Source organism: Oryza sativa, chromosome 6 (genome assembly GCF_034140825.1).
Source record: "Oryza sativa Japonica Group chromosome 6, ASM3414082v1".
Taxonomy (NCBI): Eukaryota; Viridiplantae; Streptophyta; class Magnoliopsida; order Poales; family Poaceae; genus Oryza; species Oryza sativa.
The window spans coordinates 27,478,129-27,540,454 of record NC_089040.1 but is presented as its reverse complement, the minus strand read 5'-3'; the positions used below and the strand labels follow the sequence as shown (position 1 = coordinate 27,540,454).

Here is a 62,326-nt window from a genome sequence, read left to right as displayed (position 1 = left end):
CTAACCAAACCTTAATTAAATGCATATTTTATATAAGTTACATCATAGTTATAGTGTAGTTGCAATGCAGTTACAATATACTCTCTCTGTTTTAGGATTCATGATATAAGACGTTTTGACTTTGATAAAGTTAAACTGTTTCAAATTTGACTAAGTTTATAGATAAATGTAGTAATATTTATAATACTAAATTAGTTTCATCAAATCAATAATTGAATATGTTTTCATAATAAATTTATCTTGGATTGAAAATGTTACTACTTTTTTCTACAAACTTGGTCAAACTTAAAACAGTTTAACTTTGAACAAAGTCAAAACGTCTTATAACCTAAAACGGAGGAAGTAATTATAAAGTAATTACACTTTAATTATAGTTACATCTAAAAGTTTTTGATTACTAGCCATCGTGAGTACAAGAGAAGCACCAAAGAAGACACTACGCACGTTAACTTTGCTATTGGTCTGGGAGATCTGGAACGAAAAAAATCGGAGGACTTTCCAGCACAAGGAGTTGCCGGCGTCAAATCTTCTATCCAAAATAAAAGAGAAAGCAAAAACGTGGAGTCTTGCGGGTGCGAGAAGCCTCGCTGCCTGGCTGTCGCTGTAATTAATCTTTTCGGCACGGCTGCAGTCCTATCTTTGATTTTGTAAAGTTTCTTTTTTGTACAGTTCCCTTCTTCGCTATTCAATGAAATTAGCGGCCTCGTCGATTCGTTAAAGAAAAAGTTTTTGATTAAAAAAAAACTTGCGTCGGTTTTTTAATACTCCCACCTGGAATAATCCTCTCGGATTTCACAGGAATTTCCGCAAGAACACAGCTCATGATTTCCAATCTATGAATTTGAAGGACAGCTAGGTAACTACTATTACTTGCTGGGTTTTTTAAAATGCGACGAATTATTCGCGAATTTAGCGAGAATTGGCTATTGGATTATCGGGCTAAAGGGTTGACGGATCTTTGTTGCGGCGGTAGCTGCTGACCGGATCGACTTGCTGGACCAGACGGGGGGAGCCAATGCCAGCCAATGCTGCAATGGCTATGCGAATTTCGGTTCAGAATATTCGGAGCTTTTCTCCTGGAGATGCGATCCTCCTCCCTCTACCCGTTCAGCCAATCAGCCTGTCTGATCCTATTACTCTCTCCTAAGCTAACAGTAAACAAATACAGTACTAACTAGACAGCCTTCTGTTAATTAATCAACTCTGCGCGATCAAGTGCACGTCCTTTTTTTTAGAAAACAAAATACAGGATGATTACTGGTATGTGTTCTTCTTCCTCGCCGTTGTCTGTTTTTTTGACAACCTTCCAATCACCACCTACTCCTCCAACTACGTTATACTCCTGGCTGAACTTGTTATGCATCGCTGCATCAAGCGTGCCTATGTAGTTTTAAATTCTTCCTGCTCCTGCAAGCATGCGTGCACTTCGCACGCTGCCTGCCATATGCCCGAAGAAAGGATTAAGTTCATATGAGGTCCCTTAACTTGTCAACGAATCCGACTTTCGTCCTTCAACCAAAAAACCAGATACAACGGGTCACTAAGCTGTCAAAACCAGAGTAGATGAGGTCCCTTGGCGGTTTTGGTTGACGTGATGCCTACGTGGCTAATTTGACTTGGTCTTCATCTAATGTGATATTGATGTAGCGCTTACATGGTAATTCGATCCAGAAAAATAATAAATTCGTGGGACCCACATGTCAGTTTAACACATAAATTAATAAAAAAAATGGTGGGGCCCACGTGGGCCCCACCATTCCTTCTTGGCTCTCCCTCGTCATCGTGGCGGAGTGGCGGAGCGGCAGCGGTGGAGGTAGTCGGAGGAGGAGGTCGCCGGCCACATGTGAGTAGACACAGAATGAGGAGAGAATGAGAGAACAGGGGGACTAGGGGCGTCGGATCGACTGTAGATGCCAATGGAGGGCACCGGCGCCGGCGCAGCAAGACAGACGGCGAGAGGTGGTGTACGGAGCTCGCCCCCCGCATCCCGGTGAAGGCGTCGGGTCGGCGGAGGTGGAGACGGGCTCGGTACCCCTTGGCGGCGTGGCGTGGGGACGCCGGTAGCGTCGTGACGGGCAGCGGAGCCGAGGAGGTGGCCGGCGACGAGCAGGTCGACGGGCGGCCGGTGGAGGGTGCCGAGGCCAGCGCCCCGCCGGCCAGGACGACAGCGCGCGTGGCGGAGGAGTCGGGGTCGTTGTGCCCGGCGGCAGAGCCACGAGGCGGTGGCGGAGGTGGGTCGGCGGCTTGCTCCAGGTGCCGTCTAGGGCGGCGCGGCGGTCGGTGCTCGACGAGCAGGAACGGGAGCTCGTCCCCCCAGCCGCCGTGCGCCGCCTCCCTCCTCGCCCGACGGAGAGGACAGAGGAGAGGGGAGAGAGATGAATATAGGGAGTTGGGGTCTTGGGGAGAGAGAGGAGGAAGAAGAGGAGGGTGAGAATGACATGTGGGGCCCACGTGGGTCATACCATCTTTAAAATAATTTTTTAGTGCAAACTGACATGTGGACCCACAATTTCTAATATTTTCCAAATCAAATTGCACGTAAGCGCCACGTCATGTGAAGACCGAGTCAAAATAACCACGTAGGTGCCACGTCAGTGAAAACCGCCGTCCAACCCGCCATGGGACTTCTATTGCACCGGTTTTGACAGTTGAGAGATCCGTTGTATCTGGTTTTTCGGTTGAAGGACAAAAATCGATTTCGTTTACAAGTTAAGGGACCTCAGATAAACTTATTCCCCGAAGAAAACAACAGGTCTATCTAGCTAGGATATTGGGCCAATTTCTGAAGAGATGGGTGATATGGGCTAGGAAAAAGTCCACTTTGACTCCCTTAAAGACAGAATCTAATTCGTATACCTTAACCAGAAAACCGGATAGGATGACTCCCCAAAGTATTGAAACCAGTGCAATTTGACTTCTCTAGCGGTTTTGGAGGGTGGTTTTGCTGACGTGGCGGTGTTGACCTGGTCTTCCACCCACGTGGCGCTTAGGTGGCATTAAAATTTTAAAAATATCAGTGGGACCCACCATGTCATCCTCTCTCTCTCACGCCCTTCTTCCTCTTCCCTCTCTCCCCCTGATCTTTCTCTTTTCTTTTCCCCTTCCCCTTCGACTGTGGCGACGGCGGGCGGGACGATGTGTCCTGGAGTGGCAGCGGCGGCGAGCGGGAGAGGGCCGGAGCGGCCGCGGCCTCCAAGTGCGGTAGCGCGGCGTGGCTTAGCCCAAATCGAGCGACCGACAACCGATTGATTCCAGGAGCATCGAGCGATCGCCGTCGCGGCGCCTCGGCAAGGCGCCAGTGCCGCCGCTCTCGCTCTTTGGCCCCGCGCCTGCCTCCGCCTCCCCGGTCCGCACGCTCCACCGCCGCCGCTCCCCCAGCCCCGCGTGAGGCGTCCTCAGCGGAGGGCACGCTGTGGTGCGCCGTACGCCGCCGCCCGCCTCCAGAAGCTTGGTCACGCCTCGGCAGCGCCGTCGCGCTGCTGGTCCACCACCTCCCCCAACCCAAACCAGCGGGCGTCACCTCTCTTGTTTAGTCGATGCTCCACTACTGTGTTGGACGCCTTTGCTTGCATTTCAGTCTAACCAGTTTCTGAATTTTGGTCACATTACCAGTCGACAGCTTCAGGTCCATGGATTTGCATATTCTCTGAACTTTGCAGCATCTCTTTTGACTACTCCATTTTATGCCTGGTATGCTACTTGAGCTAATGATATGCTACCAAGCTTGCTTAATTAATCTAATCGTGTTACTAGAAAAATCATGGACCGTTTCAAATCTTCAGATAAGTATTTTTCTGACCAGATTTGGCCTGTCTCCACTGCGCTGGACATGCCGGGCCCGGAATCGTCGCCGGAGGCCCAGCATCTGGGCAGAGTGCAAACGGCAAGGCGAAGGTTTTGGGAGTACATCTCATCGTCAGGAGTGGAAAGCAGAGATGGGCAAAGGTTTTGGGAGTACGCCTCGGGCAGAATCCAACGGAGGAGAACCAGGTCGCCGTGCGCTCCGGGCTCATCTTCGTACCCACCGTTGCCGGCTTGCTGCTTCCGGGGCCTCGGCTAGGCTGCCTGCCAGCGAGGCTCCCTCTCCTCGAAGGCGTGCGCGCCGCCGTGCATGGTGGCAAGAGCCTTGGGCTGCACTGCTTGTGGTAGCAAGTAGGGACAGCGCTGGCCGGCACCACCCCGACGCAGATGGCCAGCCGCCGCCGCGCTGCCTTTGGCCATGCATGCTTGGGTCACCGTGGGAAAAAGAATAAAGAAATGGAGGGGAAAGAAAATGTGGCACTGACCAATGGGACCCACATGCTGAGTTAGCAGGTTGGACTAGGTCAACGCGCCACGTCAGTAAAACCGCCTAGGGAGTTAAATTACACCGGTTTTAATAGTTGGGGGCTAAAGATATCCAGTATTGCGGTTTAGGAATACGAATCAGATTCGGCCATTAGTTAACGGAGTCAAAGTGGATTATTACTATGGGCTACCACATTCTAGCTACGGGGACATTTGGGCCTGTATAGCTAAGCTGACTAGGAATAAGTCTGCTTTCTGTCCCTCATCTTTCCATCGAGTTTAATTAACACTTCTCTTAGTTCGGCTGCAAGGGTACCTAACTCATCTCCCTCATGTTCCGCGTGTACACTTTTTAAACTATTAAACGGTATTTTTTTTAAAAAAAAATTATACGAAAGTTGCTTAAAAAATCATATTGATTCATTTTTGAAAAAAAAACAAATACTTAATTAATCGCGCGCTAATGGACCGATTCGTTTTCTGTGCGCTGGAGATATATTTTTAATTGCCTGCAGCGAACACAGCCTAAACAGCAATGCGAGAAATCTTCACCCTTATATTAGAAAAACTGTTTAAGTTAGACCCCATAAAAATATGGATGATTGTTTTGGATGACATGACATTCAAGTGGACCTTTTAACTCTTCCCACTCTTCCCTGTTTCTCCACCTCTCCCCTCTCCCCCAGTAGCTCACCGCACGGGAGAGAGGCGGAGGCCAGCGAAGCCATCCGCGGGAGACGGCAGCAGCTGTGCGAGGTTGGTGACGAGAGGGCTCCGACGGTCCACGACGACGAAGGAGGAGAAGATGAGGGAGGCAATGGAACCGGCGAGCTCGAGGTAATTGCACAGCGTTGGGCCAGGCCCATGGTGTTCCTCACATCACCACCCAACAGTCCGACACTCACCCAACTGCACCGCAATTCAGCGCCTGAAAAATTCGTTGAAGAACGCAGTTATTACGCAGATCCGACACCCAAACTATGCATCACGAAACCGTCTCTTTTCCTACTAGTTGCGTTTTTCGTGCAGCGCATGCAAGTGAAGCCTTGTACCGACCGGCTCCTTGCTTTGACCACTTCACTCTATCAGTCTATCTACTACTAATATCTGTCAGCAAAGATCTGGCAGATCGTTTTCGTGACCCTTTTTATATTTCTCATGTTTATTCCATGGACGACTTGACGACGGATTGCACAATTGCAGTGTCATTGCTTGCATTTGCAAGGAGTGGATAACGCAGATGTATCTATATAACATATACATAAGTATACTAGCATAGTACACGATGATGTAAGCCAAGATTTTCTTAGGGGGTAAATGGGTAATCCAAGATCTAAATGAGCTTTTTTAGAGTATATATTATCTAAAATAAATTACTCCCTCCGTCTCAAAATATAAGCATTTTTAAAATAATGTCAAGTCAAATATTTTTAAATTTTACTATTAATAGGAAAAAATAAAAAAGATCACAAAATCGATGTTATTGGATTTATCATTGAACAAAGTATCACAACATACAACTGTTTTTATTTAAAACATATTACTTTTATAGAAAATTGTTAGTCAAAATAATATCTAAAAGACTGTGTGAAATTTTAAAAATGTTTATATTTTAGGAGGGAGGGGATTGATCTAAATGCGCATCGGTATAATCTGATACTCTCACGCACTGAACGAACGACTCACAGACGGCTGGTGATTGCTTTGAGATCTGTGCTCTCGCCACGTGTCAATCACTGGGCACAGAGGTGTCCTTCCGATGGCAGAAAAGACCAGATCCTATGATTTTTTCGAGTAAAGTCCATCGGTCCCTAAACTTGTACTGCTGTGTCATCCCGGTCCCTAAACTTGCAAATCGACCGTTCAGGTCCTCAAACTTGTTCGACTGTGTCATCCCAGTCTCTAAACTTGCAGATCACTCGTTTAGGTCCTCCAACTTGTTCAGTTGTGTCACCTCGGTCCCTAAACATGACGGTCTAAAAACTTTATATCAAAAAATAATTCATAACTTTTCATGTGAACTCTAATGATGACAAACTTTATATCAAAATTGTAGCCCTCGACGCGACCTACAACTTTGTAGTTGAAAAGTTTTTGAATTAAAACTGTTTAGGGTCCCAAAATATTGTTGCATGTTTATAGATTTTGAAATTTTAATTTTAAAATTACATTTTAGGACAAAAAATGACTTAAAATAAAAAAAATTCAACTACAAAGTTGTAGATCGCGTCGAGGGCTACAAGTTTGATATAAAGTTTGTCTTCATTAGAGCTCACATAAAAAAGTTATCAATTATTTTTAAATATAAAGTCTTTAGACTGTCCTATTTGACCCAGATGATATTCAAATCCAAGTTTAGACCGGAGTGACACAACTGAAAAAGTTGGAGGACCTAAACGAGTGATCTATAAGTTTAGAGACCGGGATGACACATGCGAACAAGTTTAAGGATCTGAACAGTCGATTTGTAAGTTTATGGACCGAGATGACACAGCGATAGAAGTTTAGAGACTGGTGATGGACTTTACTCTTTTCTTCTCCAACACTGTCCCTTCCCGTCTTTCTCCTCCTTCTCCCCTCACTCGTAGTCTCGTCTTCGTCTACTCCACCACCACCATCTCCTCTCCCTCTCGTCTTCCCTGGCGCGCGCGGCCGGCGAGCCGGCGAGCGGCGTCGCGGCGGTGAACTTCCTCGTCCTCGTCCCCTTCCCGACTCCCCGCCCCCCACCTAGCCTCCTCCCAAGTGAGGACTCCTCGCGCTCGCGCGCGCGCGGCCGGCGAGGGGCGACGCAGCCGGGGCCTCCGTCCTCTCGGCAGCACGAATTGAATTGGAGGTAGGTAGGTATGTATTCCGTTCTTCGCTCGTAGCGCCTTCTTCGCACCACTCGATTTCGCCTGCGTAGAGTGGAGATCCGTCCGGAATTTGATTGGTTTCACCCCCAATTAGCACCCCCCGTGTGCCCCCCACGTGAGGTGGATATACTGTACTAGTTGACTGCTACTAGGATGGACTTGCTTTGAATTTTCGTTGTAAAAATGTAAAATATACATGTATAATCCGTTTACTTTCTATGATGGTTTATCTTCATATCTTGGCTACGCTACAAAATGATACATCAAATATGGTATTGAACTAGTTTTGTTGTCGGCAGAATCGATTGTACTAGTTATAGGCGGACTTTGAAACACACATAGTATATATTGGCATGGTCGCAAACAAACCAAACCTTTTCTTCGCTGATTTTTGCTGCACCCTGATATGCTTTATTTGTTGTTGCATATACACTGGTGCTTTTGCAAAGTTTGGGTCTAGTGCTATTTCTGCTGAAAATGCTCTTTAATCTTTGGATGTGTAGCAGCGTAAAACTCTGGTTTTTCTTGTATGCAGGGGCTTTCAAGTTATTGTTTAAGCATTTTTTTGTTGTAATTTCTGACATATAAACTTGTCGGTATGCTAGAAAGAACTTTGGAACTAACTTTAGATTGCCCGTACAATCATATGCAAAGTAGATGAATGCCGCTTCATTCAAGTGTATTCTAGAGGGTTGTTAGTGCGCACTAGGCTTCTTTTCCTACTGACATATTCTGTTGTCAGGCACATTTGTAAAAATGGGAGTTTACCTTAGTACCCCCAAAACCGAGAAGCTATCTGAAGATGGCGAAAATGATAAGCTTAAATTTGGACTCTCATCTATGCAAGGATGGCGTGCAACTATGGAGGATGCTGTGAGTTTCTATCCATTATTCCTTAATGTTGCTTACCACTTTCGTATTTCCAGATTCCATTATTCGATGGATACCTCCAGAATGTTAGGAAAATGTAAACTCCAGTGTCTGTACAATGGATAGAGTTTCTTTTCCAATAGCAAAGTTGTCATTGAGGTTAGTTGAAGTCCATATACATAACAAAATAGTTGAAATGATATTTGATTAGCGGTTCAGAGGTGATGACTGATGAGATAAGTAACATTTATATGTTTGTTGAATTTTGGTCCTAAAGTAGTGATATCTTTTCATACATTTGGTGGACTTATTTTAAATCAGCAAAATCATGAATCAACTGATGATTTCCAGTTACCATTTTAGCTGAAAAAAGATCTGGTGTTGAGGTAACCATGAGTCCATGACAAATACATGTGCACGTGCACGCACACACAAAAGGACCTCACACTTTTCCTGATTTTACCACGGCAGTTTATTCTCCAGATGTTGGATGTAGGCATCTTAGAACTTGTTTGGCATATACTCCATACTGAACTATTGCCTATACTGGATGTTCAAACTAGCTAGTAGCTACTGAAAATATAATCTAGATATATCCATAATAAGTCTTGATCACTACCATTAAAGCAGAAGCTATGGCTAATATTTGGTGACTTATTTAGTTCTTTAGCATAGACTAATAAAATATTGCCACCTGGCATGTCCAGTTGACATCTTTTTATAAGCTAAAATTTCCTCTGTTTTAATTCAGCTGTGATTGTGTTGGCTCATTTTATAATGCAAACTCTAATTCTGCATGCAATGTTCCAGCATTCAGCTTTGCTAGATATCGATAATGACACATCATTCTTTGGTGTTTTCGATGGACATGGAGGTATGGTTACCTGTAGAGAACAGTTGCTCTTCTTTACTCATGACTTTTTGAACATTGGACTAAAACAAACATCAACCTAATACCTTGTCTCAGGAAGAGTGGTTGCTAAATTCTGTGCAAAATATCTGCACAGAGAAGTTCTCAGAAGTGAGGCCTATTCAGCAGGTGACCTGGGCAATGCAGCCCATAAAGCTTTCTTTAGGTATAGGAAGCTTGAATGCCTTTTCCCTCATAACCAATTGGCAATTTTCTGTACAATTGTTTATAACAGAAATAATGACCGCATCATTTCAGAATGGATGAGATGATGCGAGGTCAAAGAGGCTGGCGAGAACTACAAGCACTTGGAGATAAGATAAACCAGATTAGTGGCATGATAGAAGGCTTGATCTGGTCTCCAAGAGGCAGTGATTCAAATGATCAACACGATGATTGGGCTTTTGAAGAGGTACTTGTGCACTTGGCATGAATTGACTGATCAAACATAACATAACATGCAATCTACATTGCAAGATGGTGCCTTAAGCATTTGTATAACTTAACGCTCATGTGTTATGACTAGACATATGGTATCCACCTTCACTAAGTGTTTAAAGTTGCAAAAGGGCAGTTATATATACAGATCAGAGAACAACTTTAAGTTGTTAAGATTCACACATGGGGCTTATGATACCAACAATGAGAACTCTTGACAAGCATATGAATATTTTTTGTCCTCGTTTGCTATTGTCATGTTGTGCGGTGCCTGTAGCAATGCTATCATATTGGTGTTTCTTCATATTTTCACAGTTTGACATTAGGTGCTTCATGTAGTCTTACAACACTTTTTTAATACCAGGGGCCACACTCTGACTTTGCTGGGCCAACCTGTGGGAGCACAGCTTGTGTTGCAATAGTAAGAAATAGCCAACTTGTTGTCGCAAATGCTGGTGATTCCCGCTGTGTTATCTCAAGGAATGGTCAGGTCTGTCATTGTTGTTCCTCAGAGACTTGTACTACACTTATATGTAAAGATGCAACAAGGATCTCATTATTGCTCTATCTGTAATATAGGCATACAATTTATCAAGAGACCACAAACCAGAGCTTGAAGCAGAGAGAGAAAGAATACTAAAAGCAGGAGGGTACATACAGATGGGACGAGTAAATGGAACTATAAACTTGTCAAGGGCAATTGGTATGTTCTGTACTTGCTGTTCTGTTCATACTGATTACATGATGCCTTACACATGCAAAGATTTCTGTAGGTGACATTGAATTTAAACAGAACAAGTTCTTGTCTCCTGATAAGCAAATGTTAACTGCAAACCCTGACATCAACACAGTAAGCACTTCAACTTCTAACATTGTTTTAAATTGTCCCAGCTACTATACCATGTTATCGTTTCCTTCCTGATGGTATTTTATGAAACTTATTTGGTTTTGTAGGTGGAGCTTTGTGATGATGATGACTTTCTTGTTTTAGCATGTGATGGCATCTGGTAAGCCCCTCTATCAACGGGTTCCATAATTGCTATCAGTGTAATAGCCTATTATGCTACTTTGCACAAGCTATTAGCTGCAGTTTTACAGTTTCTTTGGCCAGAACTCAGAAGTAACCACCATATACTCTGACCACAAACAGGGACTGCATGTCTAGCCAACAGCTGGTTGATTTCATCCACGAACACATAAACACAGTGAGTAACAGTTTATTTCTGTAATGTTAAAGCTTATATGGGATTTCTTGGTCTTTGGCAATACTTGAGGCATGGAAACAAAATGCAGGAGAGCAGCCTTTCTGCGGTATGCGAAAGAGTGCTAGATAGATGCCTGGCTCCATCAACTTTGGGTGGAGAAGGATGCGACAACATGACAATGATCCTAGTGCAGTTCAAGAAGCCAATTAGTCAGAACAAGAATGTCAGTCCTGCGGAACAATCAGCTGCCGACAAACAACCAACTGGAGACACACATTGGTCTGAGATTCAGTGAGTTACCTTCTTCAATGCAGCTGACGATCTCTTTCATTCATAATCGATTTTTCTACCCACACATACTAACCCTAAACTCTTGTGATCAGTGTGACCGAGGAGAGTAGCTCGTGATGTTCTAGCCCGATAAAACCGGTACACCAAAGAACACCCAGTGTATCCTGATGCGATATCGCAATTGGCTAAACAGGCATAATTCACGAAATTTCGGTGTACATACCAGCCTCGTTAAATTGTTGACACAGCGTTTACACCCGTGGCCATTCATGTTCTGCTGCATTAGCAGCCAATCAGTTTGTTATTCTCCAAAGCTCCAGTTTGTAATTTCCGGTTGTGATTTCATCTCACCAATCCTCTTCTAACTACTGTACAAGTGTACATTTTGGTGGAAATGAGTTACCTGTTGAGTGTACTAACCACTCGTAGTGGTGCTGTGCTCTTTTGATCTTGCTCGTATGGCTTTATCAGATTTGCAGATTTGTCAGATACGCACTCAGGCAGTAGTCCATTTGCACCGTTGCAGGTTGTGCAAGTTCAGTATGGCGAGAAAAATTCGCGAGAAATTAAATACTCCCTCCGTCAAAAAAAAGACAAATCCTAGGTTTTTATTTCCAACATTTGACCGTTCGTCTTATTTAAAAAAATTATGAAAAAAATTAAAAAGATAAGTCACGTATAAAGTACTAATTATGTTTTATCATCTAACAACAATAAAAATACTAATTATGAAAAAATTCATATAAAACGGACATTCAAATGTTGGACACGGAAACTTAAATGTTGGACACGGAAACTTAGAGTTTGTTTGTTTTTTTTAACGGAGGGAGTATGTTTCTGCCATTAGTGGTGTTTTAACGGCAATCTTCTGATTACCGGCGGCTGCAGTGTTTTCTGATTGCCGGTATGGTTTGAATTTTTCAAAACGTTTCCGCAAATTACGAGATTCTATATCTTTTTCCGATTTTTAAGCCGAGCAATGGCAACAACTCACAGCAGTCTCTTCTCTTCTTCCACCTCGAAGCGCGGCCGAGGAGAAAGCCACCGAACAGTGCTGCGCAGTGCGGCGCAGCGCCGCCGCGGCGAGGGCCATGGAGTTCCGGTTCCGCGCCGGCGATCGCAGGCATCGACCTCCCTCCGCCGCGTCCGGGCCCTTCTCCGACACCCGCCGCGGCTACTTCGTCGGGGCGGCGCAAGCCATGCGAGGTAATTAAGCAGGGGCTGGATAGAGCTGTGATGTCGAGCTCTCACTCGTCCCTGACAGGTTCTGCCACCCCCCGCGCAGGCGCAGTGGGGCACTTCCGCGGCGGGCTCCGGCCGCCGCCGCCGCCGCCGACGCCGTTCGGGTGGGAGGAGGCCGCGCGGCTGGAGCGGATCATCAGCGAGGAGGTGGGGCGGCGGCTCATCGAGAAGGAGGTGGAGCGGCGGCTCATCGAGGAGGACGTGCGCCGCGAGGTCGCCTTCGCCCACGGCCTCCACGTGCTCCCGCACGATCCCTTCCCGCGACCGCCGCCGCCGCCGCCGGAGATGCCGGTGGGCATGCACCCGCACCCGCACGAGCCGCCGCCACGCTTCCAGGAGTTGGGGGCATGGGAGGGATTTCGACCTCGCCGGCAGCACGCCGGAGTCGCTGCTCCGCTTAGGTTCGGGCAGAGGATGCTCCTTGGTGGCGCGGAGAGGAGGTGGTCGCCGCCGCCGCCGCCGCGGCCGAAGCCGAAGCACAAGCTCGTGCTGCGGGAGATCGAACCTGGGGAAAGCTCCGAGGTTTGCACCAACTAGTCTTTTTACTCTGAGTAGCAACAAAATGACATCCCCTTCGTTCTCCTCAACTTTTATTTCCCTATTTGGCATAAAGCACTGATACTGATACCTGGTTCTGAAATTCCTTTACCACATTTCTCTTCTGTCACTTGGAAGTTCTGATTACAGTATCTCTAGATGGTAGCTTTCTTCCATTTTAGCTTGTGTTGCTATACTCTTGATGATAAAAGAACATGTGAGTAAATCCTTGTTATGTAGAGTGGTCATTGTTTTTGTTGATTCAGGGGAAGTCCAGGAGTAGATCTAAGTACTGGCTGCAATACATCTCATATAGGTAGAAGGGTTTTTTATTTTCACCTTGATAGTCATTTTGCAATAATGAAGAACTGTGGGGGGACACTTATCTCAAGGTTTAGGTAAAAGTTTTAATTAGATTATAAGATTTCAAGAGATTGTTGCCCTTTTGGACCAGAAGAAATTTCTGAAGTGAAATTTATTGTTTAGCCATGAGTGAACTTGGTGCACAGAGATGTCATTTGGCCCTTTGGAACACATGAACATTCTGAGGTAAAATTTATGATTTAGGAAGATGGGCTAAACTTGATAGAAGAGATATAATCCACATTTGTTGGGAAAGAAGTGCTGAGCAGGCTGTAGTAACCTGTTACCACTTTTTTTTTGGCGAAGATCGCTGGCCCAATTTATCAAGAAGAAGGGTAGGAAACGGTAGAACAGCACCATCAAGGTGCCTTGAATACAGGATTTTACTCAACACACACATACCACTTACCACCAGGGTTAATCCTATCGGTTAGGCCGATTTGATTGGGCCTCACCGAAATGCCGAAATTTCGGAAATTTCGATCCGAAATTTCTGAAATTTTGAACAAAATTTAGTTAAATTTGAACAAATATTACCAAAATGCATGAAACAATTGAAAAAATTCAGCCGAAGTAATATCGTATAGGAGGGGACCGAAATTTCTGAAATTTTTTGGAAATTTCGGTCCGAAATTTCCAACCCTGCTTACCACTGTTTTTTGGTTGTTGGAAGTGCTGGCATAGTTTACTGGGGGTATGAGGTACATCATACAGGGTTCAGAAGGGGGACTAGGGAATTACTTGTGGATTTCAGTTTCTACTTGTAGCAATATAAAAACCTACGGTTAGTTCTTTATCAAATTGTTTGGTCCCTCTTGCCCTTTGTTGTTTGACATCAGTGTTCTCTATCCAATATCCACACATTCATCTGGTAGATATCCCTATAGAAATATTTTCAATCAAGCAAATGACCATGACATGCTTTTGTTCTAGAGCGTTATTTTGAAGCAGTCAGATGCATATTAAGTTTTTAGCTGAGCTGAAATATCCTTTTTCAGGTTCCTTCAGAAACAAAACATTCAGAAGCAAAACCTTTGGAAACAAAACCTTTACAAACAAAGGTTTCAGGAGTGAAGAGGAAAGTAGATGCAATTCCTGCAACCACTCGACCAGGGAAATTACAGAAACCAGCCCAGGACTGGAGCTGTGCACTATGTCAAGTGAGTGCAACTAGTGAGGGAGCTCTAAATGAACATCTTGAAGGGAAAAGGCATAAGGCAAAGCTGGCTCATTGTGGAGCCAGCAATGCGATTAAGGATGGCAAAAGCAGCCTGAAAGAAAAAACTGCAAATAAGGATGATGCAGGCCCTAGTGATGCACCTAAGAAAATATGCATCCAGGTAGATGGAGCAATGCATGAAGTTGTTCAAAAAAGCAATTACCTGTGGTGCGATCGCTGCAAAGTCAGGTGTGACAACAACGTGACCATGGCTGACCATCTGCGGGGCAAGAAGCACAGTGGTTTAAACAAGGTTTGGACATCAATAAATGCTGTCAGAATGAACAAGAAAAAGGAACAGTCGGCTGCTACATGGGAAGAAACGGTGAATGAAAATGAACGTACTGAAATACCAGTGGAAGCTAAGGATGACAGCGCAGGCTTGTCCACCGAAGAAGACGAAACATGCCATTATGAAATTCCAGTGAAAAATAGTAAGAATGAAGGCACATACTTGGCCACTGAAGTAGATCAAAGTGACTCTGAAATTGAAACTCCGGTAGAAATTATGAGAGAAGGCTTGAACATGGCCACCGATGCCACCGATGAAAATGTCCGTATGGAAGATCCACTGGAAATCAAGAAGGAAAACCCCGATGAGACAAATCTTGCGCCAAAGGAGGAGCAACACTAACACCATAGATTGGTGTTTTGCTTGACTTCTTCATTAATTAAGACAAGCTTATGCCAAACATATGCCCGTTCTCTCTTCAACATATGGAGCTCACAGGGTAACAACACTACTTAGGGATAAATTTTTCTTGTAAAGTTGTTTGGCTACTGGTAATCAAGTTAGGAACCATGCAAGTTGTTTATGAGTTGTGCCCTCTGTGCCTAGCGCCATAGATGACTTGCAAGATTTCTAACTTGAGTGCCAGTGTCCAAGTAATTTTGCATGGAACATTTCTCCCTAATTTGTGTAGCTTGTTATTCTGTAAGGTGCATATGTTACCAGAATGGATAATTTGCATGATCTCAGAGAGAAACTGATGTGGGCATGCGAAGTATTTTCAGCGAGTTCAATATCTTAGCCGCCTCTATGCTACTGCTAGTTGCATTAGTTTTGATTGATGCTTGGCAGTGACCAAGCTGAGCTGAGTCCTGTCTATATAGAGGTGACGAGTTGCTTAGCTCCCTGTAACTGTACTTCAGTTATTAGTTTCTTCGTAACCTGTTTTGTCCTGGTAGGAACTTAAGTTATTGGTTTCTTCATAATCTGTTGTGTCCGGGTAGGATCTTAATTTCGAGGCAGCTTTATCTTTTCAGTTTTAAAATGCATGTGCTCATTCAGGTGTTTGCTGGTGTTCTGCACTTCTCTGGCAATCTTTAGTTTGTCGTATGGAACCGGTTGCACTCACGAGAAGTTGCAAAATCACTATATTATAGCATGGTGATTGGGGGGCTTGTTGCATTACTTTATTCTTTGTATGACAGGAACTATCCATTCTTCGGCTGGACATTCAGGTTTTCTCGCTCAAAGGTAAGCATCAGAGATTTTCGTTTGTTCAGCATATCAGGTATAGTTTCAGTCTCTCTGTGGCTGAATTCTGTCTAGCTTAACATGCAGTAATGAATTTGCAATTTTCCGTAATGTTCTTAAAACCACCCTTCGATCTTCGAGACAATCCAGAATGACCATTATTACCAAACTTGCAGCTGGAGTAATTCATAAAGCTGTAGCTAGATTCTGACATTCCGTTACTTACATACAGAGACGAACAGGTAGAAAAATCGTGCGAGTGGCATACTAGCACACCATGTGACTACCATGTTCTTACAAGTTACAACTAGTTTTCAGATGTTACAAGCTACTTGTACGAAGCAAGAGCGGCTGAGCAGAACAGAACTGCGTCGCTGTGGCCATGCTGCGGCTGTCAGTCGGCGAGCTGCTTCTTCTTGGCCTCCGCCTCGTCGGTGGCCTCCACCTGCATCTTGGCCGCCCTCATGTCCGCCTCCGCCGCCTCCTCCTCGCTCCTCGCCGTCACCTTCCTCACCTGCAAAACCACACACACCCCACAGATCAAAAGCAGAAGCAGAGCAAACCTCACACAAAAGCGTGCCCAACCAAAAGCGAGTTTCTACCAGGCCAAGGAACGAGGCCCAGGCGTGCTGCAGCGACTCGCGCACGGAGATTCCCGCCGCCGCCGCCTCCTTCTGCGCCCTCGCCGCCGCCGTCGTCTCCTTCCTCCCGTCGCCGCCCTCCATCGTCTTCGCGCGATCCGACGTCCTCTGCTCCTGCCTCCGCTCCGCTGCTTGTGCTTGATATGGTATGCAAGGTACACGGTGGTCGCCGTATAAAAAAAAAAAAGAGAAAAAGGGTGCAGGAAAAGGATGCGGGCCGCCACGTGTCCCGCCGCCCCCGAGCTACGTGGCGGTTCGAGACGTTTGGAGAGAAATCAGGGAGAAAGTGGAGAAGGGGATGCGGCGCGGCGCGGCGCGGCACGGGGAGACGACACGTCGGATGGTTGGCAGGAGCAAAGAACCCGGGAAATGGCACTGTTACTGCTGGGCTAAATGTGTGCTGGGCCAACCAGGCCGGCCTGTCTGGTGTAGCAATGGGCTCGTGGCCTGGCTTTAGGCTAGCTTGTCAACGTCACCGACGCACGCAATTACTTCCTCTTACACAGAAGACAAAAAAAGTAGTTGGGAATGATTAAAGTTGGTTGAGTAAAAAAATATATTAAATAAATTTAATAGAGAATTTTTATGATTAATTGAGAATAGGAGATATATGAAAAAATAGCTTTGTTTTAGGTAGAGATAGCTACGTTTTAAAACGACGGTAGTAATCGACGTGCACAATATCACCAAGAAAAGCAGTTGTTGGGAATCCAGCTGATTGGAACACGAAGAAGATGAAAAAAAAATATCAGCTTATGGTTTTTAATTTATTTTTGTGAATTTTACAATCTTCTCCAAATCTTAAATTCTAAAATAAAAGCTGGATTATTTAGAGAGATTTTGACTTAAAAAAGCGGTTGCTGCTGAAGCTTACCAGACTTGTCCCAAGTCTGAATCAAAATATCAGATACAGCCAATCAGCCATGCGTACCAATCTGCACACAGTGAGCGGCGGCTACCCGATCTGGTACTGGTAGTAGCAGGAACGACGATGGCGGAGGAGTCAGGGAGGAGGAGCGGCGGCGGCGTCAGGGTGTGCGTCACCGGCGGCGCTGGGTTCATCGGCTCGTGGCTCGTCAAGAAGCTCCTCGGCGCCGGCTACACCGTGCACGCCACCCTGCGAAGCATAGGTACACGCGGTTCAACGCTCCGGCGCGGCGATCGATCCCCCTACCGCGCGTCGCGTCGCTGATTTGGTCGCGTGGTTTTTCAGGGGACGAGGTGAAGGTGGGCCTCCTGCGGCGGCTCGTCCCCGGCGACGCGCCGCCGGAGCGGCTGCGCCTGTTCGAGGCCGACCTCTACGACGCCGCCACCTTCGCTCCGGCCATCGCCGGCTGCCAGTTCGTCTTCCTCGTCGCCACGCCCTTCCTCCATGACGCCACCAGCACGAAGGTAAAAAAAAAAAAAAACAGAGAAAACTCTCATCTCACTCTAGTACACCCTCCGTCCCAAATTAAAAGATATATATTTTTTACACTTTTAATAATATATTTTAATCATTAATTTATCTCGTGTTATATTTTCAATAAATATAAAATTAGCATCGTATTAAAGTACTAAATCTAGTGATATAATATACTTAATACTTACATACGTATGGTTAGTATAATTATTAATAAAAAAGTTATCATGTTTGATTTTTTAAAAAAAACAGGACGGTCCTGTAATTTGTTACGGAGAGAGTACTATTTAATCGTTCTTTTCAATGAGGCAATTAATTAGTAGTCCTACACAGTCACATGGTTTGCTTTGATTGATGGCGTCGTATGTCACCGGGATTATATTCCTCTCCACATGGTTGAATTGGGGGAGCTCGCATAGCATGTCAGGATGTGAATGGTTAGGATATGGATTGAACATAAACTGTTTTGAGTGAGTTTGTTGATCTATGGTTTAATAGGGTCAATCTATCATGAGTCCATTATATTAATAGATTATCCATGGATATCCAAATGGATCGGTTACATTACTAGTAGAAAAAAAAACTCTTATTACATATATGCAAAACTCGGATCGAAAATTTTTGAACTCGTATTCACACTATAACAACTTATCGAATTCAGTCGAATTTTGGTGGGATAATTTATTGCACAGAGAAGCAAATTTGTGTAAATTTTGAGCCCTTTATATATATAGGGCCCACAACGCACTACTAATATACTAAGAAAATTTCATTATGTGTGTAAACTCGGACCCAAAATTTTAAACTCACGTTCACATTATAAAAACTTATTAAATTTAGTTGAATTTTTTAGAAATGATTTATTATATAGAGAAGCAACTTTATTCAAATTTTAAGCCATTTAGACATGCGAGGCCCACAATGCATTACTAAGACCCAAAAATTTTAGTTACGTGTGTAAAACTCGGACCTAAAATTTTTAAACTCGTGTTCACACTTTAAAAACTTGTCAAATTTAGTTGAATTTAATAGGAATGAATTATTATAGAGAGAAGCAATTTTATATAAATTTTTGAAACATTTATAGATGTGAAGTCATTTTGGGTTGAACCCCTTAAACCTAGGTTCTAGTGGTTTCATCCGTTTTATCCATTTATATTTTTGGTTCGACCCTAAAAATCCATTAGAATAAATTTACGGACAGGTTTTAAATGGATCGACCCTAACCATTCCCATCCTGAATCGCATGCAGTACAATAACACGGCGGAGGCGGCGCTGGACGCGGCACGGGTGATCCTCCGGCAATGCGAGGAATCCAGCACGGTGAAGCGCGTCATCTACACGAGCTCCATGGCTGCGACCTCGCCGCTCAAGGAGGACTCCACCGGCTTCAAGGACTCCATCGACGAATCCTGCTGGACGCCGCTCGCCGTCGACTACCCTTACCGGAGCGCACGGTTCGATGTAAAAAAAAAAGAAAAATCACGACGAACTTCGGAGATGAATTCTAATCACTCGAGTGAATATCCACTCATATAGTGCATATCAACTAAATAATCTTGAAAAAAATTCAAAAACATTTACAAGATAGATTGATATATAACTTCACAAACATACATGTTAAAATTCAATTTTTATAAGTCGTAATAAAAAATAACAAATTTAACTGTGAATATACGTATACTATTCAGAGTTTGATTTGTTATTTTTGTTATAACTTGTAGAAGCCGAATTTAAACTTGTATGTTTGTGGGGTGATATATTACATATAAATCTATCTTGTTAAATTTTTTGAATTTTTTTCATGCACATTTAGTTGACAGTGCAACAAATAGTTGGATGTCTACCTAGCTGTGATTAAAAGTGTTTCCCGACGAACCGACGATCTCAAAATCTATCTATGCAGGAGTACATCCTGTCGAAGCTGCTGTCGGAGAAGGAGCTGCTGGGGCACAGCCACGCTGGCGAGAGGCGGAGGCCGGCGGTCGAGGTGGTGACGGTGCCGTGCTCCGTCGTCGCCGGCGGGACGCTGCAGGGGCAGTCGACGACGAGCCTGGACTGCGTCGTGTCGCCGGTGTCCCGGGACGAGGGCCGCTTCCGGGCGCTCAGGCTGCTGCAGAGGCTGATGGGGTCGGTGCCGATGGTGCACGTCGACGACGTCTGCGACGCGCTCGTCTTCTGCATGGAGCAGCCGTCCCTCACCGGCCGGTTCCTCTGCTCCGCCGCGTACCCGACTCTCGACGACATCGTCGAACACTTCGCCGGCAAGTACCCTCACCTCGACCTCCTCAAAGAGTAAGTCTCCACTAATTCTACAAACATTATATCCAGAATACTCTCTCTCCCTAAATATTTGGCACCGTTAATTATTTTTAAACATGTTTAACTGTTTATCTTATTCAAAAACTTTTATGAAATTTGTAAAACTATATGTATACATAAAAGTATATTTAACAATGAACCAAATGATAGAAAACAAATTAATAATTACTTAAATTTTTTGAATAAGATGAACGGTCAAACATGTTTAAAAAAATCAATGGTATCAAATATTTACATTATATCCAGAATACTCTCTCTCCCTAAATATTTGGCACCGTTAATTATTTTTAAACATGTTTAACTGTTTATCTTATTCAAAAACTTTTGTGAAATTTGTAAAACTATATGTATACATAAAAGTATATTTAACAATGAACCAAATGATAGAAAACAAATTAATAATTACTTAAATTTTTTGAATAAGATGAACGGTCAAACATGTTTAAAAAAATCAATGGTATCAAATATTTACATTATATCCAGAATACTCTCTCTCCCTAAATATTTGGCACCGTTAATTATTTTTAAACATGTTTAACTGTTTATCTTATTCAAAAACTTTTGTGAAATTTGTAAAACTATATGTATACATAAAAGTATATTTAACAATGAACCAAATGATAGAAAACAAATTAATAATTACTTAAATTTTTTGAATAAGATGAACGGTCAAACATGTTTAAAAAAATCAATGGTATCAAATATTTACATTATATCCAGAATACTCTCTCTCCCTAAATATTTGGCACCGTTAATTATTTTTAAACATGTTTAACTGTTTATCTTATTCAAAAACTTTTGTGAAATTTGTAAAACTATATGTATACATAAAAGTATATTTAACAATGAACCAAATGATAGAAAACAAATTAATAATTACTTAAATTTTTTGAATAAGATGAACGGTCAAACATGTTTAAAAAAATCAATGGTATCAAATATTTACATTATATCCAGAATACTCTCTCTCCCTAAATATTTGGCACCGTTAATTATTTTTAAACATGTTTAACTGTTTATCTTATTCAAAAACTTTTGTGAAATTTGTAAAACTATATGTATACATAAAAGTATATTTAACAATGAACCAAATGATAGAAAACAAATTAATAATTACTTAAATTTTTTGAATAAGATGAACGGTCAAACATGTTTAAAAAAATCAATGGTATCAAATATTTACATTATATCCAGAATACTCTCTCTCCCTAAATATTTGGCACCGTTAATTATTTTTAAACATGTTTAACTGTTTATCTTATTCAAAAACTTTTGTGAAATTTGTAAAACTATATGTATACATAAAAGTATATTTAACAATGAACCAAATGATAGAAAACAAATTAATAATTACTTAAATTTTTTGAATAAGATGAACGGTCAAACATGTTTAAAAAAATCAATGGTATCAAATATTTACATTATATCCAGAATACTCTCTCTCCCTAAATATTTGGCACCGTTAATTATTTTTAAACATGTTTAACTGTTTATCTTATTCAAAAACTTTTGTGAAATTTGTAAAACTATATGTATACATAAAAGTATATTTAACAATGAACCAAATGATAGAAAACAAATTAATAATTACTTAAATTTTTTGAATAAGATGAACGGTCAAACATGTTTAAAAAAATCAATGGTATCAAATATTTACATTATATCCAGAATACTCTCTCTCCCTAAATATTTGGCACCGTTAATTATTTTTAAACATGTTTAACTGTTTATCTTATTCAAAAACTTTTGTGAAATTTGTAAAACTATATGTATACATAAAAGTATATTTAACAATGAACCAAATGATAGAAAACAAATTAATAATTACTTAAATTTTTTGAATAAGATGAACGGTCAAACATGTTTAAAAAAATCAATGGTATCAAATATTTACATTATATCCAGAATACTCTCTCTCCCTAAATATTTGGCACCGTTAATTATTTTTAAACATGTTTAACTGTTTATCTTATTCAAAAACTTTTGTGAAATTTGTAAAACTATATGTATACATAAAAGTATATTTAACAATGAACCAAATGATAGAAAACAAATTAATAATTACTTAAATTTTTTGAATAAGATGAACGGTCAAACATGTTTAAAAAAATCAATGGTATCAAATATTTACATTATATCCAGAATACTCTCTCTCCCTAAATATTTGGCACCGTTAATTATTTTTAAACATGTTTAACTGTTTATCTTATTCAAAAACTTTTGTGAAATTTGTAAAACTATATGTATACATAAAAGTATATTTAACAATGAACCAAATGATAGAAAACAAATTAATAATTACTTAAATTTTTTGAATAAGATGAACGGTCAAACATGTTTAAAAAAATCAATGGTATCAAATATTTACATTATATCCAGAATACTCTCTCTCCCTAAATATTTGGCACCGTTAATTATTTTTAAACATGTTTAACTGTTTATCTTATTCAAAAACTTTTGTGAAATTTGTAAAACTATATGTATACATAAAAGTATATTTAACAATGAACCAAATGATAGAAAACAAATTAATAATTACTTAAATTTTTTGAATAAGATGAACGGTCAAACATGTTTAAAAAAATCAATGGTATCAAATATTTACATTATATCCAGAATACTCTCTCTCCCTAAATATTTGGCACCGTTAATTATTTTTAAACATGTTTAACTGTTTATCTTATTCAAAAACTTTTGTGAAATTTGTAAAACTATATGTATACATAAAAGTATATTTAACAATGAACCAAATGATAGAAAACAAATTAATAATTACTTAAATTTTTTGAATAAGATGAACGGTCAAACATGTTTAAAAAAATCAATGGTATCAAATATTTAGGGACGGAGGGAGTATTTCACGTGATGATTGGATTGTTTGCGTTGAACTATTCTCTTTATCTCACATAAAACCAATATATGTCTCACAGAAAACCAACATACGATAAGATGTAATATTATCTAGTGCAACGAATTTAGATTAATGTATATCTAGATGGAGTACTATATAGTGTCATATCCTATTTTAGATTTGTTTTTGTTGGAACGGATAGGGATATCAATCATCTGAAAATAATACATTAGAGATGGGATTGATTAAATGTTGGAACTTAATTGGTGTCAGAACGGAGACATTGCCGAGCATTCAAGCTCACACTGATAAGCTGGGGGAGCTGGGGTTCAAGTACAAGTACGGAATGGAGGAGATACTGGACGAGAGCGTGGAATGCGCGGTGAGACTTGGTTGCCTTGATGCGTCCAAGCTTAGTTTACAAGGATGATAATATCATCCTGATTAGTGCAATTTACCATCATTATTGTGTTGGTGTGCCTCTTCAGGCGTTCTAATTACTATACTTAAAATAAAAAGGAGCAATGGAGCATTCCTTGGCGTCATTGGTTTACAGTCGTGTACTCGTGTACTACCAGCAATCTGAAATCTGAACTTCATTTTTCACTGTCACTGTGGTTTGTTGTCATGTATGTACTAAACCAGCAATCTGAAGGTCTGAACCTCATTTTTCGCTGCCACTGTTAAGGTGGATGATTAACTAACACTAATGGGTAATCTCCGGAGGCAAATCATCGATTACTTCGCTCGTATGGTTCTCTGACGGATAGCCGATGGATTAATGACTTGAATATTTTTGTAACCAAGTGATAATACAAATGGATTTACTAGAAAACTTTCACAAGGGTGTGTTTTTTGCGTTAAAATTGAAAGTTTTATTGAAACTGAAACGATGTGACGGAAAAATTAAAAATTTATGTGTGTAAGAAAGTTTTAATGTGATGAAAAAGTTAGAAGTTTAAAAAAAAAGTTTGGAACTAAACTCGGCCCAAGTTTTGTGCCTCTAAAACTTTCGCAAGTTTTTTTTCCCTAAAACAAATGGATTAATGACTGTTTGACTCGCTTGCTCACTAGTCAACGGTCAAATTTATTTTCCCTTCTTCTAAGAACAGTCAAACTTGATGTCTCGTGCTATAAAATACTGGCTGGTCTCGATCACATATCACCTGGCACTCGGGCGGCGGCGGCAATGGCGGAAGAGGGGAGGAGCGGCGGCGTCGCCGGAGACGGCGTCCGGGTGTGCGTCACCGGAGGCGCCGGCTTCATCGCCTCGTGGCTCGTGAAGAAGCTCCTCGAGAGAGGCTGCATCGTCCATGCCACGCTGCGAAGCATGGGTGCGCGTGTTGGTTTTGCTCGGTGATTCGATTTTGTGCTGCGATTTGAGCGAAATGGGGAGAGATCGGTGGGGGATTGGGAAGTTTAATTCGATGGTGGGGTTGAGGGTTTTGGTTGGTGGGATGCAGGAGATGAGGAGAAGGCCGGGCTGCTCCGGCGGCTCGTCCCCGGCGCGGCGGAGCGGCTGCGGCTGTTCGAGGCCGATCTCTTCGACGCCGCCACCTTCGCGCCGGCGATCGCCGGCTGCCAGTTCGTCTTCCTCATCGCCACGCCGTACGGGCTGGAGGCCTCCAACTCCAAGGTGAAATTTCCATGTTCTGTCCCTATTTTTATTTCTCATATGTAGATTCATTCCAAGTTGGAATTTCCAACTTCCATTGGGGAATAATAAACTTAGATTTGCTCATTCTGAACACGCGGATTGTAGGACGAATTCTTCTTTTTTTCCTGAAATCTTTCCTGAGATTAATTATGTTTTGTTCGATCGAGAAAGAAACCCGTTGAATTATAAGCTCATTAGCTCATCTATGTCGATTGGATCTTGTTGCTGCTCTGATCATATTTGTTGCTCCCAGTACAAGAACACGGCGGATGCGGCAGTGGACGCGGTGCGCGAGATCCTCCGGCAATGCGCGGAATCCAAGACGGTGAAGCGCGTCATCCACACCGCCTCGATATCCACCGCCTCGCCGTTGATCGACGTCCCCGGCGCCGGCGTCGGCGCCGCCGGGTACAGGGACTTCATCGACGAGTCCTGCTGGACTCCGCTCGACGTCGACTACCCACTCCGGAGCGCCCACTTCGACGTGATCTCTCCTCCTCTGTTCTTCCTCCTCCAATCAAGAACACGATGAAGCAAAAAACAGAAGAAACCAAATTAAACATTGTTTTGCAGAAGTACGTGCTGTCGAAGATGATGTCGGAGAAGGAGCTCCTGGGCTACAACGACGGCGAGGGCCGGGCGTTCGAGGTGGTCACCCTGCCGTGCGGCCTCGTCGCCGGCGACACGGTCCTCGGCCGCGCCCCGGAGACGCTGGAGAACGCCGTGTCGCCGGTGTCCCGGAACGAGCCGTCCTTCGCGTTCCTGAGGCTGCTGCAGAGGCTGGTCGGGTCGGTGCCGCTGGTGCACGCCGACGACGTCTGCGACGCGCTCGTCTTCTGCATGGATCAGCCGTCGCTCGCCGGCCGCTTCCTCTGCTCCGCCGCCTACCCGACCATCCACGACATCGTCGAACACTTCGCCGCCAAGTACCCTCACCTCGACGTCCTCAAAGAGTATGCCGATCTTTCTTTCTCTGATCAAGAACAAATGATTCAAGAAAGATTATACTCCACCTCGGATTCTAGCTTTGGTGGTGTTCTTTTCTTCTGGAGATGAAGATTAAGTCTTTTTTACGTAATTGAGGTGGTATTAACGTATGATTGATTGAGTTTTAATTATTACAAACTTAAACATAGATTAATATGATATTTTAGAGCAACTTTCATATAGAACGTTTTCAAACGTAACACACCATTTAGCAGTTTAAAAAACGTGCCACGAAAATCTTAATATTCATCTAACTCTTGTTGGATAAAAGAACGGGACCTTTCTTGTGCAATCTGAATTCTGAAATCTTGGCGGCGACAGGCCGGAGAGGGAGGTGGCGAGGGTGCAGCCGGCGGCAGACAAGCTGGGTGAGCTGGGGTTCAGGTACAAGTACGGCATGGAGGAGATACTCGACGGCAGCGTCGGCTGCGCGGCGAGGCTGGGTTACATCGACGCAGCCAAGCTCAGGCCGCAGGAAGGATGAATCTGCTACAGATTTGCAGGATGAAGAAGATGGATGATATTTGTTCGGTTTTGAACAAGTTTTTGGTGTTTGTTTGTAATCTCATGTGTTCTGAATACCTCTCTCATGTATCACATGACGCATTTCTGCGTCAGAGAACGATATTAATAAGTACTCCGTGGAGCTCGCTAGGCACTTGAGTTATCAAGCGTGTTTCATTCGGTAATTCGGGCTAATTTGCTATTGTTAGCACAAGCCTGAACTGGTATTACCATTTACCAACGCGTGATTTTTTTTGACTGATTTTGAGAAGATGAAAAATCTGGGAGGCAAAAAAAAAGAAGAATTTTCCACCATCGGTGACTTCGCACCGTTGCACGGGCACAAACCGTGAAAAATTCAGAGCTTAGTTTCAAACTAGCATCGCGTAAATTGCGAAGAAATCTCTTGGAGTATCTTGGGAATTAATTCAGCATCGCAACAGTACAAACCGGCCACTATCAACATTGAGAGAGAACCATGAGCGATTCCATGACGTCACTGATTACTTGCCTTGCCTCCTAGGCTACTACCCGTAGAATGGGCGTGGAAACGGTCTAAACTCTGCCGGTTGCCGTGTGGAAAAGCCACGGAAACCGCGACGGGCAAGACGGTGTGACCGTCACGGCGACGTTTCCGGCGTTTCTGGACAGTGGGTGCCCCCTGCCGTCCGATCAGGGATGGACGGCTCCGATGGAGACAGCGACATCTCCGGTCCCAGCCTTTTCCCGCAAGTGGACACGGATAAGCAATACGGCAATATTATCCCTGCCTGACTGACTGACTAGGTGGGACCGGGCCCACATGCCATCGTCGCTGCTGTATGTACATTAATGTTGAGAAAAACTACGATGAAAACCCTCAAAATCAATTCTAGATTTAAATTTTGGCGTTATACGTTGTAGGGAGAGAAAAAATTATGGCACCGGAGTGGTTCATCGTACGTGGCTACAGAGTACAGCCTACAGGTTGCGTGACTCTTCCTAAACACTAGGATGCTGCTCACGTAGACATGTTTGTACCATTTTCACTCGGTACAAATCTCACCAATTTAGCGGCAACTGGCCAATTGTCAATTGGACATTGGGTAGAGGGAGGGGAGTGACACTGTAAATAATATCCACGCAAAAACAACGATATAAACACAGATCAAACAAATGGTTGGTGAGAAAACTGGGGCTCCTAACATGTAGCGTGACAGAAGCGCTCGTCCGTGGGTCGCGGGGAGGAGCCAAATGAATTTTAATTACTTTTTAAATCTTTTTAATTTTAAAAATAAATACATCTTTAAAACTTATATCTAAAATATATTTAGCGTGGCAAAACACGTCACCAATAGCAGGCGTGGCAGGTTTTTTTATTGTCATGTTGACTAGATTGCGTGACGAAACAACACTACAACGCTAGCTGGATCGGCGTGGGTAAAAGGATTGGAAATTGGAAAAAAGTTTTGACATAGTTTATTTTCTTTAACACCAGCAAAAACTTTACCTTTTATATTAATAAAGCAGGAGAAAAATAACAATACATGTATAAAGGAAGTACTAAAATCCCCCACCCCTGCATAAGAGCATTGAGTTAGGTGGTCTGTCCGACTCTCCCAAAACATGCAAATCTCCAAGGGTGGCAGCTCCGCCCTAAGCCTTGACCCATGTCCTAGCCTGCTCTTTTATTTTAGGGCCTGTTTAGTTCCCAAACAAAATTTTTCACGCTGTCACATCGAATATTTCGACACATGCATAGAGTATTAAATGTAGAAAAAAAAACAAATTACATAGTTCGTCAGGAAATTGCGAGACGAATCTTTGAAGCCTAATTGCGCCATGAAGACAATGTGGTGCTACAGTAAACATTCGCTAATGACGGGTTAATTAGGCTTAATAAATTCGTCTCGCAGTTTCCTGGCGGAACCTGTAATTTGTTTTGTTATTAGACAACGTTTAATACTTCAAATGTGTGTCCGTATATTCGATGTGACATGCGAGGACAAAATTTTTCACGAACTAAACAGCCCCTAGCCACAATCGTGAGATAGGCCCTGTTCTTTTCTCAAACAACTTTTGGATTAAATTTCGGATACTTGTGGCACACTTTTCAAATTGCTAAACGGTGCGTTTCGTGCGAAAACTTTTTATATGAAAGTTGTTCTAAAATATCAAATCAATATGTTTTTCAAGTTTGTAATAATTAAAACTTAATTAATCACACATTATTACCACCCCGTTTTGCGTGAAACACTTAATCTTCATCTTCAAGAGATTCAAACTCCACCATAGTCTATTTTTAAAATTACAAAAAAAAACTTCAAAAAAGAAAGAAAGAAAAGTTGGAGTCCAGAGAAGCTTCCCTGTTCCGCCCCGCCCTCGAAAACTCCAAACGGGGGCGGACGCGGCGGGAGAAGCGGATAGGCGCGGGCGACCTGTCGCTGCACGCCACGCCACGCCACCGTGGGTCCGTGGGGACGGAAGCAACGGCCACGGCCGCAATCCAAACGTGCGCTCTCCTCTCCTCGCCCTAACCAACTCACCGAAAACTGCCTCCACCTTCCTCCCCCTCGCTATAAATCGCGCAGGTAAAATCAAATCCTCCTCCTCAATTCTCACGCACCACCCGCGCGCCCCGCTTGATCGGAGAGGAGGGGGTTTATATTGATTTTTGCGATCACTGCATACGTCGTCTTCTTTGCGGATTTGAGACCGAGGATCGATGGCGGCCGGAGGGATGCTGTGCGTGTCGTCGTCGCCGACGGCGTCGGCGTCGGTGGCGAGGGGGCGGCGGCAGCGGCGGAGGAGCGTCGAGGTGAGGTGCAGCTCCGTGGCGGCCGCCGGGCCGGGGGGCCCCGTGGAGGATCACTACCGGACTCTGCGGCTGCCGCCGGGGGCCACCAAGGGCGAGGTCAAGAGGGCCTTCCGCCGCCTCGCGCTCACGGTGCGTCTCGCCGGATCTGCGCCGGCGTCTCGGGTTTTTTTTTTCTCTTTTATTTTTCAGTTATTGCAGAACATTCTTCTGATGAGAGGTTGGAGAGCTGAAGAAATTTTTTTTTCTCTTGCTGTTCTTGGCGTGCAGTATCATCCAGACGTTTCAAAGGAGAGCGATAGCGGCGTCCATTTCCAGCGGATCAACGTGGCCTACCAGGTAATTTCAAACTAAATCCGATTTCACTCTCACCTCAAAAAAAATCACAGTGAATTATCAACGTCAGTATCATCAGCAACACACCGCAACAACTCTGAATCCAACCAATATCTAGCCAAGAACAATAGCATATTAAAATTACCACCACTCCAAACATTTTTCGAGAGTATGATCAGTTGAAACCCCTTCTCTGATTTTTTCACCTCGCCTCGATAGCTTAACGTTGATCTTGTAAACACTTGTAACCCTTCTTTTTTTTTCTCTTAATAAAATTTTATCGGCCATCCAAAAAAAAAAAATCTCCGTAAACTTTTTTTTAATGAACCGACACAACACAGTGCCAATTTCATTGAATATAGCAGGAGAAAAAACTGTAAACCTCTGCAAACTTTAAATTCAGTATTTTAGATTCTTAGATTCAGTGCAATTTTCAGTTGCTGATCACATTTGGTGTGATGGATGTGCGTGCAGATGGTGATGGGCAACATGAGGGAGGCCGAGGAGAGGCTGGAGTACTGGAGGCTCAAGTACGGCCTCGACGACGAGGACCTGGACAAGTACAGGAACCACCTCAACGACGAAGACGACGATGAATGGTTCGACGTCTAATCTGAGGATCGTGAATCGCTGCCTGGACTGACGGGATCAACGAGCACAGATGCAAACCATCTCGTTGATCTCCATCATTGATACTAGAAATTTAATCTTGTTTATAGCACTGAAAAATCTGTTCATTTGTATGTATGCCTGTATGTAGAACAGTAGTAGTAGCAGCTAGAACTGAAAAAATCTGTTTATTTGTATGTATGCCTTTCCCCCGGTTTTATTGTAGGGGAAGGGGTACGATTAGACTGATATATATATAACTCAATTGGTACTAATTTTGTGCTTATAATTATATGGTCTCTTGATCGAATTACTCGTGAATTCAATCTCTGGGGTAGGAATTGAGCTCAGTTTTGTTACTCGTCCTTCATCTCTTGGTCACTTGCAACCTCATCTAGCCATGGTAGAGTGAAGCCTTAAGAAGGCTAAGTCTGGGCTTGGCCCAACTTGAAGTCCATTGAGGCCATGTTTGTCTAAACCGAAATTCTGGCCCGTCATATGTAGGCCAGGATTTTAATTGGAATAAGTTCATCCGAGGTCCCTTAACTTGTCAACGAATCTGATTTTCGTCCTTTAACCGAAAAACCAGATACAACGGTTCCCTCAACTATCAAAACCAGTGCAGATGAGGTCCCTCGGTAGTTTTGATAGTGGTTTTGGCTAACGTGGCGCCTACGTGGCTTATTTGACTTGGTGTTCATCTGATGTGATATTGACGTGGCGCTTACTGGCAATCCGATCCAGAAAAATAATAAACTTCGTGCAACCCACATGTCAGTTTCACACATAAATTAATAAAAAATGGTGGAGTCCACATGTCAAATAAAAAAAGATGGTGGGACCCACGTGGGCCCCCACAAGTCCCTCTCGACTCTCCCTCTTCTTCCTCTCGGCTCTTCCTCATCCTCGCGGCGGCGGCAGGCCGCGGGCGAGCGGAGGGGCGGGCGGAGCGGCAAGCCGCGGACAGTGGAGGTGGCTGGAGGAGGAGGAGGCAGAGGAGAAGGTCGCCGGCGAGCGCGACGGAGCAGATTAGTTGATTAGTTGTCGCCGCCGCCGGAAAGCATGATTAGATGATTACCCATCCCTACATACAGTCCCTGCCGTCGCTGATGCTGCTGTTGTTGTGGAAGTCCGACATAACTTGGTTCAAGGGTTGATCGGGGAAGAAGTAGTGCAGGAAAGGCAGGAAGGCCAACAAGCCAACAAGGTTGCTTCTGCTCCTTCTCCTACCATTACCAAGGACCAAAACTCAAAGTGCCGCTGCAAGTCTGCAACGGAAAAAGAAAACTGTTTCTGCTTCTTCTCCATCAAGCCTTGCCGCCGCGCGTGGCCTCGGCAGCGTGCGGCTCCGTCCGTCGCGGCAACCCCAATGCATCTCTGAGCGCGTGCTTCGCCATGCGGTGCCCACACCATCGTGCACGCGGGAAGCTATCCGCCGCAAACTGCATTGAGCTCCATGGCGGCAGTGCTGCCTAGCCGAGCTCCCGCATCATTTCGCGCCACCGCAGCCTCCCGAGCTCCCGTCGATGTGCTAGCATGGTGGAGAGGAGGCTGGGGCCCAAGCCAATGGTCGCCGCTAGAGATGGCAACGGGGAATTCACCATCGGGGGTCATCTCCGCATCCCTGTCCCCGCGGTGATAAAATTTCACCGTCCCCGCCCCCGTCAACCACGACGGGGATATATTTTCTCCAGCCCCGTTCACCACGCGGTGAATTTATCCCCGTGGTTTCCTCGTCCCCGGTTAAACAACATATTCATGGTCGGCGGATGGCGTGCTGGCGGCGGACGGCGTGCTGACGAATGGCGACGATGACGAAGGGCGCTGGCGGCGTACGGCGGACGGACGGCAAGACGACGGCTGCAGGCGTCGGGCGGTGCGGCGACGGCAGCTTCCGGCAGCGCGACGACGGCTGCAGGCGCCAGGCGGCGTGACGACGGTGGCTCCCGACGACGTGTCGACACCACCACACAAGAAAAAAAGGAGAGGCGAGGCGAGGAGAAAAGGGAAATAAATAAAAAGGAGAGGCGAGGCGAGGAGAAAAGGGAAATAAATAAAAAGGAGGCAGCGCCGGACGGACGGCAAGACGGCAGCTGCGCGCGCGTCTGGATAGCGGCGGCGCGCCTGGTGGCTGGTGCGCGGCAGGCGGCGGCAGCAGCGTGTCTCGATTTGGATCTGAACTCTGAAGGGGAGGAGGAGCAACGGCATGTCTCGATATGTCTCGATCTGAATCTGAACTTTGAATGTGTGGAGTTTGACTGGTAGGGTTAGGAGTTATATACTCGTACCCGTTACTTGGGCTTGAATATTATGGGCCAAAACATCTGAGAAAGTCTAGATTTGGTCCTGGATATAGTATATGCGGGTCACCGTGGGGGGTAGGGATGGTGAATGGAGCACCGTCCCCGGCCCCATCATCCCCGACGGTGATAAGTTTGAGACCATATGATTCCCCATGGAGGATAAATATCAACCATCCCCATTCCCTAATATGTGAATTCACCGCGGGGAACCGGTGATCGGGTCCCCATTGCCATCTTTAGTCGCCGCCTTCTCGCCTCCCAACTGCGACCGTCTCTCCCATGGCTGTCGCAGATCGACGGCCACCAACCGTAGCCGCGGAGCGTGCTGGCGAGCACGCCGTCAAGGCGCCCCGTGCTTGAGAGCACCCAGTGGTACACTGACAACGACAACAGAAACGATGTGGGGTCAAGATCTGTCGGAAAAGGAGGAGCCAAAACTCTGGAGCGGCGGCGGCGGCAGGCCGTGGGCGGCGGCAGGCCGTGGGCGGCGGCCGCTTCTCCCTCTCCTTTTCCTCCCAAATCCCGCCGATCTCTCCTCCCCCCTCGGCCTCCTCCCGCTGGCTGGCGCCCGCGCGCCGCTCCTCTCTCGCCGGCCGCCACTCCTCTCCTCCCGCCGACCGGCACTCGAGCACGAACGTTGCTCCTCTCCCACCGGAGAGACTGAGAAAGATGACAAAGATAAGAGGGGAGAAAGAGGATGACAGTTAGGGCCCACGCGGGTCCCACTATTTATTAGTATTATTTTTTTGTGAAACTGCCATGTGGGTCCTCCATGTTTTATAATTTTTCAAGATAAATTGCCACGTAAGCACCACGTCAATGCCACATCATATGAAGACCGAGTCAAATTAGCCACGTAGGCGCCATGTCAGCCAAAACCGCCATCTAAACCGCCGAGGGACCTCATCTGCACCGGTTTTGATAGTTGAGGGACCCATTTTATCTGGTTTTTCGGTTGAAGGACGAAAATCGGATTCGTTGACAGACCTCAAATGAACTTATTCCATTTTAATTTAATTTTCTGGCCTATACACGTGTATGGATCAGGAATGAGGCCTATCCAAGTGATGGTTACTCCACTTTTCTTCTCCCATCTCATTATCTCGTCCATGCAGAAACTGTTGGATATGATTTTTTGATAAAAAAACTATTGTTTGGATATGTTTTTTAGCTGGGCGTTTGAAGGCACTAGAATTATATATAGATTTGTCTTATAAGTTACTGTAACAAAAGTAAAATTTTATTTGTTTATTATATATATTATAATAAAAAATATTATTAAAAATATATTTTGGAGATCGTGTCGTTACCCAAAACGTCAAGAATTATGAAACCGGAGAAAGTATTTGTCAATGGTTCAACGCCTCAGCAAGTGTCCACAAAATAATGTAATATTCCCCCCTAAGTCCATATCAAATTATAAATGCTTTTCGCTGAGTTTGATAGGGATCTTTCTAGCCAAATCTTTCATCATCTTCTTCCTTTTTTTTTTCTGTGTTTTGACAAATCGGAACCCAATCTCTTGGTGAAAGGCCGGGGCCAAATCTTCTCAGAAGTGATAGTACTAGTTTGAACTTTAGTGGTGCTTACTGGAGTAATACTTAATGGCTTGCATTGTTTCTCCAGGACCTACATCATGGCTCTTGACTTGCACTAATACCATTTTTGTAACCTGATCATGCATCTTCCACATAGCTTTATGTTCACATACGCACCACTATTTTAATGTCTTCAGCTGATTTTGTTTTGTCCTTAACCTTCTAAACCTCAGATTCTAACCTCAGATTCTTTTTGTCTTACCTAACCTATTATCATGGATGCAGCTAACCATCTTTTGCCTTGCCTAACCTATATCATACTCCTATTTCAGATTCCCCACCCCCATTAAAGTGGATGCACATGTGGAGGATCTCCCACACTGTCTGCTCTGTAGATCTTTCCTTTGCCCAGATGATTCTTTTAGAAAACTGTCAGTGGCAATTAGCAATGCAAGCTTGCTGTGGATGCCGACCACAGTTTGCTGTCAGCTATATATCATATATAGATGTTGACAGCAAACCGTGAGACTTAATTATCAAGTTGTTACGGTTTTGCTGTAATTTCGGTGTCAAGAAAAGGTGAAGTTTTTTACTGTGATTAGCTTTTTTTTGGCTGTGTTTAGTTCAGCGCAAAGTTTGGATTTTGGTTGAAATTGAAGATGATGTGACTAAAAAGTTCTCTGTGTATGATAGGTTGATGTGATGGAAAAGAACCAAGGCTGTGTTTAGTTCAGCGCAAAGTTTAGATTTTGGTTGAAATTGGAGATGATGTGACTGAAAAGTTGTGTGTGTATGAAAGGTTGATGTGATGGAAAATGACTGAAGTTTGGATCCAAACTTTGGATCTAAACATAGCCTAAAATTTAGATCCAAACTTTAAATCTAAACACAACAACATTACATGAAGAACTGCAAGTGGGTAGATCAGTTGATGCCGGATCGATCAGCAGTGTACTGGACTACTGGAGTACTGGCCAATAATGAAGGTGCATGCGTAATCTTTTTGGAACACTCACGGGCGTGATTCATGTCAGTCTCAGTTCCCATGTGAAGTTGTGAACTCAGCGGCATGTAACTGTACGATGAATAAGGTCTTATTCACTTTGCTATTATTTTTAACCTTATTAAGTTTTTACATTGCCAAATTTTGGTAATTGACAAGGTTGCCAAATTTGGTAAGATTTCATATGCGCGTACTAAAATTTGGCAACAAACTAAATATAGCAACTTTTTTTGGTAACTTTGTAAAAAAAAGATAATGTTAAAAATGGTAGCAAAGTGAACAAGCCCTAAGATTATTATCATTCTTGTCAAGGGTATCCAAGATTTTGTTATCTACTACTTGGAGTAAGTTCTAAAATATATTGACTACGTTTTTTCAAATATTTAGCTAGAAATTAGTTTATTTTAGAAAAAGACAGTAGACAACTAAAAAGTTATCTACATAATTCTTACTCTCTTCTACCAAAGAGTAAAGTCCATCACCGTCTCTAAACTTGTACCGCTGTGTCATCCCGGTCCCTAAACTCGCAAATCGACCGTTCAGGTCCTCAAACTTGTTTGACTGTATCATCCCGGTCCCTAAACTTGCAGATCACTCGTTTAGGTCCTCCAACTTGTTCAGTTGTGTCACCCCGGTCCCTAAACTTGGATTTTAATATCATCTGGGTCAAATAGGACGGTCTAAAGACTTTATATTTAAAAATAATTCATAACTTTTTCATGTGAACTCTAATGAAGACAAACTTTATATCAAACTTGTAGCCCTCGACGCGATTTACAACTTTGTAGTTGATTTTTTTTATTTTAAGTCATTTTTTGTCCCAAAATGTAATTTTAAAATTAAAATTTCAAAATCTATAAACATGCAACAATATTTTGGGACTCTAAACAGTTTTAGTTCAAAAACTTTTCAACTACAAAGTTGTAAGCCGCGTCGAGGGCTACAATTTTAATATAAAGGTTGTATTCATTAGAGCTCACATGAAAAAGTTATGAATTATTTTTTGATATAAAGTTTTTAGACCGTTCTGTTTAGGGACCGGGGTGACACAACTGAACAAGTTGGAGGACCTAAACGAGTGATCTGCAAGTTTAGAGACCGGGATGACACAGTCGAACAAGTTTGAGGACCTGAACGATCGATTTGCGAGTTTAGGGACCGGGATGACACAGCGGTACAAGTTTAGGAACCGGTGATGAACTTTACTCTTTACCAAAATATAAATATTTCTAGCTATGATGTTAACTTACTTATCCAGATTCAAAAGATAAAATTTATTATATTATAGGATGGAGCTAGTATTATTTTTTAAATAGAAAGCTGGATGCTCACATTTGGTAGACATCATAACCTTACGTGAAAAAAAAAAGATGGAAGCCTATATATAATATTTTTTACCGAGATAGCTGGAAGCCCTAGCCTCTAACTTCTTTACACGAATTTAAATGTAGGCTATGCCTTGTTTAGTTCCAAACTATTTCTTCAAACTTCTAACTTTTTCATCACATCAAAACTTTTCTACACACACAAACTTTCAACTTTTCTATCACATCGTTCCAATTTCAACCAAACTTTCAATTTTAGCGTGAACTAAACACACCCACAGGTAAATTTTGTCTAGATTTATATGCAAAAGTTATTTTTTTCTATAATGGAGGTTGGATAATATTTAGAATATATTTGGATAGAGTTAATTCTGATATAATGCATAATTTACCTTTATATCTTTTTTCTTCTGGGATCTTCTTAAATACTTGTTGCATATAAAACAACAAATGCGTTGCGTGCCCCTGCTGCACGTCCCAAATTATTATCACCTACTCCTACCCATGTTCCAAAACATCCAACTTCGCCCATTAATTTTCCTTTTTTTAAAAAAACTTCCAACTTCGAGAAAAAGAATCCAATCTCAATCAATAAAGAAAAGAAAAGGTTAGTCAAAAAAATAAAGAAAAGAAAAGAAAAGAAAAAAAAGACACACACAATCCCTATTCCCTTCGACTCCACACCACCACAACTACCGCGCGCGCACGCACGCACGGGGCCAAAATCTACTCGCGCGACCCAATTCTCGCCTTCTCCAGGGGCCCACCCGCAAAAAGGACACCACCGCCGCAGCCCAAGCCCACCACCACCACCGCCGCCGCGCGGACCAACCAACCAATCACTCGCTCGCCGCCGGCCATGTCCGCCGCCGCCGCCTCCTCCGCGGCGGGGGACTCCGCCAAGCAGCCGCTCCTCCACCACCAGCGCGGGAACCCTCCCCACGTCGCGTCGGTCTCCTCCCCGTCTCTCCCCTCGGCTCCCCCGGGGGCCCTCGCGGGCGGCCGCCGCTTCCCCGGCGGCCTCGACGTCCCCAACCTCAAGAAGCGCGGCGGCGGGACGCGGAGCTGGATCCGCGTCGAGGCCGCCACGGCGTCCGTGCAGACGCTGGAAGTGGACAAGGCCACCATGATGCGGCGGTGCGAGCTCCCCGCCCGCGACCTCCGCCTCCTCGACCCGCTCTTCGTCTACCCCTCCACCATCCTCGGGAGGGAGCGCGCCATCGTCGTCAACCTCGAGCAGATCCGCTGCGTCATCACCGCCGACGAGGTGCTCCTCCTCAACTCCCTCGACAGCTACGTCCTCCAGTACGCCGCCGAGCTGCAGCGCCGCCTCCTCCAGCGCGCCGAGGGCGACGAGCTCCCCTTCGAATTCCGCGCGCTCGAGCTCGCCCTCGAGGCCGCCTGCTCCTTCCTCGACGCACAGGTGATCAACCCACTCTCAATTTCCTTCGCTTTTTTTCTTCCTGTCTGAACCTTTTGGCCATTCTATGTCTGTATCTTCGCAAACTTTGTGTAGTTGAATCAGAACTGTTCCATCTGTTGCGATTTTTAGTGAAATTAAGTCCGGACATGCCACAAATTTTTGCAAATTCTTACAACCTTTGGCTGTTTGCGTGAATTCTGTTTTTTGTTCTTCCCTTTGGGTTCAGCTTCGAGAATTTTTCCCTTTGGAAGTTTTTCCCTTGACTGTCAGTTAGACAGTTACTACATGGACTATGATAATCAGACAGTGGTAGAGTTCTTGGTTGCTATGCTAGCAGACAAGAAAGATGGGTTCCTCTGTATCTTGTTTAGGTGTCATTGGTATGGAGTTTTGGAGATCACTGCAGGTCTAGTTCTTACTTCCTCCGTTTCACAATGTAAGTCATTCTAGCATTTCTCAAATTCATATTGATGTTAGTGAATCTAGATAGATATATATGTCTAGATTCATTAATATCAATATCAATATGAATGTGGAAAATGCTAGAACGACTTACATTGTGAAACGGAGGGAGTATCTGATATGTGAGGATGACTAGAATTTCCGTGTATAGTAATGGTTGATGAGCAGTGATTAGAATCAAACTGGAACTGATAGTATTTTTTATTATTTGAGGCTAGTAGAGACCACAAAAGTAAAGCAAAAAGATTACGTGTGTTGTTTCTCCTGATTGAACAGAGATTATGGAATAGTTCATTTCCTTTTTGGGATCAACTAACATTACCATCAATAGTTGGCAGCAATCTGATTATTCAAACTTGCCAAAAATGCTATATCTGATTTAAGCTTCTGAGCAAATGATGAATTAAATTTAAGGAATTTCTAGATGATACCTTGTTCAGGTAGGAACATTAAGGAACTTCTGCTGCTAATTTAGAGTTGGTCCTTTGGTGCTAATAGCTAGGGTGGTTGGTGTAAATGTTGAAAAGAAATGATATTGCTTTAGGTGGAGATCACTAGTTTTGGTGCATAACACACAAGATAATAGTTTTTTTTTTTTTTTTTTACAAAGCGAGTACCTTTTTATATGCAGATTCTTTTCTTCCGCAGGCAGTTTTGATGATACTTTCTCCTTTAAACTCCTGACGTGTATAAACCCTCTGCGATTAGATTTAGCATCCTTATTCAAAATGACGCTATTTGGTTATTGATGTAGCTACTTCAGATTGGGGCTTATTTTGTGGTTATCCCATAGGGGGTTGAAGTCTCTTTCATCAGTGAGGCAAAAGCCAATGCAAACAGTGACTTGAGTTGGTAAAAAAAAAAGTGTAACAGTGATGCTACTTACTAGTATTTTGCTTCTCTACCAGAGCAAGAAATGCTATTCTTGTCCTTGAAGTTTACTACCTTGTGAATACACTGACTTCACATTGCCGCTTATTTGGAAACTGGGATTGGAATGGGGAACTGACAAGATTAATAGAGTTGGTTTAGCTCTCATTGGTCTTATATGAAAATTTTAATATGACATTTTTGTAAATTAATTTATGGTAACCCTTTTTTGTAACTGTAACAGTGAAGCTTTACTAACGATGCCAAATATTTTTCATAATTCCTGATTAAAAACAGAGCCTGACTGTCTCTCTCTGTGCTCCAAGTCTCCACTTTATTTTGGTATGAGTATTCAGATTGGATAGAAGTTTCCATATCGGCTAATACTGCTTTGGATTGAAAAAGGAAAACAGTAATTAGTTAGAAAATTTTAAAGAACCGCTTGCATGACCAACAGAGCTTTGCATATTTTAGCTATTAGGAATTTTTTGCTTGTACAACCGACAAATGGACAGCATCCCTGACCCTTCATTGGGTTCCCTAGCATCTTTTGTGGTAAATAGTACAATTGATGCTGCTTGTGCTTGAGATACTACATGTCTTAGCTTTAAGGGTATTGACCTTCAGCTACCAAAATGCTGTTTTACTACCAGTCTCATGCATTTTCCTGGCACTGAACTTGAATGTGTGGCAATTGAAAATTAGACCTACTTGCTTACTCAATGTTGTATATGTAAAAATATGCTGGTTTCTATTAGAGCAGAGTTGCACTTGGAGCATATGAGTAAAATCTTTTTCTCCCGTTGTTCAGGCAGCTGAATTGGAAATTGAAGCATATCCCTTGTTAGATGAGCTGACATCCAAAATCAGTACACTGAATTTGGAACGTGTACGGCGATTAAAAAGTAGGCTAGTTGCTCTGACGAGAAGAGTCCAGAAGGTATCATATTGCATTACGATTTATATGCTACTTTCTACTTTCAGATCATCATTTGAAGCACTGTCTAATCGGCATTATGTCTTTCAATAGGTCAGGGATGAAATAGAGCAGCTAATGGATGACGACGGAGATATGGCCGAGATGTATCTCAGTGAGAAGAAGTTGAGAACGGAGGCATCCTTCTATGGCGATCAGTCTATGTTAGGCTACAATTCAGTAGGTGATGGGACATCGTTTTCAGCTCCTGTATCTCCTGTCTCGTCACCCACAGAATCACGGAAGTTGGAGAAAGCTTTCAGCTTGTGTAGGAGTAGGCATGACAGTGTGAAGAGCTCAGATAACACAGCAACAGAACATATTCAAGAGCTGGAAATGTTACTGGAAGCATATTTCGTTGTGATTGACAGCACTCTCAACAAGCTAACATCGGTAATGAACCACCTCTCCCCAAAATCCCAATTAATCTTGTTTTTCATTACTAGCAGTTACAGGATGTCTGACCTTCATTTTCTTTCAGCTGAAGGAGTACATTGATGACACTGAAGATTTTATCAACATTCAGTTGGTAAATCAGCATCTCTCTTACCCTCATCCATACTGCCATCACCTCTTCATCCTGCATACAATGGGCCTATACCAACTTATTTTCCATGGCTTTGTTGTGCTTTCAGGACAATGTTCGGAACCAACTGATCCAATTCGAACTTTTACTCACAACTGCAACATTTGTTGTCGCCATTTTTGGAGTGGTTGCTGGGATATTTGGGATGAACTTCGAGACCTCAGTTTTCAGCATACAGAATGCATTCCAGTGGGTGCTCATCATCACTGGGGTGATCGGCGCTTTCATCTTCTGCGGATTCCTATGGTTCTTCAAGTACAAAAGGCTGATGCCCCTGTAGATGATCATAGCATCCATAGGACCAATGAATCAAACTCAATTGTCGTCTACGCTGTTGAGGTACTTGATCAGAAGCCTGAATTTCTGCCCGATGTAAATTACCATTCTTTTAGAATTCTACAGCATACCTACCAAAGAAATTGAATGAAAAACAAAAGTTTTCATACCACGAGGCCTCTACTAAAAAGGGGTGATATTATAGGAAAAATAAGATTTACTCATTTATCATGGAAGAAATTATTTACTGCTTTACTATTTCCTCTGTAAAATCTGGGTCCAGTCTATTACTACTGTAGTACCACTAGTAGTTTTTTATTACTGCTACAAGATAAATTTCTTTCCTGATAACGCCGAGAAGTAGCTGGAGGACTGACCTGACGCTGGCCCCTGCCACGTGGCGGTGACCGGTGTCCACGTGTCGCCCCCACGCTTGCCATTCTGCCGCTTAACGTAGCCACGTCAATAAATCCAGCCGGCTGCAGCCTCTCTAGAACACAACCACACACACACCAACCAGCAGCAGCAAGCAGGTTAGCTGCTTAGGAGCAATAGACACCGGAGGCCAGGGTCGCCGGCGATCATGTGGCCGGAGAAGATGAGGGCTTGGGCATCCATGGCCGAGGACCCGCTGAAGCGCGCGTCGGCGGCATCGTCGTCGTCGACGAGCCCGCTGCGGCGCTACAGCCCGGCCACGCTCGCCGCCGGCGGCCTCCTCGTCGGCGCCGTCGCCTACTTCATGTTCAAGGGGAAGCAGGGCCAAGGAAGGCAAGGCGACCAACCGGTTCGCCGTCCTTAACTAGAAGGAGATCGCTTATATCACCTAGCTTATCTAGTAATCGCTTGAATAATAATCTCCTCTCCCTTTGCCTAGCGGTCGGCATCCATGTATAAACCACTATCTTTGTGCTTAGGTTTATGTATCCGTTTTATCCATGAACTGTCAAAGAACATGAACAGAAGTCCTCTCTTTCCTGTCATCCCTTGTAACAGTGTCATTTCGATTTCAACTGAAAAATGCCTGTGGTTAAATCTTCACTTGTATCAGAAAACTTTGTTTAATGTAACTATATAGGATTACACATCAAAAGCTACTAGTACAACTTGACTAAACTGTAGATCCCCTGAAGCATCCGGGGATAAGAGAGCAGCCTAATTACCAATTTATCATGACCTGATTAACAAATTAACTCTTATACATGCTAGTAGTATCTCGAGCAAGCACGTTAATGACACTGCATTCATGCAAGTGCAAGTGTAATTAAGCTCTAGTCGATCTTGACGGAGGAGTAGATGAGCCTGGTGAACCAGAAGCAGGCGTAGAAGCCGATTGTGCCGGTGAGGACGAAGAAGGCGGCGGAGGCGATGAGCATGTAGCCGAAGTAGAGCACGCCGGAGACGACCTTGGTGATGTCGAGCTTGGTGAAGAAGTAGAAGGCGGCGTAGAGGAAGAGGTAGAGCGCCGACGAGCCGGCGGTGAGGTACGACCTCCACCACCACTCGTAGTCCTCGCTGCAGAGCTGGAAGTAGCAGAGCACGACGGCGATCTCGGCGCAGGTGACGACGAGGATGGCGAAGACGAGGAAGAGGAAGCCAAAGATGTAGTAGAATTGGTGGAGCCAGATGGAGGTGAGGATGAAGAAGAGCTCGATGAACACCGCGCCGAAGGGCAGGATCCCGCCGATGAGCACCGACATCGCCGGGTTCATGTACCACGGCTGCTCGGGTATCGGCCGCGGGATCTTGTTCGTCCGCACGGGGTAGTCCTCCGTCGCCGCCGGCCGCTTGAACCCGAGGTAGCTCCCGACGAACACCAGCGGCACGGAGATGCCGAACCAGAGCAGCACCAGCGCGGTCATGGTGGTGAACGGCACGGCGCCGGATGACCTCTCGCCCCAGATGAGCGCGTTCAGGACGAAGAACACGGCGAACGCGGCGCCGGGGAACGCCAGCGCCGTCCTCATCGCCACCGCCTTCCACTCCGACCCCCTGAACCCCCTGTACAGCCGCGCCGCCGCGTAGCCGGCGAGCACGCCCATGAACGCCCACACCAGCAGCATCGCCGTCATGAGGCCGCCCCTGTTCGATGGCGAGAGGAGGCCGAGGATGGCGAACAGCAGCGTCACCAGCAGCATCCCGAGGAACTGCACCCCGGTGCCGACGAACACGCACAGCGTGCCGGCGCGCGCCGGCGGCCGGAACACGTCGCCGTGCACCAGCTTCCACCCGGTCTCCTCCTGCGCCTCCTCCTGCGTCTCCAGCTGGTTGTACTTGGAGATGTCCCGGTACAGCGTCCTCAGCATGATCATGGCCAGCATCCCGGACAAGAACAGCACGATCATCAGCGAGTTCACGATGGAGAACCAGTGGATCTGATCATCCGTCATCAGCAGGTAGCTGTCCCACCGCGACGCCCATTTGATATCGCTCTCCTGCATATCATTCATCCACCATGGACACAAACAATGCAGCAAATGCCAAGCTAACCACACCGTATGCATCTGAATTGGCTGAAATGATTTGGCATTTGACACATTACCTCAAAGTTAACATCATAGGTGAAGATGATCTCTTTGCCGGCCTCTACTTCTTGAGGCGAATCGGAGTCGACGACGAGGCGTCGCGAATGCGGATCGCAGGTCTTGAGCCGGGTCTCATTCTCCTTCCATTCGCCATCATATTCATGCTTGGTACTGCGCAAATCGTCGGAGGTACATAATAAACTGATGTTAGTATGATCATCAGAGAGCTGGAAAAAATGTCAGTGAGCATCATCTGATTCCTACAAATCCAGAAGAACACACAAACAACCTGAATGGTTTGACCTCAAACCCAACGATCCTAGCAAGATCCGTGTTCTCATCCCTGTGGTACTTCACCAGAAACGATAAGTGGTTGTAGATGAAGTGCTTCTCCTCATTACTCTGCATCAGTGAATTAACCAATTGAATCCCACTGACAAATTGATCTGAATATCACATAGGTCAAATGCATCGGCCTAGCTACCGATCGAGCAGTCAGATTATTCAGAATTTCTTTTCCAGATCAGCTCACCCCGGCGTACTGGCCCTTGATGCCGACATGGACGCCAAGCTGATAAGATGTGGGCGCGTCGTGATCATCCAACAAACTCCTGATCGGGACGACCAGAGGAAGGTTGTCAAGAATCCTGCAGGCAACACGGGTGAGTAGAAAGATCTCAAGATAGTACATAAGAGTTCTTGATAAATAATTGCAGCGACACAGGTGATCGAGCATCAGTGCAAGCAAGAAATTGTCACATGTTTATGCGGTACTCGTCGTCGATCTTCTCCCTGAAATCCTTCGCCTCCTGATGGGTCAGCGCGGTTTTGCAGACGATCTGGCACAGCCTCGGCTCCCTCATCTCGAACTGCGACGCGGGGGATTTCATCAGAATTCGCGGTCAATTCGAACACCAATTCAGCGAACCTAACCGGGTACTACTGACCACGTAGAGGGAGTTCTCGATGCGGTCGCCGCGGAGGACCTCGCCGAGGTTCTCGGCGCTGTCGACGATGGTGGCCGGGCGGCAGAAGGGGAGGGAGTAGTAGGAGTAGGGCAGCTGCGTCTTGATCGAGCTCAGCTGGTTCACCTTCACCGCCAGCTGGTCCTTCTGCACCCACACTAACCACGGTCACCTCGCCGCCGCCGCCGCCGCCGTCGCCGGTGGCCATAATCAGAATCAAGAAAGTGAAAACAACAGGTGCGTCAGCCAAACCTTGCGGAAGTCGCGGGGGGCGACGCCGGGGAGGTAGAACCCTCGGGCGGCGCCGGCGCCGGCGAGGACCATGACGACGACGAGGAGGAGGAGGAGGGGCACCTCGCGGGTCGCCATGGGTGAGACCTCGTCGTCGTCGTCGTCGGCAACCTCGGAGCTCACGAGGAGGAGGAGGAGAGTGGAAGAGGAGGGAGAGGGAGAAGTCGTCGCCGTAGAGAGGCTTTTGGCTTTGGGCTTGACGGGTTTCCGTAGGGAGGCTGACAGGTGGGGCCCGGGACCCCCCGGGTGCGGGGCTCGCCTCTCGTACTTGCCGCCGCGGTGGCACGCGGAACGGATCCCCAGGGGGTCAGAGAGTGGGGCCCACCTGATGGACGCGAATCTCGAGGCGGATCGATGGCGCGGGAGTGTTGATGAAGGGAAGGGATCGTGTTTTGTTGGTCAACGGTTTTGGACCCCCGGGCCGTGTCTTCTGCATCATGCCGTACCGTTTATTTTTCAACTCTAATTTTGCCCTATTTGATGTACTATATACCATGATTTAGGGATGGTTTCAATCTTCAACTTGGTTTTTCGTTAGCACATAAATAATTAAGTATTAATCTTCACTATTATAAAAATTAAAGATGTTTTTATCGGTATTTTGATACGTCATCCGTGTTTGAGTCGGTTTTCAAGTTCGTCCGCTTTTGGACATACATATTGGTGTTTGAGTTGAATTTTAAGTTTGTTTGCTTTTGAAAATATAAAAGTAGTCGTATAAAAAATCTCTTTAAAAATACTCGCATACTAATTTGAGATGAAGTACGAACTCCTAATTGCAGCCCATGATTTTCTTTAAAAAATTATTCATGTGAATTCTCACAGTAAATTTTACCATAACTAAACCGTACAACGATAATAATATTAAAATAATATACACGTTGCAACGCACGGGTATTTTTTTTTGTAATTATAAACTTTTAAAATAGATCTATTTAATTTTTAAAGGAATTTTTATATAAAAATCTGTATTTAAACATATCATTTAACAGTTTGAAGAGTATGCTAATGGAGAAGGAAGAAGTTGTACTTTGGAGTTAAGGAAAAAATATGCTTATTTACAAATTGACTAAGGGTGCGTTCCTTCTTAGGTGATTGGGTGAGATTGCACATCGTATTCCACGCGCACGCTTCCCTAACTACTAAACGGTGCATTTTTTACAAAAATTTTCTATATGCTTTAAAAATTATATTAATCCATTTTTGAAATTTAAAATAGTTAATACTTAATTAATCACGCACTAATTGTCCATCTCGTTTTGCGTATGTTTCCAATCTACTTCTCCTCAAACACAGCCTAAAAGAGCTTTTTGACCGGATCGACAACACAAATTGTCTAGTTTTTTGATAAACTTTTACCAGATTTTATCGGGAATCAACGGTTTTCAGAAGAAAAAAGACTGCAAACCCACTTATCCTCGGTTTTTGACTCGGTAACAGTTTGGTGAACATCCAACTCAAAATATAGTTTATTCACACCTGCAATTGTTGATAATATATCCTTTTTTTTATAATTACACATTAAGAAATTCGCAACAAGTTGTCGAAGTAGTACATGGAGACCACTGCTCATCACTTGCTCAGAATGCTGTACTAGTCCCAGCAAGCACAGAAGCAGTCAAAAGCACTAGCAGTAGTAGATTCTGGCAACACATTATCACATTCTTGTTAGGTGACCATGATCCCTACCAAATGTGATAAACCCTTGGACCTCTCCCCTCCAAACTGCCAGCTGCACAAGCCTTTTCCATGCTCTGCAGCGATGCCAAACTTAGCTTTTTTCCTGCAGTAATGGGCGAGCTGGTATTCCACTATGAACAAGTGACAGCAACCTACACGAAGTTGCATGCTGTCTCATCTCATCTCATTGAGCTCAACTAGCATCACAAGTGGATGATATCATGAGACGACCAAGAACATCCTAAAATTGGATTACAACATCACACAGTGCGTTAGTGGGGTTAGTTTAGTACTGGAATCTATAGCTACTACTAGAAGCCTAGAAACACTTGGGGACCTGGAGAGTCCTGGACTAATCAATCTCACTTGGGCCGAGTGATTGGGTCAAGCAGGTTTCAGCCCAACTAGTAGTTGGGCCTGAAGGGATGCTGGGCCCTGAAAAATTCAGAGGGAACAGGTAGATTATGCATGGTTTGCCACTGTCCATCCGGAATTGCAAAAGTTATTTTCTTTCTTTCTTTTTGTTTTTTTAGTTCTGTATGCATGCAATTGTTGTGAATTCTTTGGAAAAGAAATGTATAATTTCTTTTGTGTTTTCTTAAAACAATTCAGTAATGAAAATCAATCCAAAGACTCTAGTCACTCTACATACATCCAGGATGGTTGCCTATGTGTTTTTAAATAATTCGTTTATAGAACTAATTGGTACCTCATTGCTTCTATACAAACTTATATTATAGTACAGTACGTAGGGAAAATATGTAGTACAAATCACATTTTAGTGGAAACTTGAAAACTATTGTTCAATCTAAAAATGGGCGTATGAGATTTGCCAATGTTCACTACTACAGACAATTGAAAAGCCTTTTCTCGTGTGGTTGGCCGGCCCGTCTGCTCCCAGGTGCCTGCAAAGATCACTATTTTCACCTGCGAGCGATCCAACCGCACGCGAAGACAACCACTACTAGAAAACTAATCTTTGCTCGGTCGCCCCAAAACCACAATAGTCCCGGTTACAAAAAGAACCGGGACTAAAGATGATATTTAGTCCCGGTTTAAAACCCCACAGCCATTCTACGATTTTTAGTCCCGGTTGGTAACACAAACCGGGACTAAAGATCATCTTTAGTCCCGGTTCATCCCCTGTCAGTCCCTTGTCAGAGGGGCGGGGATCTTTAGTCCCGGTTGGTGTCACAAACCGGGACTAAAGATCACCACTTTAGTCCTGGTTGGTAATGCCAACCGGGACTAAAGATCTTCTACCAACCGGGACTAAAATCACACGTAGTATATAATCTCTATTCCTTATCCTCTCACCAACAACCGGCCTCTCCTCTCCTCAGATTCATCTCCCTCTCTTCCTTCCTCCTCCCATCCCGGCCCTCTCCTCCCCCTCCTCCCTTCCCATCCGACTCCTCCCTTCCCATCCGATCTCTCCTCAGATCCATCTCCCTCCCCTCCTCCTCCCCTTCCTCCTCCCATCCTGACCCTCTCCTCCCCCTCCTCCCCTTCTTCCTCCCATCCTGGCAAGGGCCGCCTCCTCCCTTCCCGTACCCAGCGGGACCGCACGCGGCAAGCAGCCGGCGGGGCCGCGCCCGGCGGGGCCGCACGCAGCAAGCGTCGCGCAAGGCCGAGTAGCGAGCGGCGGCAGGTGGCGCTACCGGCATCCATTATTTTTTTTCTTTTTTTTACAATTTGTGATTCACTGAGATGTATAATTTTGTGATTTGTTGTATGGATCTGATATGTATAATATGTGATGTATTTGGTTTGTGTGTAATTTTTTTAAGATTTGTGATGTATTTGATTTGTGTGTACAAGTAACTTAAGATTTGTGATGTGAATGTTTTGGGATGTTATTTTGATTTGGGGTTTGATTTGGATATGCATCCCACTCGATTTGGGAGGAAATATAGGGATTAAACTCTGGCTAAAAAACAATAAAAAAAAGAAGAAAAGGAGACCTAATGGAACTGCTGCTACCCTCTCTTTAGTCCTGGTTGGTAACACCAACCGGGATTAAAGATCCATCTTTAGTCCTAGTTATTTCAACCGGGACTAAAGATGGGTATCTTTAGTCCCGGATTGCTAGTTCCGGTTGGAAAACCAGGACTAAAGGGGTGGTTGCCAACCAGGAGTATAAATGGTTTCTCCACCAGTGAACCGGCCTCCGGTGAGCGGTTTTTGCAGGAACAGCCACTTATGGCCCGCCTGCAACCTACTAGGCTGCTCGTCCAGAAAAATCATTTTTTAGTAGTGGTTATCAAGAGTACAAATTTTACTCCTAGTATGACACGGATAAATCTTAGTCCATTTATATATCGAAGGTAGTTTTTAGATTTTCACTACAAAGTAAAAAGAAGTAAAGAAGTATATACTGCATGTTCTTTCAGCAAATAAGTAAAGAACAATGAAAGCAAAATTAATCATCCATGATCCATGATAACTAGCTTGCTTGGTGATGGTGCCTAGATGACAAAACAGAAATGAGTGCAGCTTTATCTGCAAAGTATAGGATCACTGTTCATCTGATCGAGCTAGGCAGTGTACTTCCTGTTACTGACAATAATGTCAGTTAATTAGAGATTAACATGAGGATTAGAGCTTGAACCTTATCCCCTGGGGCATCCATCTATCTCCGTACTCTAGCTAGTATGCCTGATCGATGCATCGCCATAGATTTGCTTGTCCTTGCTATATGTATCTTTATTCCATTATTATACAAAACAATGCTCTAAACTTGTCCTACAAAGTAAAAGTAATAGCTAGCTAGCCAGCAGATTTGCTAATCATTGTCCTTGTTAACTAACCCTAAATCCTTATCCATCCAAGGAGTTTATCTTATACGTATCAACAATCATGAACATGCATGCACGCACGCAAAAAAAAAAGAAAAAAAGAAGCTAAATTCTTGCACAATATCAAATGCTAATGTCCTACATACTGTATATAGCATCGACTTTTACCTAAAGGTGTTTTTTATATATAGATCATGGAAGAATTAACTTCCATTCGAATCTATATTGTGCAAAACTTTGTTTATGTCATTATGTGCATACCAGCTAGATGCCTAGCTTAGCTAGATACAAAAGCCAGTGATGTTTTAACAAGGAAGATGATTACATCTTGAAGCTATATAACACAAACTGGTACTCCTATATTTTCTTGGCTTATCACTTATGCCTCCATGCCTATGTACGTACATGTACTACGACTCATTTGTCAATTCCCTTCTTGGCATCAATCTCAAAAAAGCCAAATTATGTTATTCCAAATCGGACTAGTCAGTTAGACTTTCTTTGTGTAGCCTTTAAACCGTGTCACCCAATGGCGTTAGTGATTCCCCTTTAGGTGTTTTTTTTTGGCCCTTTTGAGAGAAAGATATAGTCAAATAGCATGTTAATTTTGCTTATGACCTGATCTTTATCTAACTAGCTAGCTAAGCTATAGGCAGTTGATCATTGTGTAGTACTTAGAGATTCATGCATGCATGCATGATATATGATTAAACTGAGCTAAGACTAACTAAAGTCTGGACACGTTTCTAAACATAAGAGGTTATATGGTAGCTACAAAGTGCTGTTGTTTTAGTACTAATTTAGCACTAATACTACAGCTAAAGGCGAGCACCTTTCTTTGGGTGTTAGTTAAATTAACATGCCAAGTATGCTCCTTTCGAGATAGTACTATATAATAGCAGAACAGTAGTACAGTCAGCGTGTGAGAGAGGGATTAGCTGCTCTAGATTGCGATTAGTGTAGTTAATACCAGTATACCCCCAACATATATACGTTCTCTAAGAGCAAGGTTAATAGTACAACCAACTACTAACTCCAATTTATCTATAGCCAATCTAATAGCCAATTCATACAATAATTGCTTACTATATTATTAGTATATGGTCCCACTGTTATACATATATTGTGTCTTGGAGTCCGTGCTGCAGCTAGCTACAGATCTGTAGTCCGCTGCTCTTCTCTCTCATCTTTTATCTTATTAAAATATGTTTGTAGCTGGCTAATAGTCTGCTATTGTAACTGTTCTAAGAGCTTAATTAATTAGTGATAGATATATATTAGTACATTATGCGTTTTCTAAGAGCAAGTAGCTATAAGCTTACTATAAGCTTATTGGGGTAGAGAGGTAACAAAAAATCAGAAGTGTTGGCTCTCATGCAAAAGCTAGCTTAACACAAGCTCCAAGACAAAAATAATAAATGTATAAGTGAGAGATAGAGATAGGAGAAAAAAAATTGTAGCCAACCTTATAGCTAATCTATTATATATGTTGGCTTTAAAATGGGCTAATAGTAAATAGTGAGCTCTACTATTGTCCTTGCGCTAAGAGTACTATACATAGCATCAGCAGGAGTAGTGTATAGTAATGGCTAGTAGCTAGTGATGATATGACTACTAGCTTTTCTTCTTGACTAAGCATGCCTGCAGGCTGCAAGTAATTAAGCTTATATAATTAGCTATTGAAGTACGTACTAACTAAGTTGTTGTTTAAGGAGTGGTTTGGAGATAAAGCCTTGTTTGAGGCGATGTTTCGAGATGTGATTGGCTGTTTGACCAGTTCATCCTAGCTTTAGGCATGCATAGAAGCAGCTAAAGTACAATTTGTTAATTAGCACTAGAAATTTAACTATATAAACTAGATTTTTTAGATAATGGATTAAATAAAACCCGGCCTCTACATTCCAAAGTCGGAATGTACACAACCACAACTATATATGCAAGTGTTCTGTGTACCGTAGTTATTCAGGGAGATTCGATATTAATGTGAGAGTTGGCTCGACCAATAATTATTATCAGTCGTTAATTATATATAAAATCAATCTTGGATATGGACACTGATCAGTCTCAAATAATTAGCGCATACTCCATGATGCAGCAGGCTAGGGACGGTTTTCATCATTGGAGTATACTCGCTCCGTTTCGTATTATAAATCGTTAAAAAAATTTTATAGTTAAACTTTTTAAAATTTAATTAAGTTTACAGAAAAAATTATAATAGCATTTTTAATACAAAACAAACATATTATTAAAATATATTCAGTGTGCTATTTAATGAAATTAATTTGGTGTTGTAAATTTTATTATTTTTTTTATAAATTTAGTCAACATAAAATAGTTTTTTAACAGAAAAATTAAAATCTTATAATATAAAACGGAGCGAGTAGTAATTAACTAATCAAAACTGACTGCTACAGTAGATTATGTTAAGTTGGTCGGGTCGGGGCCGCCGTAGCTAATAGACTTTGTCGCCGCGGCATTGGTTGGTACCGTTGTTGCTAGTGGGATCATCAGTTTTAATCGTTGTTCCTAGCTAGTAAAATTTATGCAGGTGTTAGTGACTTGTGATGTTGTCCATCAGCACTTATTCAGGTAAAAACAATTCAGAGTGAATTACGTCTTTGCCACTTTTTAAGTACAAAATTTCACTTTGAACCACCATTTATCAAATATTTTTGCTTTGTATAGGTATTTTTATTTTTGTTGTACTTTGGATCACCCTTATGTTTACGTTTAACCACTTCCAATCTTTTTTTCCAGCAAGGATGTGACCAACATATAAATTGGAGAGATTGTTGGCATGAAGGGGCCAATGTGCTTGATCAAGACTGTTGAGGCGCTCGCGAAGAGAGTTTTGAGTGGTTCAAAATGTAAAAAAAGGCAAAAAAAAATCACTAGTGTTAAGTGAAAAAAGGGGGTAAAGGATAATTAAAAATAAAACTTCCGTAATAGAAAGTAACATAAAGTGTAATTTGCTTAGTTTTTCACTACTATCATTCCTACTATCTCCGTTTGAAAAAACTTTATTGTTTACGCATGTATGCATTGCAGCATACTCCTTCGGTTTCATAATTTTTGATGCATTGCGGCATACCTCTCCTATTTCATAATTTTTGATGTTTTGGATGATACAGTATCCAAAATATAACTTTAACTATATTTTTCTATTATAATATATATACGATAAATAAATATTTTTTTTACTTTTATTACAGTACCTTATAAGATAAATCTATATATTTAGTTCTTGTGCCTTTAAACTATATTTTTTTTATTTTTAAATTTATTCATAGTCATAGATATAAAAGTTTAATTACAACCTTGTTCAAAATACTATAAAAATTATGAAACCGAAGGAAGTATATATTGTGCATGTCAAGATCAAGACCAGCACTCTAGCAAACAGCGTTAAAATTTGACATGCGTAGATGGCCGTGGACCTTCCAGATTCTTGATTTCAATCAATTATAAAAAGCACCACATTAGCAAGGGGAAAAAAAAAGAGAAAGGCTTCAGTTCATTGACTCGTTGACCATATACACGGGAATGCCTAAGCTAGATTTTGACAGGCACGACGATATCGATGAGTTGACGATCCAATTCGTTCTTCGTAGTTGACTCGTGTGCTGAGAAATGCAGCGAAATTACTCCTGTATGATGGGTATGTATATATAATTGACACTGACCTAACATTTACTTCAGTTCGATCTTTCCGGTGACGCGATTATGATCAATGTGTCACCGACAGGGTTGCATTTACCGCGGTAAACCGCGCGGTTACCGCGGTTACCGCGCTTACCGCGGGGGTACGGTAAGGGGTAAACCGCGGTAACCGCGTCAAATTCAAATAAATTTGAAAAATAATTTGAATTTTTGATAAATTTTGTACGGTTTGTCGCGGTTTGTCACGGTTACCGCGGTTACCGTGCGGTAACCGTGCTTACCGCCGGGGCGCGGTAACCGCGGCCCCGGCGGTAAATGAAACCCTGGTCACCGAATAGGTACTATGTTCCCTTTTTTAAGAGATAAAAGATGTGTGAAGAAGATGTTGATTTTCTTTTTCAATGTCTTTTTGCCAAACTAATTCGGAGGATCTCTGATTTCAATATCAACTCTCAAATAATAGATGGTATGAATGATATTTTCTGATATCTTAGCACTATGTCCTTGCAACAGCTGGCCCTAATGCTATACTATGCAGAAGTTATATGTTATCCTTTGGTTTAGTTGGAAAACTAGAAATGATCATTATTTCGAAAAGAAGGATTGGGATCCTATTCAAGTTTGTATTGTTTGCAGATGTTATGGCTAATAATTTTGTTAAAACGTTAAACTTTGAAACAGAGGAGAAAAATGTAGAAATGCTGCATCATAACCGTAATGCTCCCATTAATAGATGCTACGTTGATGCCTCATGGAAAGAAGATCAATCAGGTTTTGCATTTTTATTCATGACTCAAATACTCACAAAGCAAAATCAATGCTTTATACTTCCGGGATGAGGGTTGGAAGTATCACGCATACCCATTTTTTTTTACGAATTGCACAAGATAGTGTAATATTTTATATCAATATAGTAAGAAAAATTACAAGAAAATAATCATAATAGGCTATAATCAGGAAAAGAAACAAAAGGACATACCAAGCCAAACATATAGTATGACACAAACATTTCTATTGGAAGCAATCAGGAGTACGACACCCAACGCACTTCCCTCCATCCATAACAGCAAACTCTGTTTTGAATGAAAAGCTGCTTATACACTATAACATGATCATATCATGAACTTGATATAGTCGAATTATTTAGGTTATTACTCCCTCCGTATTTAAATGTAAGACGCCGTTGACTTTTTGATTAATGTTTGACCATTCGTTTTATTTAAAATTTTTATGCGAATATGAAAATATTTATGTCATGTTTAAAGAACATTTGATGACAAATCAAGTCACAATAAAATAAATGATAATTACATAATTTTTTTGAATAAGATAAATGGTCAAACGTTGGATAAATAGTCAACGGCGTTATAGATTAAAATATGGAGGTAGTGCTTACTTGTTCTGTCCACCTTTGATTCAGTAAATATAAGTGTGTATAGCTAGTGTATCCGAATTACGTGACGCAATTCATGGACCAATTGATGGATGGATATTTCGGGAAACTAGTTGTGTACAGCCGAGATCACCGGCCGTGCCGGCACTCCAGAGGATCGATCGGATGAACTGAATTCATGTGCGGCACGAGAAGGTGGCGCGGTCATGTCGGTCGGTCGGTCGGTCCGGCCAACCGGCCGGACCCGAGCCAGCTACTCCAACGCCGACCATGTCCGCAGAATTGAAGTCCCTGCTGCAATACTGCTCACTAGCATATAGGATCTATGTGTCACTTAGCTACTGCAGACGACCTGCATTCATGTCTCAATGGCTCCGGCTCTGGCACCAACTGAGGTGGCTCCGCGCACACTGACATGTAGGCCCCATCACCTAGGGGATGTGTATACTGTGCGTGCGTCACAGCCTCACAGGCAGGGTTTACAATTTTGAGATGGCTTTCTGTTTCGGTCTTTGTCGGAATGACGGTTTTCGGAAAATCCGGTAGATTTCGAACAAATTTTATAAACCAAAATTTGAATATAAATTCTCTGGGTTAAGCTCGCGAAAACCGGTCGGTTTTGACGAAATTCCGAGCGAAACCATCGAAATTTCAATCGGTAACTAGATTAGATAAGGAGGTAAATTAAAAGTGTTCTTTTTTCATTCGTTATTATTTTCTTTTCTACTGTACACGGAGTATATTAATTTTTTCGAAAATTTATATCCCAATAGATTTTATGAATATCATACTATTTATAAGATTTTATATTTAATTTTTTTTATCAATTCAAATTTGAATTTAGATGAAATTCAATGAAATCTTAGACGGCTTCTACTTTTCAGCCTCATCGAAACCTTAAAATTTCGCGGAATTCGACTGGTTTTCGTCGGAACTGTGAACGCTGATCACTCACAGGACGGTCAAAACCACCGCCGGTCAAAACCACCTGGAAACCTTCGCTTCTTCGTCTCTCTCTCTCTCTCTCTTCACTGCCATGCTGATGCATGTGTGATGTGAAACTCTCGCACTGCAGGTCGATCTGATCCATTGCCTGCGTCGCTTCTATCTGTCCAATCTATCCGGCCAGAGTGGAGCTGAGTACACAGGCTACAGTGATGATAGATGCTGCACTGTTTCGTGCGTTGGCTGCCGCTGTTCATCTGTGCGTTCGTGTGGCACAGGTAAAAAGGTGTCGGATCGATGCACTAGCAGGAGAGTACGTGTGACTAGTGTTGTGTGCTTGTGCTGTTTTTTGGGGGGAGGGGGGGGCTAAACTATTTGCCACTTTTAGATTTGTCAAATAACTATTTGTCATCTCCATCTCAATAACATGTGAGTCCACATGTGTCTACGATATATGGGTCCAGTTGCAAAAAGTTAATTGCCACATCTAACTGTGGCAAATGGTTAAATATTCCGTTTTTTTTTTGGGGTTCAGCTGCTACTGGTCGTTTGACGGTTAATGCCCCCACACGTTTCTCACTTGCTACAGTATTGCTCTTGAGTTTAGTTCGTATCAAAATTGGAAGTTTGGTTAAAATTGTAACGATGTGACGGAAAAGTTGAAAGTTTATGTGTGTAGAAAAGTTTTGATGCGATGGAAAAGTTGAAAGTTTGATGAAAAATTTTGGAAGTTCTTTTTTTTTTTGCTATCAATTCTTTTGTACTATCTTGGAGGTAAAATACAAGGAATTTTACCCGTATAACTATATATGTAAAATCTTTTATATTTCAGGATGAAAATGTAGAGTAATACACATGTCTGGATTGCTATCAATATGATACTAAATTCGAATAATATGGAGAAACTAAATTTTGATAATATGAGGAATAAAGTTATAAGTTAGTGCCAGGTCGACCATAGAAATTAACAAAGATTTGACTTCAATCTAAATATTTTACTATCCAAAACATCAATAAATTAATATGGTAGTATATTTTAACATCAATCTAAAGCGGCCCTATGCTATCAGGAACACGAATGATAAGTTCTGACTCTAAAGTGAATGATAGTAAGAGGCCACCGGATAAACCTTATCTTACACTAAATGTTAACCATATTAACTAATGAAAAGAAATCACATATGTTTCTATTTATTCAAAAATCTATAGGAGCTGCACCACCTAAAGTAGGGAAAGAAAACAGAATACCTATTTTCGAGAGTGTAGCATTTTATTGCATATGTATAGTATCATGCTTTCTTTTGAAATTAACAATACTATAATGGAGTTAGTTGAAAGACATCTAATTTTTTATTAGAATTTACAAGAATTAGTAATTTGTCCGTGCTAACGCTACGGTAATATTTTTTAATGAAAACCAAACAATTACATAGTTAAAATTGTAATGTTTAGTCTACGTAGTTAAAATTAGTTAAACTACAATTACATATAGGATTTTTTTTCACGTGATGATTTCTCTCTACTCTCTTCGTCTAAAATAAGTTTATTTTTCATCCATCGTACGCATACCAATACAAAGTCATAAGACTAGAATTCTCATATTTTATCAAATCCCAGTACAACTATTTATCATTTTATCTACTTTCAATACAATTATTCTATATTGTAGTAAATTCCAATGTAACAATAACTCTAAACATGAACTTTTACGGTAGAAATAAAAAAAGCTAAAAGTAAACTTATTAGAGAACAGAGGAAGTAGAACTTTTTCCAGTGATCTAAAAATGAATAGAGCATTGCATGATTTATGCATAGCTCCAGCAGCATAGTACGTTGTAAACAGATTTACAGTGCGCGTGCATTTTTGCAGCCAAAGGATGATCCAACTTTTTCAGAGCCCCTAGTTGGGTGGGTCCCAAAATCATCTACACCTGCAGGTGTACGTAACGTGTTCGTGGATGGACTTAATTTGGGCTGCTTGGCCGTAGGAATATCAGTCCTGAATTTTACGTGGTTGCCTAATATGTTCCCTTTTTTTAGGTGCCCGGCCGATACTACCTGCGAGATTTAATTGTCTAGAACTTTCTCCGTTTGACAATGTAAGTCATTCTAACATTTCTCATATTCATATTAATATTAATAAATATATCTATCTAGATTCATTAACATCATTATGAATGTGAGAAATGCTAGAATGACTTACATTGTGAAACGGAGGTAATATATATATCATGTCTCGTCCTGAATATTTGCTTTTTTTTTCATGTCCTTCTTGATGGCCTTAGAAAACATGTCTGTTGAGTTGGTTATTTACTCCCTCCGTCCTATAAAAAGAGGATTCCTAGCATGCATCCAACTATCCAAGGTTAATTTAGTTAGAAGTAAAAATGACAAAAATGACCATCATCAATGAAAAAGATAGTAATAGTGATAGGTAGGTAAAGAGTATTTAAGGGAAAAAACTTCTCGTTTTATATGCTGAAGATAGATATAATGGTAAAAATTGGTTTTTTTGGGATAATATTCAAACTCTATAAGTTGAGTTTTTTTTTGGATGGAGGGAGTAGCTAATTAAACCTACGGGTATTTACGGATTTGGGACATGGGTCATCCACGTGTCCAGTGGAGCTGGTTCTATTCCACTATAAAAGAAATCAAGATAGTGATTGATGCTAGTTCATAAGCTTTTGCGCGTGCTGGAGTTGGTCGGTATTATGGTTACGTTTGTTTGCTTGTTTCATAGATTTTCTTTCCATTAATTCCTGTAACGATAATAGTGTAATATCTTCTATTATATGATTTGTCCACTTTCTTGAAAGAAAAAGTTGAAAGGAGACATAAAAGTTTTGCACTAAAATCAGATGTTTTGGTCCAGTTACGTGTGTTTGGCTTATAAGCCACAATAGAAAAATGCCTCCCAAGCAATTGTATCCTAAACAATACAATTGTATATGTCTTTCGAAAAACAAATACTGCATCTTTGGAAAAACAAGGGTTATACATGTGAAGGAGCAAAAATAACACACAATAACCTTTTCCCCCCCAAATTTCATTAACGCCAGGTACCCTTTCTTCCAAATACTATGTGCTGCATGGCTAAAAAAATGTAGGGCGCCCACAACCATGAGGCAGCTCCACCTCTGTGGCAAAAAAGAAAAAAAAAACTCCATATGCACGCTCTGCGCACTGATAGATACTTATCCAGCTCCTAGATCTATCAGAGTTCTTTCAAAAAGAAAATCTACCAGAGGCACACATCCTCTGATGCAAAAATATTTGTTGTACCTTTTCATTTTAAAAAAATAAAACTAATATAAAAAATGTAACCTACTCCCTCTGTTTAACAATGTAAAACTTTGTAGCATTGTCCACGTATATAAAGATGTTAATGAAATTAAACACATACATTATGCCTAGATTTATTAACATCTAAATGAATGTGGGCAATACTACAAAGTCTTACATTGTGAAACAGAGAAAGTATTTTACTACTACGAACCTAAACACTCCCTCCGTTAAAAAAAAAAGCCAACTCACCAGGGGTGTACAACGAATTTGAATAGAAAAATAAATCTAGACGGCTTGGATGTGTTATATCCTCTTTTAGATTAATTTTTTTTGGATGAAGGAATTAGATTAGATTGTTTTGGAACGGCCGCAGGAGTGGTGCGCACAAGTAAAGACACCAGTGCGTCGACTCGTACCGTACCAAGTCTAATCGCAGCGATCCACGAGATGCATCCGTGCAAATGCAGTGACTGACAGACGACATTGGCGCAGGCAGGCAGCAAAACCTGCAAAGGTGCACGTGAAGATGAATTCGTGCAGCGCCGGGTAGACGACGCCGACGTCGCCGACACAGCCAGCCACCAACGCTAGTGGCCTCTCTGCGCCGCTGTCAGCTAGCGGCCGGCGCAGGAAAGAAAGCGAAGAAAAGTTGCCGCGCTCGCGGTCGGCGACGCGACGGTGCGGCGAAGTGGCAGCGGTATCCAGCTAGCTGGTGGCGGCAGGTAGCGGCGGCCGGAGACGACGACGACGACGGCGGCGGCGGCGGCGGCGAGGTCCAATAATTGACCGTGTGCAGAGGCACAGTCGCTATCCTTAAATCCACGCCAATTTATGTCCGTCTGTCTGTCTGTCTATCTATCTACTCTCCATCCATGGAGATGTCGGATCGATATGACAGTGCACGGTGGTGGCATGCACAGTGCCGTGTATGATCTATCCGTGTTTAATTTTCTCATCTATCAAATCTAGGGAAGCGATGAGCAATCGGCCATGGTGTACAGTTGGTCAACATTGCTACCCCATGTAGAAGTGTAATTCCTCCGTCAAAAAAAAAATCAAATCTAGGTATAGGTTATGTCTAAATCCATAGCCAGAAGCTCTTCCCCTGACTCGATCTTGTTTGTATTTGCGCCGTGTCCCCGATGCATGTTTTAGAGAGTGTGGGTGGTGGTACAGGTATTGTGACGACTGACCGATATTTTTTCTTATAGTGCTCATGCCTTATCTCATCGTTGATTTTTTTTCTTTTTAAGCCTCCCTATCATATCGGATATTTGGATGTTAATTTAGAGTGATAAATATAGACTAATTACAAAACTAATTGCATAAATGAGAGCTAATTCATGAGACAAATTTTTTAAGCCTAATTAATCTATAGTTAGCACATGTTTACTATAACATCAGATAGGCTAATCATGGATTAATTAGTCTCAGTAAATTCGTCTCGCGAATTATTCCAGGATTACGAAATATATTTTGTTATTAGTCTACGTTTAATACTTCTAAGTAATGTCCAAACATCTGATGTGACCGGGACTAATTTTTAGTCACTTCAACCAAACAACCCCTTACTTTATATTTAGGCCCTTGCTGAAACTTAGCTATTCTTTTGAATTTTAGGAATGGTAGACATAGTTATATGGAAAACAAACTAATAACCATTACATAAAAAATATATGAATTGGATAAGAGATATACGCTAGAATAAAATTTTCCATAAGGTTGGATAACTTTCCTCTAAAGTTCAAATGCATTGAGCTATTCTAAAGAATTTTGATACGATTTTGTAAGTTCCGATCCTTTGTTACAAAGTGCAGAAGAGGTAGATTTTCTATAGTATTTGTATCCTACAAATTATTTTCTTTACAAATTCTTTATTCCGAGTATCACATACTTGTAGGAATAGAACCTGCATAAGTTTGTACATCTCGACCTAGATTTGGAACTGCTGGCCTTGCTATGGTTGTGTTCTTTCCTCTTCTTTCCTAACTTATCTTACTCATTTTTTACGCGCTCGCTTCCCAAACTATTAAACGGTGTATTTTTTTATAAAAAAATTACTTAAAAAATCATATTAATCCATTTTTAAAAAATACTTAATACTCTATTAATCATATACTAATGAGTCGCATCGTTTTACGTGCGTGTGAGATAAGCTTAAGCTTGCAAGACCACATATCGAACACAGCCTACGGTTGTGTTTAGTTCACGCTAAAATTGGGAGTTTGGTTGAAATTGGAACGATATGACGGAAAAGTTGGAAGTTTGTGTGTGTAGGAAAGTTTTGATGTGATGAAAAAGTTGGAAGTTTGAAAAAAAAATGGAACTAAACTCAGCCTTCATATAGTTCGTGTGCAAGAGGGATCCATATCATGGAATGAACATGGGAGGTGCTCGGTGTACCATGTTCGTTTGACAAACTGATGGATGCATACTGTCATTGGTTCCCCACACAATTACGGTGGTGCAAGGGATAGATGCCTTCCATTGTTCAAGATGCATGAGGAAGCTGGCATCCCTTGCTTCTTAGTAATTCTGGTGAAAAACCACAACGAAAATGGCATGAATTAATTCAGCATGAGAGGCTGCAAGTGGCATGCTCGTTGGGACAAAGGTGCACTGCGTTGGAGCCCACTGCCGGTCGATGAACAAAGGCAACATCGCTAGAGGCACTTCCTACTCGAATATGCATAGGGTATGATTTATGATAAAGCGATTCTAATAGGAAAAACCACTCAGATTTATTGATTACACATATATAATATATTAATATCTGTATGGCTAACGAGTCAACAATTATCCTCTGTATACGTGTGTTATTTTTAGGGATGAAGTGCATGTTTAGATACATTTGGAATGGCAAATGGTAAATGGCTAAAGTTTTGGTGGCAAAAAATTTAGTACTGCAAAAGTACTAGTTGGTGTTTAGATGCATCCTAAACTTTTGCCATTCTAGCACTTTTTGGTGGGGGGAGAGAGAGAGAGTGGTCCCAAAGCACTTTCTGGCACAATTTGCTACTGTGGACTAGCAAATGGCAAATTGCTAACTTTTGCTATTAGTGTTTAGATCCAAAATGGTAAAAAGTGCTCTAAAATAGCAAAACTTTTGCCATTTTAAAGGATCTAAACAGGGTCGAAGATGATTGCTTATAAGAATGTATTAAATGCTATATATTAAGCTAACTAATACTACATTCGTTTCAGGTTATAAGACTTTCTAGCATTGCCCATATTTATATAGATGTTAATGAATCTAGGCGCACATATATATCTAAATTTATTAACATATATATGAATATGTGCAATACTAGAAAGTCTTATAATATGAAACGGAGAAAGTAGCTTGAAGCAAGTTATCTAAGCAATACCGATGAAGAAAAAAGCATGGCCCAGAAAACCGAGTTGATATTCCTCTGAAGGTCCCTTAGATTGGAGTCCAAATAGGTCGTCTTTGCTAAGGATTTGATTGTAAAATAAGTGTTACAAAAGAACTAGAATAAAAATTCTTCTATCCCATCCTTAGCATCGAGTTTATTGGCTGGGAACAAGAAGGGTGTCAGCAAAACCCAGCATGCAGATTACTGGCCGGAGGGAGTACACACATGCCTCGGCCCATGCTACTTGGTGCAGGGCAAAAAACAGGGCCTTTTTCTTGCCCACGATTGGCCTAATTTGCGGCACAAAGCAACGCGCACGCTTTGTCTTGCATCTGACATACTATCTCCATTTCAAAAATAAATTTATTTTAACTCATTTCACACATGCCAAAAAGAAGTAGATAAAATCTACGGCAATGCTTATGGCTGCAAATCTGCAATCCAAACAGCAATGGTATATCCTTCACTTTTATTAAATCCTGATAAAATAAAATTCCTAAAAGTACTAGAATAGAATACCTAAATATTCATTCCTAAAATAAAATTGTCCCTATTTTACCTACTGTTAATATATTTGTCTCATGCTCTCACAAACTTCAATGCAACGTTTGCTAGAAAATGAATTCGTTTTGAGACAAACAAGAGGATGCAAAGATGAACTTATTTTCGGATGAATGAAATAATCCCTACACTGTATATCTTCACACGTTTTATATCGAGCAGAATTAAGAATGTGTTCAGTATGGGAGTTGGGAAAGCTCCTCCAAACATGTAAAACGAAACGATTCATTAGTACTTGATAATTAAATATTAGTTTTAAAAATTTTAAAATAGATTAACATGATTT

At 42.5% G+C, this 62,326-nt stretch overlaps 9 protein-coding genes across 14 annotated transcripts; 7 read left to right on the top strand and 2 right to left on the bottom strand.

Annotated features, from left to right (window-relative positions):
* The first annotated feature begins 6,853 nt into the window (after positions 1 to 6,853).
* LOC4341693 (probable protein phosphatase 2C 58) lies at positions 6,854 to 11,296 on the top strand. Of its 3 annotated transcripts, none has more exons than NM_001421671.1 (12): positions 6,854 to 7,128; positions 7,882 to 8,012; positions 8,820 to 8,883; positions 8,977 to 9,085; positions 9,178 to 9,331; positions 9,722 to 9,847; positions 9,937 to 10,060; positions 10,131 to 10,207; positions 10,312 to 10,364; positions 10,508 to 10,562; positions 10,651 to 10,853; positions 10,946 to 11,296. In NM_001421671.1, exons 2-12 carry the CDS (start codon positions 7,896 to 7,898, stop codon positions 10,968 to 10,970), a joined length of 1,107 nt encoding a protein of 368 aa, NP_001408600.1. In that variant the 5' UTR covers positions 6,854 to 7,128; positions 7,882 to 7,895; the 3' UTR covers positions 10,971 to 11,296. The 3 variants fall into 3 exon arrangements, with proteins under 3 accessions (NP_001408600.1, XP_066167269.1, NP_001408601.1); XM_066311172.1 differs by having other exon boundaries at positions 6,854 to 7,124; positions 10,946 to 11,272; NM_001421672.1 differs by having other exon boundaries at positions 6,868 to 7,120.
* Positions 11,297 to 11,896: 600 nt separating this feature from the next.
* LOC4341692 (uncharacterized) lies at positions 11,897 to 15,517 on the top strand. Of its 2 annotated transcripts, none has more exons than XM_015788350.3 (3): positions 11,897 to 12,059; positions 12,139 to 12,617; positions 13,994 to 15,517. In XM_015788350.3, the coding sequence occupies exons 1-3, from the start codon at positions 11,945 to 11,947 to the stop codon at positions 14,846 to 14,848; spliced, it is 1,449 nt and encodes a 482-aa protein (XP_015643836.1). In that variant the 5' UTR covers positions 11,897 to 11,944; the 3' UTR covers positions 14,849 to 15,517. The 2 variants fall into 2 exon arrangements, with proteins under 2 accessions (XP_015643836.1, XP_015643835.1); XM_015788349.3 differs by having other exon boundaries at positions 12,118 to 12,617; positions 13,994 to 15,455.
* A 312-nt stretch (positions 15,518 to 15,829) lies between these two features.
* Positions 15,830 to 16,485, bottom strand: LOC4341691 (uncharacterized). The gene is made up of 2 exons (XM_015788353.2): positions 16,297 to 16,485; positions 15,830 to 16,208 (listed from the first exon to the last, which is right to left on the bottom strand). The coding sequence occupies exons 1-2, from the start codon at positions 16,417 to 16,419 to the stop codon at positions 16,089 to 16,091; spliced, it is 243 nt and encodes an 80-aa protein (XP_015643839.1). The 5' UTR covers positions 16,420 to 16,485; the 3' UTR covers positions 15,830 to 16,088.
* A 725-nt stretch (positions 16,486 to 17,210) lies between these two features.
* Positions 17,211 to 23,591, top strand: LOC4341690 (NADPH HC-toxin reductase 1). Of its 2 annotated transcripts, XM_015788351.3 has the most exons (5): positions 17,211 to 17,465; positions 17,549 to 17,727; positions 18,990 to 19,202; positions 19,645 to 20,033; positions 23,185 to 23,591. In XM_015788351.3, exons 1-5 carry the CDS (start codon positions 17,327 to 17,329, stop codon positions 23,339 to 23,341), a joined length of 1,077 nt encoding a protein of 358 aa, XP_015643837.1. In that variant the 5' UTR covers positions 17,211 to 17,326; the 3' UTR covers positions 23,342 to 23,591. The 2 variants fall into 2 exon arrangements, with proteins under 2 accessions (XP_015643837.1, XP_015643838.1); XM_015788352.3 differs by lacking the exon at positions 18,990 to 19,202.
* A 495-nt stretch (positions 23,592 to 24,086) lies between these two features.
* Positions 24,087 to 26,222, top strand: LOC4341689 (NADPH HC-toxin reductase 1). The gene is made up of 5 exons (XM_015785459.3): positions 24,087 to 24,245; positions 24,375 to 24,547; positions 24,822 to 25,052; positions 25,142 to 25,521; positions 25,877 to 26,222. Exons 1-5 carry the CDS (start codon positions 24,101 to 24,103, stop codon positions 26,037 to 26,039), a joined length of 1,092 nt encoding a protein of 363 aa, XP_015640945.1. The 5' UTR covers positions 24,087 to 24,100; the 3' UTR covers positions 26,040 to 26,222.
* Positions 26,223 to 28,386: 2,164 nt separating this feature from the next.
* Positions 28,387 to 30,087, top strand: LOC4341688 (chaperone protein dnaJ 8, chloroplastic). Its single transcript, XM_015786001.3, has 3 exons — positions 28,387 to 28,985; positions 29,124 to 29,192; positions 29,664 to 30,087. The coding sequence occupies exons 1-3, from the start codon at positions 28,764 to 28,766 to the stop codon at positions 29,799 to 29,801; spliced, it is 429 nt and encodes a 142-aa protein (XP_015641487.1). The 5' UTR covers positions 28,387 to 28,763; the 3' UTR covers positions 29,802 to 30,087.
* Positions 30,088 to 36,688: 6,601 nt separating this feature from the next.
* On the top strand, positions 36,689 to 41,540 carry LOC4341687 (magnesium transporter MRS2-B-like). 2 transcript variants are annotated; one of them, NM_001402905.1, is made up of 5 exons: positions 36,719 to 37,390; positions 39,534 to 39,662; positions 39,753 to 40,091; positions 40,180 to 40,227; positions 40,334 to 40,814. In NM_001402905.1, exons 1-5 carry the CDS (start codon positions 36,827 to 36,829, stop codon positions 40,562 to 40,564), a joined length of 1,311 nt encoding a protein of 436 aa, NP_001389834.1. In that variant the 5' UTR covers positions 36,719 to 36,826; the 3' UTR covers positions 40,565 to 40,814. The 2 variants fall into 2 exon arrangements, with proteins under 2 accessions (XP_066167268.1, NP_001389834.1); XM_066311171.1 differs by lacking the exon at positions 39,534 to 39,662 and having other exon boundaries at positions 36,689 to 37,390; positions 40,334 to 41,540.
* LOC112939307 (uncharacterized) lies at positions 41,058 to 41,607 on the top strand. The gene has a single exon (NM_001402902.1). The coding sequence runs from the start codon at positions 41,144 to 41,146 to the stop codon at positions 41,357 to 41,359; it is 216 nt and encodes a 71-aa protein (NP_001389831.1). The 5' UTR covers positions 41,058 to 41,143; the 3' UTR covers positions 41,360 to 41,607.
* Positions 41,585 to 44,479, bottom strand: LOC4341685 (transmembrane 9 superfamily member 9). Its single transcript, XM_015788010.3, has 7 exons — positions 44,300 to 44,479; positions 44,030 to 44,194; positions 43,842 to 43,951; positions 43,615 to 43,729; positions 43,372 to 43,484; positions 43,100 to 43,253; positions 41,585 to 42,992 (listed from the first exon to the last, which is right to left on the bottom strand). The coding sequence occupies exons 1-7, from the start codon at positions 44,414 to 44,416 to the stop codon at positions 41,829 to 41,831; spliced, it is 1,938 nt and encodes a 645-aa protein (XP_015643496.1). The 5' UTR covers positions 44,417 to 44,479; the 3' UTR covers positions 41,585 to 41,828.
* Between the last annotated feature and the right edge of the window lie 17,847 nt (positions 44,480 to 62,326).

Coding starts and splice junctions, on each gene's coding strand:
- LOC4341687 (NM_001402905.1), top strand. CDS start 36,827: ATGTCCGCCGCCGCCGCCTCCTCCGCGGCGGGGGACTCCGCCAAGCAG. Junction 37,391..39,533: donor GCTCCTTCCTCGACGCACAG/GTGATCAACCCA, acceptor CCCGTTGTTCAG/GCAGCTGAATTGGAAATTGA. Junction 39,663..39,752: donor TGACGAGAAGAGTCCAGAAG/GTATCATATTGC, acceptor GTCTTTCAATAG/GTCAGGGATGAAATAGAGCA.
- LOC4341690 (XM_015788351.3), top strand. CDS start 17,327: ATGGCGGAGGAGTCAGGGAGGAGGAGCGGCGGCGGCGTCAGGGTGTGC. Junction 17,466..17,548: donor CGCCACCCTGCGAAGCATAG/GTACACGCGGTT, acceptor GTGGTTTTTCAG/GGGACGAGGTGAAGGTGGGC. Junction 17,728..18,989: donor ATGACGCCACCAGCACGAAG/GTAAAAAAAAAA, acceptor AATCGCATGCAG/TACAATAACACGGCGGAGGC.
- LOC4341688 (XM_015786001.3), top strand. CDS start 28,764: ATGGCGGCCGGAGGGATGCTGTGCGTGTCGTCGTCGCCGACGGCGTCG. Junction 28,986..29,123: donor TCCGCCGCCTCGCGCTCACG/GTGCGTCTCGCC, acceptor CTTGGCGTGCAG/TATCATCCAGACGTTTCAAA. Junction 29,193..29,663: donor GGATCAACGTGGCCTACCAG/GTAATTTCAAAC, acceptor ATGTGCGTGCAG/ATGGTGATGGGCAACATGAG.
- LOC112939307 (NM_001402902.1), top strand. CDS start 41,144: ATGTGGCCGGAGAAGATGAGGGCTTGGGCATCCATGGCCGAGGACCCG.
- LOC4341689 (XM_015785459.3), top strand. CDS start 24,101: ATGGCGGAAGAGGGGAGGAGCGGCGGCGTCGCCGGAGACGGCGTCCGG. Junction 24,246..24,374: donor TGCCACGCTGCGAAGCATGG/GTGCGCGTGTTG, acceptor GGTGGGATGCAG/GAGATGAGGAGAAGGCCGGG. Junction 24,548..24,821: donor TGGAGGCCTCCAACTCCAAG/GTGAAATTTCCA, acceptor TGTTGCTCCCAG/TACAAGAACACGGCGGATGC.
- LOC4341692 (XM_015788349.3), top strand. CDS start 11,945: ATGGAGTTCCGGTTCCGCGCCGGCGATCGCAGGCATCGACCTCCCTCC. Junction 12,060..12,117: donor GGCGGCGCAAGCCATGCGAG/GTAATTAAGCAG, acceptor CGTCCCTGACAG/GTTCTGCCACCCCCCGCGCA. Junction 12,618..13,993: donor AACCTGGGGAAAGCTCCGAG/GTTTGCACCAAC, acceptor ATCCTTTTTCAG/GTTCCTTCAGAAACAAAACA.
- LOC4341693 (NM_001421671.1), top strand. CDS start 7,896: ATGGGAGTTTACCTTAGTACCCCCAAAACCGAGAAGCTATCTGAAGAT. Junction 8,884..8,976: donor TGTTTTCGATGGACATGGAG/GTATGGTTACCT, acceptor ACCTTGTCTCAG/GAAGAGTGGTTGCTAAATTC. Junction 9,332..9,721: donor ATGATTGGGCTTTTGAAGAG/GTACTTGTGCAC, acceptor TTTTAATACCAG/GGGCCACACTCTGACTTTGC.
- LOC4341691 (XM_015788353.2), bottom strand. CDS start 16,419: ATGGAGGGCGGCGACGGGAGGAAGGAGACGACGGCGGCGGCGAGGGCG. Junction 16,209..16,296: donor GGGCCTCGTTCCTTGGCCTG/GTAGAAACTCGC, acceptor GTGGTTTTGCAG/GTGAGGAAGGTGACGGCGAG.
- LOC4341685 (XM_015788010.3), bottom strand. CDS start 44,416: ATGGCGACCCGCGAGGTGCCCCTCCTCCTCCTCCTCGTCGTCGTCATG. Junction 44,195..44,299: donor CCCCCCGCGACTTCCGCAAG/GTTTGGCTGACG, acceptor GTGTGGGTGCAG/AAGGACCAGCTGGCGGTGAA. Junction 43,485..43,614: donor TCAAGGGCCAGTACGCCGGG/GTGAGCTGATCT, acceptor TCACTGATGCAG/AGTAATGAGGAGAAGCACTT.